This window comes from Staurois parvus, unplaced genomic scaffold (assembly GCF_062004578.1).
Source record: "Staurois parvus isolate SC_StPar_1 unplaced genomic scaffold, SC_StPar_1.0 ptg002113l, whole genome shotgun sequence".
Lineage (NCBI taxonomy): Eukaryota > Metazoa > Chordata > Amphibia > Anura > Ranidae > Staurois > Staurois parvus.
Window position 1 is genome coordinate 1,055,656 of NW_028319909.1, and position 71,845 is coordinate 1,127,500.

At 41.9% G+C, this 71,845-nt stretch overlaps 5 protein-coding genes and 1 pseudogene across 5 annotated transcripts in view; all 6 read left to right on the forward strand.

The window, feature by feature from the left end:
• Positions 1-16,199: 16,199 nt before the first annotated feature.
• On the forward strand, positions 16,200-19,301 carry LOC149432695 (formyl peptide receptor-related sequence 3-like). The gene has a single exon (XM_089664957.1). It carries the CDS (start codon positions 16,444-16,446, stop codon positions 17,395-17,397), a length of 954 nt encoding a protein of 317 aa, XP_089521083.1. The 5' UTR covers positions 16,200-16,443; the 3' UTR covers positions 17,398-19,301.
• Positions 19,302-22,490: 3,189 nt separating this feature from the next.
• Positions 22,491-27,765, forward strand: LOC149432696 (formyl peptide receptor-related sequence 1-like). Its single transcript, XM_089665019.1, has 2 exons — positions 22,491-22,612; positions 24,735-27,765. The coding sequence occupies exons 1-2, from the start codon at positions 22,491-22,493 to the stop codon at positions 25,744-25,746; spliced, it is 1,134 nt and encodes a 377-aa protein (XP_089521145.1). The 3' UTR covers positions 25,747-27,765.
• A 2,329-nt stretch (positions 27,766-30,094) lies between these two features.
• On the forward strand, positions 30,095-36,389 carry LOC149432697 (formyl peptide receptor-related sequence 4-like). The gene is made up of 3 exons (XM_089665072.1): positions 30,095-30,245; positions 32,144-32,218; positions 34,002-36,389. Exons 2-3 carry the CDS (start codon positions 32,157-32,159, stop codon positions 35,002-35,004), a joined length of 1,065 nt encoding a protein of 354 aa, XP_089521198.1. The 5' UTR covers positions 30,095-30,245; positions 32,144-32,156; the 3' UTR covers positions 35,005-36,389.
• A 9,034-nt stretch (positions 36,390-45,423) lies between these two features.
• On the forward strand, positions 45,424-46,634 carry LOC149432698 (formyl peptide receptor-related sequence 1-like; annotated as a pseudogene).
• Positions 46,635-56,930: 10,296 nt separating this feature from the next.
• On the forward strand, positions 56,931-60,476 carry LOC149432699 (formyl peptide receptor-related sequence 4-like). Its single transcript, XM_089664954.1, has 2 exons — positions 56,931-57,000; positions 58,984-60,476. Exons 1-2 carry the CDS (start codon positions 56,939-56,941, stop codon positions 59,984-59,986), a joined length of 1,065 nt encoding a protein of 354 aa, XP_089521080.1. The 5' UTR covers positions 56,931-56,938; the 3' UTR covers positions 59,987-60,476.
• Positions 60,477-65,088: 4,612 nt separating this feature from the next.
• The window catches only part of LOC149432700 (chemerin-like receptor 1), an 8,939-nt gene continuing 2,182 nt past the window's right edge, over positions 65,089-71,845 (forward strand). Inside the window, exon 1 of the mRNA XM_089664952.1 lies at positions 65,089-65,223. The gene's annotated coding sequence lies outside the window, so the exon portion shown is untranslated. The remainder of the gene's footprint in view (positions 65,224-71,845) is intronic.

A 71,845-nucleotide genomic window follows, 5' to 3' on the forward strand; every position in this document is an offset into this window, starting at 1 on the left:
AGTGCGCTATGTACAGAGTGCAGAGTTCAGGCGTGCGCTATGTACATAGAGCAGCAATTTCTTCAGAACAGAATCCGGTGTGAAATGTTCAACAAAGTTTGTCAAAATCCTTTAAATATAATGTACATAGATCACTCAGTGGGGGCTTTTTTCTCGCCTTAAATGGAGTTACACTTTTTCACTGATAAAATTCAGGAATCTAATATATCCAGTTGCCTTTAATCTATATTATAAGCAGTCATCTTTAATATTATTCATATTTTTATTTAAATGTTGTAATATTATTGTGTAAATTATTGGCATTTCTTATAGCTAGCATGGTGCATTTCTTACGTGTTGTTTATTGTGTCCTATATAACAGATAATATTATATACTATATCAATAAAGGTGTGAGCACATTAACAACCTGCAATGCTCTTCATGTCTTCATTCATTTTTCTTTGATTGCCAAGTTATGAACCAATCATATCAGTCCCTGCTCCCTCGAAATAATGCCCCAGTTATAGTCCTGCAGCCTGGCACACAAACTAAAGCTGCCAATAAATATTAGAAAGAATCTGTCTATGCTTGCACAATATGGCAGCCATATGAGCTTTCTATCCATGCTCACCCCGGGATCACTGACCAGGGTCATGGAGATGCTGATAAACAGATATTCCATGATCCAATGATAAACAGGGGGCCCCAAGACCATGTACAACTATGAACAAAATATGCAGTCAGGCCTGGACTGGAACAAAAAATAGGCCTGGGCATTTTGGACTGAGCACCCCCAAGCCACATTGTTTTGTAGGAGCCCCATTGGGGGGCTTTGGTGAGAGGGAAAGAAAGGAAGGAAGGAAGGAAGGAAGGAAGGAGGAAGGAAGGAAGGAAGGAAGGAAGGAAGGAAGGAAGGAAGGAAGGAAGGAAGGAAGGAAGGAAGGAAGGAAGGAAGGAAGGAGGAAGGAGGAAGGAAGGAGACAAAGAAACAAGAAAGGAAGGAAGGAAGGAAGGAAGGAAGGAGGGAAGGAAGGAAGGAAGGAAGGAAGGAAGGAAGGAAGGAAGGAAGGAAGGAAGGAAGGAGAGACAAAGAAAAAAGGAAGGAAGGAGAGAAAAAGAAACAAGAAACGAAGGAAGGAAGAAAGGAAGGAGAGACAAAGAAACAAGGAAGGAAGGAAGGAAGGAGAGACAAAGAAACAAGAAACGAAGGAAGGAAGTGTGACAGGAAGGAAGGAAGGAAGGAAGCAAGGAAGGAAGGAAAGACAAAGAAACAAGAGACGAAGGAAGGAAGGAAGAAAGGAAGGAAGGAGAGAGAAAGAAACAAGAAAGGAAGGGAGGAAATGGAGAGAGAGAGAAAGAAAGAGAAAACAGAGGGGTAGAGAGAGGGAGAGAGAGAGAGAAAGAGAGAGAGAGAGGTGGGGGGGAGAGAAAGAGAGAAAGAGAGAGAAAGAGAGAAGGAGAGTGAAAGAAAGAGAGAAAGAGAGAAAGGAAGGTAGAGGGGGAGAGAGAGAGAGAGAGAGAGAAAGAGAGAAAGGAAGGAAGGAAGGAAGGAAGAAAGAAGGGAAGGAAATAGAGAAAGAAAGAAAGAAAGAAAGAAAGAAAGAAAGAAAGAAAGAAAGAAAGAAAGAAAGAAAGAAAGAAAGAAAAAGGGGGGGGAGAGAAGACACAAGATTGCCTGGAAGTGTGGGCGGGGCAGACACAGGAGGAGAGGGTGGGAGGAGGGGGGATAGAACCAGCTTTCTGTCTCCTCTCCCGTCTGTGGTGGTGATGGACTGTCAGCACTGGGGACAGTCTATCCTGACAGAACCCAACCGTAGTACTGCAGGAGATGAGGGTGAGGCGGCCGCGGGGGGAGCATACAGGAGCCCACAGCAGCAGGAGAGGGATAAGAGAAGAGGTTCCTTTATGGGCCACCCAGCCAGCCCCTCCTATACACGCAGCACCGGCCCTCCAGGCAAATGCCCAGTGTGCCCTATGGCCAGTCCGGGCCTGTATGTAGTCATGGACTTTGTATGGACATATAGAAGTAAAACTGAGTACCATAAAAACAACTTTATTATGTACCATTAAAAACCTATTACAGAACATTAAAAATTACTCTCCATATAGGGGTTCACAACATGCATAGATTCTGATTACAATTCACATGTGGACTCAAGCATTTGGGGAATCCTTCTTCAGGAGCACATGTGACCAAATTAATGCACTGGAACCCACTTCTAATCTTTATTAGAGTAATATCAATCAGTAGGGTAGATTGGGGTTCATAGCATGTGCATGTTGCTCATAGAGGTGCAAATGAATAGACCAAGATGAAGCCACTGCCTCTCGGGTGGGAAATTCAAGTACATTCAGTAAACAGCCAATGGTCCTGTATGCATAATCTTAAAATAGAAGAACTGACTTAACGGGGAACCATCCAGACCCAATGTAGGTAAGTTACCATAAAGACAGCATGGTAGTCAAGGTAGTCAAGGCACGTACAGTGGGGATCGAAAGTTTGGGCACCCCAGCTAAAAATTTGTATTAATGTGCATGAAGAAGCCAAGGAAAGATGGAAAAATCTCCAAAAGGCATCCAATTACAGATTAGACATTCTTACAATATGTCAACAAAAGTTAGATTTTATTTCCATCATTTACACTTTCAAAATAACAGAAAACAAAAAAATGGCGTCTGCAAAACTTTGGGCACCCTGCAGAATTTATAGCATGCACTGCCCCCTTTGCCAAGCTGAGACCTGCCAGTGTCATGGATTGTTTTCAATCATCGTCTGGGAAGACCAGGTGATGTCAATCTCAAAGGTTTTAAATGCCCAGACTCATCTGACCTTGCCCCAACAATCAGCACCATGGGTTCCTCTAAGCAGTTGTCTAGAAAACTGAAACTGAAAATAGTTGACGCTCACAAAGTTGGAGAAGGCTATAAGAAGATAGCAAAGCGTTTTCAGATGTCAATATCCTCTGTTCGGAATGTAATTAAGAAATGGCAGTCATCAGGAACAGTGGAAGTTAAAGCAAGATCTGGAAGACCAAGAAAAATATCTGACAGAACAGCTCGCAGGATTGTGAGAAAAACAATTCAAAACCCACGTTTGACTGCACGATCCCTCCAGAAAGATCTGGCAGACACTGGAGTTGTGGTACACTATTCTACTATAAAGAGATACTTGTACAAATATGGTCTTCATGGAAGAGTCATCAGAAGAAAACCTCTTCTACGTCCTCACCACAAAAATCATCATTTGAACTTTGCAAATGAACATATAGACAAGCCTGATGCATTTTGGAAACAAGTTCTGTGGACTGATGAGGTTAAAATTGAACTTTTTGGCCAGAATGAGCAAAGGTACGTTTGGAGAAGAAGGGGCACAGAATTTAATGAAAAGAACCTCTGTCCAACTGTTAAGCATGGGGTTGGATCAATCATGCTTTGGGGTTGTGTTGCAGCCAGTGGCACAGGGAACATCTCACGAGTAGAAGGAATAATGGATTCAATAAAATTTCAGCAAATTTTGGATGGTAACTTGATGCCATCTGTGAAAAAGCTGAAGTTAAAGAGAGGATGGCTTCTACAAATGGATAATGGTCTTAAACACACCTCGAAATCCATGGGGGATTACATCAAGAGGCGTAAACTGAAGGTTTTGCCATGGCCTTCACAATCTCCTGACCTCAACATAATTGAAAATCTATGGACAGACCTTAAAAGAGCAGTGCGTGACAGACAGACCAGAAATCTCAAAGAACTGGAAGACGTTTGTAAGGAAGAATGAGCAAAGATACCTCAAACAAGAATTGAAAGACTCTTGGCTGGCTACAAAAAGCGTTTACAAGCTGTGATACTTGCCAAAGGGGGCAGTACAAGATATTAACTCTGCAGGGTGCCCAAACTTTTGCAGACGCCATTTTTTTGTTTTCTGTTATTTTGAAAGTGTAAATGATGGAAATAAAATCTAACTTTTGTTGACATATTATAAGAATGTCTAATCTGTAATTGGATGCCTTTTGGAGATTTTTCCATCTTTCCTTGGCTTCTTTATGCACATTAATACAAATTTTTAGCTGGGGTGCCCAAACTTTCGATCCCCACTGTATATTCCAAAGAGGCGGCTCTTGATAATTATCTTAGAAACAAACTCAGTTCACATCAATACAGCCTGTAGGAGCCAAATAACTTACCAATATGTGATTTATATGACTCATGGGAGCAAGATAGAACTCTGGGGACATACAGATGTCATGCCATGATAGTGTCCCTGATGAGCATTGCATTTGGAGCTACATTGCACTATCCCTCAGTCAGTATCCTGGTTACTTTTATTAATGTAGCACGTTGGATCCCCATTGAGTACTTGGTGATCCTATCAGTTCCCATAAGTATGATGGGCTTCCTGGCCACACCAAGCACAGAAGCAGATCCATGCTAGCTCAGTTTGTATCCCTGCCTCCTCTAATGGGTCCTACAGGTAACCATACCATCATATGCCATTCCTGAAACCTAGCGGGCAGATTGTGATATCTCAGGTTGACTATACCCTCTACCCATTTTGACTGATAGCAGCTGATCTTCTTGTGGAGTCTCTGCTCCCCGCTCTTGATGGACATTTAACATACAGAAAAAGTGCGGTAGTTGCCACTAAATCATTATGGGCAGCACAGTGGCTAAATAGTTAGCACTTCCACCTGGCAGTACTAGGATTGTTGGTTTGTAACCCAGCCACGGCACCTCCTGCCTGGAGTTTGCATGTTCTCCCTGTGCCTGTGTGGGTTTTCTCCAGGTATTCTGGTTTCCTCCCACACTCCAAAAACATGCTGGTAGGTGAAGTGGATCCTCTCTAGATTGGCCCTAGTATGTATGTGTATGAATGTGAGTTAGGGACCTTAGATTGTACACCCCTTGAGGGTTAGGGACTGATGTGAATGTACAATATATATGTAAAGCGCTGTGTAAATTGACAGCGCTATATAAGTACCTGAAATAAATAAATGTTGTAATGGAACATAAGATATCATGTGCTATGCATAATCCCTCTCAATGTTTTCATTTGTTGTGTTTTGTTGCTGTCTTTGACCAACTGGGGAGAATTCTTTTAATTTCTTGTTCTTGAGACCGAGTAAGAATTTAAAGAAATTCACTCCAAACTGAGGGTTCCTAAGTTGGCCATACATGGATTGAAATTTCTCTGGTTCAGCTGAATTTTGATCCATATATGGGAAGCTTGGTTGTACAGATGTCGTTCTACTGATCGACTTCCGCAAAGCCACCTTGTCATCTTTTACTGATCAACCAGTGTCCCCGGCTATAGCTGGCAGCACTGATCAACGTATTCTGATGGCGGGGAAGTATCTCCACCAGGGGCGGACTGACCATTTGGAAACTCGGGCACTGCCCGAGGGCCCGGGGTCAGTAGGGGGCCCCATGAGATGCCCCTGGTACCTTTTTCATAGGCTTTTTTGAGTTTGGGCAAGGACACAGGGGCCCCATGATCCCCTATTGCCCAGGGGCCCCAAGAGTTGTCAGTCCGCCCCTGATCTCCACTTTCAGAACACAATAAATCAGTAGGAAAGATTCCCCCATCCATATCGAGTGAGTTCAACCCATTAGTTAAACGAAAAAAAAAAATGACTAATATATAGGCTGCTTTTGGAAGTTTTCACCAATACAGGTTCCCCCTTTTCCCTATTCTCTTGTCCAGAAAACAACCACAAAAATCTTAGATTTTCGCAGCACATTGGCTAAATGGTTAGCACTTCCACCTCACAGCACTAGAGTCACTGGTTCAAAACCCAACCCCAGCACCACCTGCCTGGAGTTTGCATGTTCTCCCTGTGACTGCATGGGTTTCCTCTGTGTACTCTGATTTCCTCCCACATTCCAAAGACATGCTGGTAGGTTAATTGGCTCCTGTCTAAAAAAAAAAAAGAAGCAAAACGCATCAAAAACACACATGCAAAAAGCACTGCAGAAATGCATCAAACGCAAACTTCATAGGTGTGAGCCTAACCCTACTCTACCCCTAACAAGAAAATAACACCCAAAATTAATAAATAAATAAATAAATAATAATAATGGGCAGCACAGTGGCTAAGTGGTCAGCACTTCCACCTTGCAGCACTAAGGTTGTCAGTTCAAATTACAACCACAGCACCACCTGCCTGGAGTTTGCATGTTCTCCCTGTGACTGCGTGGGTTTCCTCCAGGTACTCCGGTTTCCTCCCACATTCCAAAGACATGCTGGTAGGTTAATTGGCTCCTGTCTAAAAAAAAAAAAAGCAAAACGCATCAAAAACACGCGTGCAAAAACATACCACAAAAAGCACTGCAGAAACGCATCAAACGCAAACTTCATAGGTGTGAACCTAGCCTAACCCTACTCTACCCCTAACAAAAAAATAAAACCCAAAATTAATAAATAAATAATAATAATGGGCAGCACAGTGGCTAAGTGGTTAGCACTTCCACCTTGCAGCACTAAGGTTGTCGGTTCAAATCACAACCACAGCACCACCTGCCTGGAGTTTGCATGTTCTCCCTGTGCCTGTGTGGGTTTCCTCCCACATTCCAAAGACATGCTGGTAGGTTAATTGGCTCCTGTCTAAATTGGCCCTATTATGTGTATGTATGAATGTGAGTTAGGGACCTTAGATTGTACACCCCTTGAGGGTTAGGGACTGATGTGAATGTACAATATATATGTAAAGTGCTGCGTAAATTGATGGCGCTATATAAGTACCTGAAATAAATAAATAATTTTCCATTTTCTGCCCCAGTGACAGTGGATGCCTGGATAATTACTGAGTTCCCACAGTAGGGACAGTAATTAAAGCCTACAGAGGACAGCTACAAATTGAAGGTGAATATTAAAATAAAAGCATCTTTTTTTATTTGATCACTTTATGGTTTAGTTATTTTTATATTTGGTTGCAATTTTTCTTTGAGCCGTAGATTTTCCAGGGCACCCAAAAGCCATATTTTCAGGCAACATATTTAATCATTGAATTCGGTCAGAACAGATGTGAGCATTGCTTAGTGGTGATCTGCTATCTTCCTAGTTTCCTGTGTGACCTTCGGTATCAGTTCTGCATCTTGATTTGCTGTTATAAACTATCTACAGTAATTGTTGTGTGATGCGGCTTATAAAGAACATTGACCATCTTTGTATGAAGTCACTCTAGACGGCAGACAAGGTAAGATCAGTCATTTTTTTATGTTTCTTATGTTAATCTGCTTTATATAATGTCATCGTGATCAGTGATAAATATAACTGTATGTGTCCAGCCAGAGGCATAACCAGAACCTTCAGGGCCCCAGTGCTAGAAATCCTGAAGGGCCCCCCTGATACCCCCTCCTCTTCAAAAAAGCATGATTTTGATATATTTTTCAATATATAGAATATTTCTGTTTCTGATTTAAAATCAATGTTGGAATTAGCGACGGCAGCACGCATGGGGACCTGTGTAGGAAAGAAGTTTAGCCTACATTCTTGCTCTGGTCTTGGGACCCTTTCCAATGGTCCAAGGACCTTTTCATCCAGTCCTTCAGTTCTGGGGCCCTTTCCACTGGTCCTGGGGCCCTTCCCTCTGAGCTTGGGGCCCTTCCCTAAGTCCTGGAGCCCTTGCCACTGGTCATGGGTCCCTTCGGGTCCTGATGCCCCTTCTATCGGTCCCAGGGCCCTGCCCTACTAACTTGGGGTCCTTCGCACTGATCACAGTGTTCTTTTTAGTCCCATCACAGTACTCTTTATTACATTACCACAGTGGGACCCTTTCAACCAGTTCATCAGTCCTGGGGCCCTTTTCACTGGTCCTGGGGCCCTTCCCTCTTAGCCTGGGGTCCTTCGCTAAGCCCTGGAGCCCTTGCCACTGGTCATGGGTCCCTTCGGGTCCTGATGCCCCTTCTATCGGTCCCAGGGCCCTGCCCTACTAACTCGGGGCCCTTCACACTGATCACAGTGTTCTTTTTAGTCCCATCACAGTGCTCTTTATTACATTACCACAGTAGGACCCTTTCAACCAGTTCATCAGTCCTGGGGCCCTTTTCACTGGTCTTGGGGCCCTTCTCTTTGAGCCTGGGGTCTTTCCCTAAGCCCTGGAGCCCTTGCCACTGGTCATGGGTCCCTTCGGGTCCTGATGCCCTTTCTATCGGTCCCAGGGCCCTGCCCTACAAACTTGAGGCCCTTCACACTGATCCCAGTGTTCTTTTTAATCCCATCATAGTGCTCTTTATTACATTACCACAGTGGGATCCTTTCAACCAGTCCATCAGTCCTGGGGCCCTTTCCACTGGTCCTGGGTCCCTTCCTTCTGAGCCTGGGGACCTTCCCTTAGCCTTGGAGCCCTTGCCACTGGTCATGGGTCCCTTCGTGTCATGATGCCCTTTCTATCAGTCCCAGGGCCCTGCCCTACGAACCTGAAGTCCTTTGCACTGATCCCAGTGTTTTTTAGTCCCATCACAGTGCTCTTTATTGCATTACCACAGTGGGACCCTTTCACATGTTCTGCAGCAGACCCCCTTCCTGCTTCCTGCCATCTTGGGGCCCCCTTCCACAATGACAGAATGCCATGGCTGGGTTGCAAGTGCGACTTTTGCGACCCTGGTAGTTCCGCCTCTGTGTCCAGCACAACTACATGCCCTTGAGGAAAATAGTATTTTTGATGCTTGGTCAATAATTTCTATTGTCTTTTTTTCTTTTTTTTTTACCGGTCATTAGCATTGTCCACTGTGTGACCATCGTGTGGCCACTCTGAGATAGAATTTTAATAACACATTTAAACAAATGTTGCTTGCTCCCTTTATCATCATTTTTGTGACAACTTTCCCCACAATTCATGAGAGACCCCATAAAAAAAATCAGAAAACAACATAGGGTCCCCCAAAAATACATAGCTGACATTTATCTTACATAGTGTCTTGTTTGGATTTTGTGAGGGGGACCCCATGCAAAAAAAAGAGTAGGGTCCTCCCAAAAAATCCACATAAATCTAAATAGTATAAAAATGGTTAATCCACATAAATCTAAATAATATAAAAAAGGTTAATCCACATAAATCTAAATAATATAAAAATGGTTAATCCACATAAATCTAAATAATATAAAAATGGTTAATCCACATAAATCTAAATAATATAAAAATGGTTAATCCGCATAAATCTAAATAGTAAAAAAAATGGTTAATCCGCATAAATCTAAATAGTATAAAAATGGTTAATCCACATAAATCTAAATAATATAAAAAAGGTTAATCTACATAAATCTAAATAATATAAAAATGGTTAATCCACATAAATCTAAATAGTATAAAAATGGTTAATCCAAATAAATCTAAATAGTATAAAAATGGTTAATCCACATAAATCTAAACAGTATAAAAATGGTTAATCCGCATAAATCTAAATAGTATAAAAATGGTTAATCCACATAAATCTAAATAATATAAAAATGGTTAATCCGCATAAATCTAAATAGTATAAAAATGGTTAATCCACATAAATCTAAATAATATAAAAAAGGTTAATCTATATAAATATAAATAATATAAAAATGGTTAATCCACATAAATCTAAATAATATAAAAATGGTTAATCCACATAAATCTAAATAGTATAAAAATGGTTAATCCGCATAAATCGAAATAATATAAAAATGGTTAATCCGCATAAATCTAAACAGTATAAAAATGGTTAATCCACATAAATCTAAATAGTATAAAAATGGTTAATCCACATAAATCTAAATAGTATAAAAATGGTTAATCCACATAAATCTAAATAGTATACAAATGGTTAATCCACATAAATCTAAATAATATAAAAAAGGTTAATCCACATAAATCTAAATAATATAAAAATGGTTAATCCACATAAATCTAAATAGTATAAAAATGGTTAATCCACATAAATCTAAATAGTATAAAAATGGTTAATCCACATAAATCTAAATAATATAAAAATGGTTAATCCACATAAATCTAATCAGTATAAAAATGGTTAATCCACATAAATCTAAATAATATAAAAATGGTTAATCCACATAAATCTAAATAGTATAAAAATGGTTAATCCACATAAATCTAAATAATATAAAAATGGTTAATCCACATAAATCTAAATAATATAAAAATGGTTAATCCACATAAATCTAAATAGTATAAAAATGGTTAATCCACATAAATCTAAATAGTATAAAAATGGTTAATCCGCATAAATCTAAATAGTATAAAAATGGTTAATCCGCATAAATCTAAATAGTATAAAAATGGTTAATCCACATAAATCGAAATAATATAAAACTGGTTAATCCGCATAAATCTAAATAGTATAAAAATGGTTAATCCACATAAATCTAAATAGTATAAAAATGGTTAATCCACATAAATCTAAATAGTATAAAAATAGTTAATCCGCATAAATCGAAATAATATAAAAATGGTTAATCCGCATAAATCTAAATAGTATAAAAATGGTTAATCCACATAAATCTAAATAGTATAAAAATGGTTAATCCGCATAAATCTAAATAATATAAAAATGGTTAATCCGCATAAATCTAAATAATATAAAAATGGTTAATCCACATAAATCTAATCAGTATAAAAATGGTTAATCCACATAAATCTAAATAGTATAAAAATGGTTAATCCACATAAATCTAAATAGTATAAAAATGGTTAATCCACATAAATCTAAATAGTATAAAAATGGTTAATCCACATAAATCTAAATAGTATAAAAATGGTTAATCCACATAAATCTAAATACCGGTAGTATAAAAATGGTTAATCCACATAAATCTAAATAATATAAAAATGGTTAATCCACATAAATCTAAATAATATAAAAATGGTTAATCCACATAAATCTAAATAGTATAAAAATGGTTAATCCACCTAAATCTAAATAATATAAAAATGGTAATCCACATAAATCTAAATAATATAAAAAAGGTTAATCCGCATAAATCTAAATAGTATAAAAATGGGTAATCCGCATAAATCTAAATAGTATAAAAATGGTTAATCCACATAAATCTAAATAGTATAAAAATGGTTAATCCGCATAAATCTAAATAATATAAAAATGGTTAATCCACATAGATCTAAATAATATAAAAATGGTTAATCCACATAAATCTAAATAGTATAAAAATGGTTAATCCGCATAAATCTAAATAATATAAAAATGGTTAATCCACATAAATCTAAATAGTATAAAAATGGTTAATCCGCATAAATCTAAATAGTATAAAAATGGTTAATCCGCATTAATCTAAATAATATAAAAATGGTTAATCCGCATAAATCTAAATAGTATAAAAATGGTTAATCCACATAAATCTAAATAGTATAAAAATGGTTAATCCACATAAATCTAAATAGTATAAAAATGGTTAATCCACATAAATCTAAATAATATAAAAATGGTTAATCCGCATAAATCTAAATAATATAAAAATGGTTAATCCACATAAATCTAAATAATATAAAAATGGTTAATCCGCATAAATCTAAATAGTATAAAAATGGTTAATCCACATAAATCTAAATAGTATAAAAATGGTTAATCCACATAAATCTAAATAGTATAAAAATGGTTAATCCGCATAAATCTAAATAATATAAAAATGGTTAATCCACATAAATCTAATCAGTATAAAAATGGTTAATCCACATAAATCTAAATAGTATAAAAATGGTTAATCCGCATAAATCTAAATAATATAAAAATGGTTAATCCACATAAATCTCAATAGTATAAAAATGGTTAATCCGCATAAATCTAAATAGTATAAAAATGGTTAATCCACATAAATCTAAATAGTATAAAAATGGTTAATCCGCATAAATCTAAATAGTATAAAAATGGTTAATCCACATAAATCTAAATAGTATAAAAATGGTTAATCCACATAAATCTAAATAATATAAAAATGGTTAATCCGCATAAATCTAAATAGTATAAAAATGGTTAATCCACATAAATCTAAATAGTATAAAAATGGTTAATCCACATAAATCTAAATAGTATTAAAATGTTTAATCCACATAAATCTAATCAGTATAAAAATGGTTAATCCGCATAAATCTAAATAGTATAAAAATGGTTAATCCGCATTAATCTAAATAATATAAAAATGGTTAATCCGCATAAATCTAAATAGTATAAAAATGGTTAATCCACATAAATCTAAATAGTATAAAAATGGTTAATCCACATAAATCTAAATAATATAAAAATGGTTAATCCACATAAATCTAGTAATCTAGAACATAGAACTACATAAATATATGGGCAAAACTACGAAAAAGTATTTCATGTTAATCTTAATATTCCGATCGTCAGGTGGCTTCAAAAACAATTGTATTATGTTAAATTTTTGTAAAACGATTAAAGTACATTATATATCTGCTTTAACTATTTTTTTTTTTTAGTTATGGTTATGCGCCTTTACTTGTTGACAGCTGATAAGAGAAGGAAACAGGAACTGATGTTCTTTAAACTTCAGAAGATAAATATACGTTTATATACAAGTGCTTATAAAGCGTGTGGAATTGTACTCACAGGACGACTTTTTTCTGCTGAACTACACCCAGCTCAAGGAGGGCATCGTGTTAATTAGTACAAGTTATCTGGTAAGAGAGTATACCTGCGAAAATTGTAAGAGATTCATAAAAATGATAGGAAGCACACTATTCAGTAAACAATGTATAGTCAACATTCTAACTCGGGATTTCTCAACCTGGGTTCCTTCAAAGGTTGCAAGGGGTTGCTTGAGCAATGATTAGTCTCTTCCTCTCAGATAAGTTCCCGCTGACACCATTGATCTTTTTAGCAAGCTGTAAGGGGGCAAATCCAGGGGCGGACTGACAACTCATGGGGCCCCAGGGCAATAGGGGATCATGGGGCCCCTGTGTCCTTGCCCAAACTCAAAAAAGCCTATGAAAAACGTACCAGGGGCATCTCATGGGGCCCCCTACTGACCCCGGGCCCTCGGGCAGTGCCCGAGTTTCCAAATGGTCAGTCCACCCATGGGCAAATCTTCTCAATGACCACAAGTATAGGGAGCATTCTTCCCACTGACCATCACACTAATGTATCAAGAGTAGATATAGTAATATTTAACAGGGGTTCCCTGAGACTGGAAAGTTATTTCAGGGGTTCCTCTGTTTTGAAAAGGTTGAGAAACCCTGTTCTTGGGGGTGTATTTACCACAAGGCAAACAAGGCATTTGCCTAGGGCGGGCAGCACTGCCCCTCGGAAGAAGGGACAGAAGAAGGGACACATGCGGCATGGGGACCTGGTGGGTTCTGAGAGATGCTGCAGGTTTCATGACGGTGTATGCAGAGCTCGACTCTCGTTCCCGGGGATGTCCGGAGCTGTGAAGTTGAGTATCTTTCTCAAGGCTCTCTCGGGTGGAAGGCAGGGGTGTTGTTGGACAATGTCAGGCTCTCTCTACTGGGGGGGTGCCAATTTTTGTGTTGCCTAGGGCAGCACAAAACCTAAATACGCCACTGCCTGTTCTAATTAATCAATGCAATTATATAGAGATTTTCGAGAAAGTGAGAGATAGACAAAGCAATTGAAACAATAAGAGGGAAATGTATGAATTCACTTAGTTGCACAAGTTACAATATCTCACTACGCTTTTCTTACAAAATGTATTCAGTTTGCATCTACAGGTGTACCTCGGTTTACGAACATCTAGGTTAACGTAATTTTCGGTTTAAGAAAGAAAATCCATTAAAAATAATGCCTCGGTTTACAATTTTTTTTTGCAATACGAAGCAAGTTTCCCCAGGATGCTTTGCGCCTGGGAGATTTATAGCGCCAGCCCTATGCCTTTAAAGTGCACTCCCCAACCGTCCTCCTGCAACTGCCCTCTCCTCCACAATGCAACTCCCCACCCCCATCTGGCATACACCAGGGGTATTGAATTAAAATTCAAGAAGGCCCTTTCACTAAAATTTTCTTCCAGCCCGAGGTCCGAGTCTCAAGTTTGTGCTACAACTCAAAGATTGTAGTAGCTGTATGTCTATCAAAAAATGGGAAATCTACAATCTTTATAGCATTTCAATAATATTTATCCACCATCAGAGTGCCCCATTACATCAGGTCCCCCCATCAGAGTGCCCCGTTACATCATATGTTCCCATCAGAGTGCCCCCATAGAGCAGGTCCCCCCATCAGAGTGCCCTCTTACATCATGTGTTCCCATCAGAGTGCCCCCATAGAGCAGGTCCCCCCATCAGAGTGCCCTCTTACATCATGTGTTCCCATCAGAGTGACCCCATTACATCTGGTCCCCCCATCAAAGTGCCCCATTACATCAGGTCCCCCCCATCAGAGTGCCCCATTACATAAGGTCCCCCATCAGAGTGCCCTCTTACATCATGTGTTCCTATCAGAGTGCCCCCATAGAGCAGGTCCCCCCATCAGAGTGCCCTCTTACATCATGTGTTCCCATCAGAGTGCCCCCATAGAGCAGGTCCCCCCATCAGAGTGCCCTCTTACATCATGTGTTCCCATCAGAGTGCCCCCATAGAGCAGGTGTCCCCATCAGAGTGACCCCATTACATCTGGTCCCCCCATCAAAGTGCCCCATTACATCAGGTCCCCCCCATCAGAGTGCCCCATTACATCAGGTCCCCCCATCAGAGTGCCCTCTTACATCATGTGTTCCCATCAGAGTGCCCCATTACATCAGGTCCCCCCATCAGAGTGCCCTCTTACATCATGTGTTCCCATCAGAGTGCCCCCATAGAGCAGGTCCCCCTATCAGAGTGCCCTCTTACATCATGTGTTCCCATCAGAGTGCCCCCATAGAGCAGGTGACCCCGTCGAGCAAGGTAGGTAGAAAAGTGTTTTGTTTGCACACATTTGCAAATACATGCATAAGCCACAGTCCTGCGTCAAGGGTCCTCTGTATACTGTGGACCTAACTCTAAAATTTTCCTAGCCTCCATAGTAGGAGCACATATATCAATGGATAGGTTAAGGGTAGGTGTGCCTGGAGGAGCCCATCCCTCCTGAAAAGTACATGGAGGCATGTGACACCCAGCTATAGAAAAATGACAGCAAAGGCATCCAGTGTGTCCCTGCATCCAAATTAGCCAACTGAACAAAACAATGGCAACCGTCCCAACTTATAACCTGCCTTATCAGTAATGGAAGGGCAATGCACATCGCAAATGAAAACTTTTTGCTATAGATGGACTTCTCATGTGCCCCTGTGCCTTTAGGGGGGATGGGCTCCTCCAGGCACACCTGCTTTTAACCTATCCATTGATATATGTGCTCCTACTATGGAGGATCTGGAAATTTTAGAATTAGGTCCACAATATACAGAGGACCCTTGACGTTGGACTAACGGTAGTGTAGCGGGGATTTACTGCTGCAGATTGGCGGGAGGACTGCAGTCTTCTGCCATTTAATGAAGGTTGTATTCACAGCCAGGAGAGGACTACAGGGCTACATGCTATAGGAATGGAGTGCGGCCAGCAGACTCAGATCTGGGGAAGGTACAGAACCTTCCACCAAGATGTCAGCAATGGGCGTACTCCTGGGGATGTTCTGTCGCACGAAACGCGTTGGATGGATCCACATTACTGACATCAAGCCGTTGTCTCCTGGGCAAGGAGCGGCGGCCATTTGCGGTACCAATTTTACTTTTATACGTAGAATACTCGTTTTATGTATACTTCCCCAGATCTAAGGAGGCACACACCACCGGTACTGTGAGGATGCTGGATTAACCCTTAAGCTGTTCTACTACCCCTGCACCCAGATGTGACAGATTGTAACCAATGCCGACGATCCCCGCAAGATGGATCCGATCCATCCTGCAGGTATCGTCGGCTTGCTTTACAACTTACCTTTTTGTGGAGCGGGTCCGGTGTCACCCGTGTGGTCAGTGTCACCCGGTGCGGGCCGCACCCCCCGCACCTGCCTCAGGATGCCACTGTATCAACCCCTTGGCTGGTAATAACTCCCACAGCATCATACGAATATGACTTCAAGGGTGGGGGAGATCAGAGGATGGAGGATTTCAACTAAAACCACAGCCATCAGCACAAGGGACACTTTGCATTGATTGTAAGTACCATCCCTTGTGCTGATTATTTTAAAAACATGTTTGACTACACTCAAGATTTAAATATTGTTGGTTTTAATGCACAGAGGTCATTATGCTCTTTCTTCTGCTCTTCTCCTATGCAGGTTGTGGACCATCCCAGCTTAGTCATACAAGGTGCTGGAAGACCATGCTTTCAAGGATTTAAGATGACACGTAATGCAACTATCCCATAATTATTCTCCTGGGAACCCTGAAGTGCAAGGGCACCCTTTTCCAATTTTGTTCTACAACCAATAATAGTTATCTTACTTCTTTTTTCGGAAATTTTGAGATCGCAATCCTTGTTTCATATATTAATTTCTGCCATTGTATTCTGTCTACTGCTGGCATCATGAATATTACATATGAAGAGTCTTACCACCTATGCAAAATCTTGATGGTCTCTTGTTACTGTATCACCTTCATTGTTGGAATCATAGGAAATGGATTGGTAATATGGATCTCCGGCTTCAGGATGAAGACCGCCAGTGCGGTGTGGTTCCTTAATTTGGCCATTGCTGACTTCATATTCTGCCTATCCCTTCCCGTACGTGTAGTAGACTGGCTGGTCATTTCCCAATATGTTAATCACATATATAGTCTCTATGTATTCTTAAGCTTTTTTAACTTTCTCATGCTGGCCATAAACTCTGTTGTCAGTGTGACTTTCTTAACAGTCATCAGTGTCCATCGCTGTGTGTCCATCCTATGGCCGCTATGGACCAAAGTACACTGGACACGAAAATTGTCCCAGACTGTTTCAGTCTTTCTTTGGCTGGTTCCCCTGACTTGTACTGTGCTGATAAATATGATATCCATACTTTATTCTGCAATAACCAGGAGTTTTCTTCTACTTGCCCCCAAACCTAGGTATTTATTAGCTAATGATGATTATTATGATCCAAGTCATATTACAACATTTATGTTAACTATGAACAGCGTATTCACCTTCGGGATACCATTTACCATCATCCTTGTTTCGTATGGTCTCATCATATTTAAACTGCGCTCCAACAGATTTAAAAAGCCGAAGGCATTTCGAAGAACTTTGAAGCTGATCATTGCGGTAGTGGTTGGTTTTTTCGCCTGTTGGTTCCCATTCAGCGTGTGGCCCTATATAGCCGTTCAGATGAATATGGTGGGATCGCTTACCGATTTCATAATGAGTAGTTTTTGCCTTTGCCTTGTCTCAATCAGCAGTTGTTTGAATCCCATTCTTTATGTCTTAGTGGGCCGTACATGTGGGTCCAAATCTATCAAATCCATAAAGGCCGCACTGGAAAATACAATCAACGATTTCAAATGACTTGAAAAGAGTTGACGTGGAGAAAATATGCTTTGCCTAGATGTGATTGCTTCAACCGTCTATCCTCTGAATGTAAACTGTTTCCCTAAGATGTCAAAGTCATTGAGGAACCTAAATATACTTTGCTTGGGTCATTGGAACTTGTACATTCACTCTTATTACATTTGAACTTCAAACCCCTTTGGATCCCACGGATGGAAATCTGGTCTGATATTGACAAGAGGAGTTTTCCGAACTGTAAAAACCTCACTAGGAATATAACAGAACAGGAAAATATGCTTTGCCTAGATGTGATTGCTTCAGCCGTCTATCCTTTGAATGTAAACTATTTCCCTCAGATTTCAAAGTCATTGAGGAACCTAAATATACTTGGCTTGGATCATTGGAACTTGTACATTCACTCTTACTATGTTTGAACTTCAGACCCCTTTGGATCCTACGGATGGAAATCTGGTCTGATATTGACAAGAGGAGTTTTCCGAACTGTACAAACCTCACTAGGAATATAACAGGAAAATATGCTTTGCCTAGATGTGATTGCTTCAGCCGTCTATCCTTTGAATGTAGATTGTTTCCCTAAAATTTCAAAATCATTGAGGAACCTAAATATACTTGGTTTGGATCATTGGAACTTGTACATTCGCTCTTATTACATTTGAACTTCAAACCCCTTTGGATCCCATGGATGGAAATCTGGTCTGATATTGACAAGAAGAGTTTTCCGAACTGTACAAACCTCACTAGGAATATAACAGGAAAATATGCTTTGCCTAGATGTGATTGCTTCAGCCGTCTATCCTCTGAATGTAAACTGTTTCCCTAAGATTTCAAACTCATTGAGGAAACTAAATATACTTGGCTTGGATCATTGGAACTTGTACATTCACTCTTATTACATTTGAACTTCAAACCCCTTTGGATCCTACGGATGGAAATCTGGCAAGAGGAGTTTTCCCAAATTTACAAACATCACTAGGAATATAACAGGCTTGAGGTTTGTTCCTCCGCCTCTACATGTGGAGTAGGGAACATACCTGAGCCTGCCATGGTGGCCAATGATAATTAATGTCCCATTTCTACAACTGCATTTTTGTACAGATATTACAAAGATGGATAATGCATAAACATCATCTGTGGTCGCTTTGAGAGGAACCATCACGTGTACCATTGTATATGTAGGAACAAATGTCTATCAGAATTACCCCAGGGAGTCTAAGTTCCAAGACGTCATAACAAGCTAAGGCTTTATGTAGCATTAATGTGATGATCAGCAGAAATTTGTTCCACTTTTTCTAATTTTAACATTTAAGGGATTATCTACAATCCACGACTTGATGTGTGCAATTGCTGATTTGATCTGGATTATATTATCATTTGGGCTGAACTTGGCAACATTTTCTCTTTTTCATTCATATAGAATGCTAGATCCTGGAGACAGTACTAATATCAGACTTCCTTACTGAGTGAACAATGAATTTAGACCTGTGGGACATTGTATTGGCTATAGCATGCATACTCACCTTGGCTTCCAATGGAACAATATTGGTCAACAAGGCTCCTTAATGCACACACTGCTACAGTGCGGGCCTGCTGCTTGTAATTATATATATGTACGTGATCCATTTTTTCTGGGTAGGCCCAACTGTGCTGTCATTTGCTACAGCACAAGGTGATCAGTGGGTCCTGGCCAATGATTTATTGCCGGGATCCACTGATTGGCTAAGCGAATGACAGGAGAAGAGCCTGGGTTGGCAAACAACACAGTGCTCTCTAAAGACAGCAGCTATGTGCCATTTTTTTCTCCATAGTCAATTGCTTAGTGAAAACAGCACACAGTACACACAGTAAACTTTGTTAGGCATACCCTTTGATTGCCGCTAAATATTAGCCCCTTCCAGACTAGGGTCATTATCCGCATGGAAGAAAAATATGTTTTATGTTTTAAATATATTTTAGAAATATTCTTCCCAAATATATTGACATATATTTGAAATACTACAATTTTGGTTGTATTCAATATATATAAAAAAAAACAAAAAAGTTAAATTATATATATATATATATATATATACGTATGTATATATATATATATATATATATATACACGTGTGTATATATAAATACATTTTCAAATATACTGTATGTCTTTAAACATATATATGTATACACAATACAGTATATATATATATATATATATATATATATATATATACTACAATTATATATTATACAATTATACAAGTGTATATATTAAATACATTTTCAAATATGCTGTATGTCTTTAAAAAAAAAAAAATAAATAAATATATATATATATATATACACACACACAATACAGTATATATATATATATATATATATATATATACTACAATTATGGCTGTATTCAATATATTTCAAAATATATTTATGTGCATATATATATATATATGTATATATATATATTTTTTTAAATATATTGAATATGGTCATAATTGTAGTATTTCAATTATGTGTGAATATTTTTGGGAAAAATATTTTTAAAATATATTTAAAATATATTTTCCTTCCATGTGGGTAATACAGTGACATTGTGTAATATTAGCACAGATCACTGTATTCATGTCACTGGAGATGTCAGTGGCAGTTAGTCAGTCACCACAAAGTGTCAGTTAGAGTCAGATTGAGTCAGTTGCACTATCACAGTCCCTCTATAAGTCGCTGATCACTGCTACTACTAGTATAAAAATAAATAAATAAAAAATCCAGTATACTGTATATACCATCGTTTGTAGATGCTATAACTTTCACGCAAATCAATATACACTTATGGGGATTTTTTTTACCCAAGACATGCAGCAGAATACATTTTGGTCTAAATTGGTAAAGAAATTATATATTTTTTTTTAATTTTTTTATTGGATATGTTGTATAGCAGAAAGTAAAAAATATTTTTTTTTTTCAAATTTTTTTGTCTTTGTTTATATAATAAAAAAACCATTGGTGAGCAAATAGAACCAAAAGAAAGCTCTATTTGTGTGAAAAATATTATAGAAATTTCATTTGGGAACAGTGTTGCATGACTGCGAAATTGCCAGTTAAAATAGCGCAGGGCCGGATAGCAAAATTGGTCCCTGATCATAAAGGGAGTGGTTAAGGTAGCAAAGTTATTTTCTACTTTGTATATTAAATGTCTCAGTACATTGGTCATTTTTGAATATTTATTTTTGCAAGTTTTGTCTTGGTATAAAACAGTTGATACACTATTAGTATTTGTTTTTGGTTGAAGTGAGAATATCATCCCTATTGGACACAATGGTACCATTGTCAGGAATTCTTACCACTGAGATCTCTTTGAGGAAAGGCCTGGGGGTTGTTTTTAATGGGGATATGTATACCTGCATCACTTTCTACATACAATAAAGGCTTGTAAAAAAAAAAAGGACATGGCTGACATAATTTATTTTTTATGTATTTGTATGTTCTACTTGTTTCGAAGGGAATTAGGGGGAACTGAGGGCGGAGCATCACACAGTAGTTTTTTTTACCTTCATGCACCTTTTACAATTCCTTTAACATTAGGTAAAATATGATGAAAAGCAGTCTCTAGCATAGCCTTTCTCAACCAGGGTGCCCAGGCACCCCGGGGTGCCTTGAGGCTTGTTCAGGGGTGCCTTGGCAAAATGCCTAAAAATTGCCAAAAACTTGTATACAAGGCAGTGGGTAGAACAAACCTTTCATTGTGCACCATTACGACCTTCTAGCCTCTGGTGTCCTGACAACCAATGGCATCATCAGTTGATAGGGAGGATGTTGGTTGCCTGCACAGCATCCTAGTTTGACCCTCCCCTGCCGCTCTCCATCAGTGCTGGGGTCACATTAGCTCAGTGATGGAGAAAAACTGAAGGGGAAGAGAAACACTGGAATACTAGTCAGTACCAGTGTGCAAACGTGTATTTGCTTTGGATGAATAAATCACCTCTAATGTTGGGTGTCCTACATGTGTGGATGTTGCTGCTTTATATAAAAATATTAGAATAGTTTTTCACATTTTAGAATGGGGTGCCTCCAGACTGTCCATAATTTTCAAAGGTGCCTCAGACTGTCCATAATTTTAAAAAGTGCCTCAAGACTATCCATGATTTTAAAATGTGCCTCAGACTGTCCATGATTTTAAAAAGTGCCTCAGGACTGTTCATAATTTTAAAAGGTGCCTCAGCCTGTCCATGATTTTAAAAGGTGCCTCAGACTGTCCATAATTTTTAATGGTGCCTCAGCCTGTCCATGATTTTAAAATGTGCCTCAAGACTGTCCATAATTTTAAAAGGTGCCTCAAGACTGTCCATGATTTTAAAAGGTGCCTCAGACTGTCCATAATTTTAAAAGGTGCCTCAGACTGTCCATAATTTTAAAAAGTGCCTCAAGACTGTCCATGATTTTAAAATGTGCCTCAAGACTGTCCATAATTTTAAAAGGTGCCTCAGACTGTCCATAATTTTAAAAGGTGCCTCAGACTGTCTATAATTTTAAAGGGTTCCTTGACTGAAATGAGGTTGAAATATACTGCTTCTAGCACAGTATATTAGAATTTCTGGGTTCAGGAGCTTCAAATTAGGGATGATCTCAATGTTCATTCAGAAAGACAGAGGGTGGGAACCAGGATGAAGAGTAGGCTTCAGATCTGGAAGGAAAAAGTTCCACTTCCGTCCCTCTGTGATGTTGGGTGTGGGGCGCGTACATGACATCATTGTTTGTTAGGATGCTGGAGATCCCAATAACCAATCACTGAACAGCAGGGGAGACATTTTACTGGGGACTGACCGGCTAGTGGGTGGTCCAAATAGAACTGTCACTTAGCCCGAGTTCGAACCATGGTTGGCCATTTAGTCATGCCTGATAAACACAGAGAAGCCCTCTCTATCTCTTTTTATTTTAGATGAAATGAAATCCAAACAGAAGAAGTCAGAAGAGAAGCGGCCATTTGGTTGATGTGAAAATTTAACAATTTTTACTCCAGAAGTTGGGATTCATCTTGTTAGACACACAGTAACATTGTTGTCAGTGATGACCAACAAAGGCAAGAACTGCCGTTCTTTTATCTGTGTAAGATAAAAATGTACTTCTCAAAGACGATAACAAAACGAATGGGATCCCATGACATCGACTCACAAGAAGACTTTTGTTGGCTAAATAACAAACTCAAGACATCTTCAGAATTAATCTTCAGAGTTATCTGGTAAGTAATAATATCCACTAAGAATCATTACAGATTTACAAGGATGGGGACACTTAAAAAGCATCTACAGCAAGCCCCAGTAAAAATGTAATATGTTTCAGCTAACCAGTCCTTAAATGTGAAGGCTGTGTTAGACTGTTTTCAGTCTTTTTTCCTTTATTATTGGTTGGTAATGATGTGAATAACAAACTTCCTATCCTAAGGCTGACTTCCTGTGCTATGTCTTTAGTTGTCTCCGTAGGCTGCTCATCTTTTTTGGACTTCTAACATCTCTGTTACATCAGGGGTGGGGAGATTAATAGTTTTTAGCTGAATTCCAAGTATTTTTACATAGATACATTGATCAAGTTAGGACCAATGTAAGCATGCTATATTGCCAAAAGTATTGGGCCAGTCCCCTAAATCATTGCATTCAGGTATTCCAATCCCCTCCATGGACACAGGTGTATACAATCAAGCCCCTAGGCATGCAGACTGCTTCTACAAACAGTTGTGAAAGAATGGGTCGCTCTCAGGAGCTCAGTGACTCCAAGCGTGGTCCCGTGATAGGTGGCCACCTGTGCAATAAGTCCATCCGTGACATTTCCTGGCTACTAAATATTCCACACTCAACTGTTAGTGGGATTATAACAAAGTGGAAGCAACTGGGAACAACAGCAACTCAGCCACCAAGTGGTAGGCCACGTAAAATGACAGAGCCGGGTCAGCACATGCTGAAGTGCACAGTGCGTAGAAGTCGCCAACTGTCTGCAGAGTCAATAGTTAAAGATGTCCAAAGTTCATGTGGCCTTCAGATTAGCACAACAACAGTGCGTAGAGAGCTTCATGGAATGGGTTTCCATGGCCAAGCAGCTGCATCCAAGCCAGGGGCCGACTGACCATTCGGGCACTTGGGCACTGCCCAAGGGCCCGGGGTCAGTAGGGGGCACCATGAGATGCCCCTGGTACCTTTCATAGGCTTTTTTGGGTGTGGAGTAAGTGTGGGTGAGGACACAAGGGCCCCATGATCCCCTATTGCCCGGGGGCCCCATGATTTGTCCGCCCCTGATCCAAGCCTTACAAAGAGTCAGACGCAGTGGTGTAAAACATGACGCCACTGGACTCTAGAGCTGTGGAGACGTGTTCTCACTGTAGAGTGCAGGGGAGGACTGACCATTTGGAAACTCGGGCACTGCCCGAGGGCCCAGGGTCAGTAGGGGGCCCCATGATATGCCCCTGGTACCTTTTTCATAGGCTTTTTTAAATTTGGGCAAGGACACAGGGGCCCCATGATCCCCTATTGCCCGGGGGCCCCATGAGTTGTCAGTCCACCCCTGGTAGAGTGACACATCACGCTACAGTAATCTCCACTAGATATGTTCCATGCCTACTGACTACCTTGCTGCTTACTGAACTTAGGACATTGCGTACTTGGCATGAGCGCCATTCAGAGAGCACTTTCCAATTTCTCAATGAATGCAAAGTCTCTGATTGGCCGAGATAGAGAGGCAGGGCAGTGATGTCACAACATCCACCTTGTTCAATCATAGAACACTTTGCATTCACTGAGAAACTAGAAAGGCTCTGAGGAAGAGGGAACTGTCCCTCAAAACGCATCAGCAATCGGAGGATCTACTCAAGGTTTTGGAGTTGACCTGGTTGCTTTGAGATTATGATCCTTTTGATACATAATTGTTTGTGCATATATTTTGGTGTTTCTATTAAAGTTTTATACTGAGGTAATACACTAGGTTGGTGTGCCTTTTCTTCCATTGTTTTTTCAGTTTACATTTGGGTTCCCCCCCAACTTAGAGGGCAGCAAGGCCTGTGCGGGAGATGGACACCTAAAGACATCATCCCACAACTGTTTCTTTGTTTTTTCCTTGATTTTATACACCTGTGGCCATGTAGGTGATTGGAACACCTGAAGGGGTGTCCCAATACTTTTGGCAATATAGTGTGTGTATATATTTTTACATATATATATTTTTTTCTCATTTTGGTGATAAGAGATATTGCCTTTGAGATAGAGAGTATGGGGGGAGGGTTGCTGTGGGGTCCATTTTCACATTTTCCCTGTCCCTGGCAAGGTTTCCCAGATTTGGATTTTAAAATTAGTAAACCATCCTTTCTGTTTTAACAGGAGTTCATTTAATCGTACTCCATCCACTACCGGCACCATGAATAAAACATATGGGGAGAAGGTTTACCAAGTCACCAGAATTTTGACCATCTCTTGTTACTGTATCTCCTGCATTGTGGGAATCATAGGAAATGGATTGGTAATATGGATCTCCGGCTTCAGGATGAAGACCATCAGTGCGGTGTGGTTCCTGAACTTGGCCATCACCGACTTCATATTCTGCCTTTGTCTTCCTTTTCGCGTAATAGAATGGCTGACTGTTTCTGATGATGACAAACCTTACATAAATATTATATATTATTTTTCACTTATGATCAACTTTGTCATGATGAACCTGAACTCCGCCGTTAGTGTGACTTTCTTAACAGTCATTAGTATTGACCGCTGTGTGTCCATCATGTGGCCACTTTGGGCTAAAGTACACCGAACACGAAGATTAGTCAGGATCGTATCGGTCTTTCTATGGCTTCTTCCTCTGACTGTTGTGCTTTTTATTAACATTGCTTTCTTACATGATTTTGCCATAATCCATGGTTTTTATATGCAAGTCCCAAACTTAGAAGAGCTTGAACTTAGCTATACTTTTAGTTTAGATTCTCAAATGAGTTCTGAAGCATATGTCATGATGTACAAAAATATTTTCATGTTTTGGATACCTTTTATCATCATTCTTATTTGTTATGGCCTTATCGTCTACAAACTACGTCACAGCAGATTTAAAAGGCCAAAAGGGTTTCGAAGAACTTTCAGGATCATCATTTCAGTAGTGGTTTGCTTTTTCATCTGCTGGTTTCCTTTTAACACATGGCCGGTCACCGCGTGGCTTCTGGGGATCAGCCTAACACTTCCAGATTTCATAATAAGTCATTTTTGTCTTTGTCTGATCTCAGTCAGCAGTTGCATGAATCCTATTCTTTATGTGCTACTGGGCTATGCACGTGGGGCAAATTTTAGAAAATCTATAAAGGCCAGGTTGGAAAATGCAATGAGTGAAAAACTTGAGGATGGCTGAAGTGAAGAAAGCCTGTTCCATCAATGTAAACTTTTCTCATCTATATCTTCACTATGTACTCACTTCCTGCTACCTTATAGACCACCAATCCCGACATAAGCAGACATAAGCAGATGCTTCCATGTGCTAATTCTGGTTAGGTTTAAAAAGCCATTTCCTAGGGTCTTCTAAGTCATGGTTGCATCTACAAGCACATGGCCCAATGGATCACCAAACGTATCTGCACCCACAGAACTAAAAAATAAAGCAAAAGGTTTTTCTCTACCTTATTTTGTTCACTCACCTCTCCATTCAGTCATCAGGAGTTAATAAAAAGCTCATCAAGCACTCATTGGCCACTTTATTAGATACACCTTGCTAGTACCAGGTTGGACCCTCTTTTTCTTCATGGTATAGATTCAACAAGGTGTTGGAAACATTCCTCAGAGATTTTGGTCCATATTGACATGAGTGACTGTTGCCTTTCTATCATCTGGAACCAGTCTGCCCATTCTCCTCTGACCTCTGACCTCAACAAAGCATTTTCCTCCACACAACTGCAGCTCATTGGATATTTTCTCTTTTCAGACCATTCTCCAGAAGATGGTTGTTTGTGAAAATTCCAGTAGACCAGCAGTTTTTGAAGGCAGGATGGATCCATGCTTTCATGTTGTTTACGCCAAATTATGACCCTACCATCTGAATGTTGCAGCAACCGATCTGCCCATTCTCCTCTGACCTCTGGCAACAACAATGCATTTTCGTCCACACAACTACTGCTCACTGGATATTTTCTCTTTTCGGCCCATTCTCTGTAAACCCTAGAGATGGTTTTGTGTGAAAATCCCAGTAGATCAGCAGTTTTTGAAATACTCAGACCAGCCTGTCTGGCACCAACGACCATGCCACGTTCAAAGTCACTACTTTCTTACTACTGTTCTACTTTAAAACCCAACACTGGGCTAATCTTCCAATAACTCCATGAGACCTTTTTTCTCCTTGAATCTTCTCCTGTGTTGTGCCCTAGAAGTATAAACACTCACCTGGCCACTTTAGTAGGTACACCTTGCTAGTGACAAGAAAATCTTCCCCACACCATGACACCACCACCACCACCAGCCTGAACCGTTGATACAAGGCAGGATGGATCCCCCACACCATGACACCACCACCACCAGCCTGAACCGTTGATACAAGGCAGGATGGATCCACCACACCATGACACCACCATCACCAGCCTGAACCGTTGATACAAGGCAGGATGGATCCACCACACCATGACACCACCATCACCAGCCTGAACCGTTGATACAAGGCAGGATGGATCCACCACACCATGACACCACCACCACCAGCCTGAACCGTAGATACAAGGCAGGATGGATCCACCACACCATGACACCACCAGCCTGAACCGTAGATACAAGGCAGGTTGGATCCATGCTTTCATGTTATTTATGCCAAATTCTGACCCTACCATCTGAATGTCGCAGCAACCAGTCTACCCATTCTCCTCTGACCTTTGACATCAACAAGGCATTTTCCTCCACACAATTGCAGCTAACTGGATATTTTCTCTTTTTGGACCATTCTCTGTAAACTCCAGAGATGGTTGTGTGTGAAAATCCCAGTAGATCAGCAGTTTATGAAATACTCAAACCACCCCGTCTGGCACCATTAACCACGTTCAAAGTCACAGAATTCCCCTTTCTTCCCCATTCTGATGCTCGGTTTGAACTTCAGCAAGTCATCTTCACCATATCTAGATGCCTAAATGCATTGAGTTACTGCCATGTGATTGGCTGAATAGCAATTTGTGTTACCAAGCAATTGAAAAATCACGGTAAAAAACACACCAAGCTCTACTGTAATAAAAAGTTCTGAGGCTTCTTTGTGGCGATTGTTGCTCGTTCAAGGGAATGGACCGCCCTATGCATGACGATCGAAAACGCTCTTACATCCTGTGCTATGGATATATTTTCGACATCCTGTGCTATGTGAAAAAACATTTTGTATTTTATTAAAGCACTGGCCTTTGAATATTGTGATCATTCATTATTTTCTCTCTTGGTAATACAAACCAAGCGGTGCGCGAACGTGTGTGTATGTAGAATGGAGAAAGCTATCGGCAACATACCAACACCCCATGGGGACGATTCACTTTCCACTCCTTACCCTGTTGTGACTGTAGCCAGGGGCGGACTGACCATTTGGAAACTCTGGCACTGCCCAAGGGCCCGGGGTCAGTAGGGGGCCCCATGAGATGCCCCTGGTACCTTTTTCATAGGCTTTTTTGAGATTGGGCAAGGACACAGGGGCCCCATGATCCCCTATTGCCCGGGGGCCCCATGAGTTGTCAGTCCGCCCCTGACTGTAGCTGTACTTATTATTCAGGAAAAAATACCAGATTTTAAAATGGAATTGTGGTTCAATATTTAAAATCTCAGAAGCAGAGAAAACATAGAAACTACATGACATCATTGTATAACCTGTACCTGCCTGGCCAGTAGCAGAATGATGGCCAAGCTGGACTCTCATAGATCCAGGTGGGCATCATATGACGTCCTTCCCGAATCGCGCCTCGCACGTGCCCACTCGGCCACGCTGCAATAAGTTCTGTCACAGGCTGTGTACCTTGGTTTAAAATCTCAGAAGAAGAGAAAACATAGAAACTACATGACATCATTGTATAACCTGTACCCGCCTGACCAGTAGCAGAATGATGGCCAAGCTGGACTCTCATAGATCCAGGTGGGCATCATATGACGTCCTTACCGGATCATGCCTGGCGCGTGCCCACTCGGCCACGCTGCAATAAGTTCTGTCACTGGCTGTGTACCTTGGTTTAAAATCTCATCAGAAGAGAAAACATAGAAACTACATGACATCATTGTATAACTTTTACCCGCCTGACCAGTAGCAGAATTATGGCCAAGCTGGACTCTCATAGATCCAGGTGGGCATCATATGATGCCCTTCCCAGATCACGCCTCGCACGTGCCCGCGCAGCCACGCTGCGATAAGTTCTGTCACAGGCTGTGTACCTTGGTTTCAAATCTCAGAAGAAGAGAAAACAAAGAAACTACATGACATCATTGTATAACCTTTACCCGCCTGACCAGTAGCAGAATTATGGCCAAGCTGGACTCTCATAGATCCAGGTGGGCATCATATGATGTCCTTCCCGGATCGTGCCACACGCAATAAGTTCTGTCACTGGCTGTGTGCCTTGGTTTAAAATCCCAGAGGAAGAGAAACATAGAAACTACATGACATCATTATGATACCGGTGGTCCTAGCAGCCAATCACTGCAAGAGGAAGGGGGGATGAACTGGTAACTGACTGGCTGGCCGGCACCCGAATAGAACTGTCACTTGGACCAGGGGCGGACTGGCAACTCATGGGGCCCCCGGGCAATAGGGGATCATGGGACCCCTGTGTCTTTGCCCAAACTCAAAAAAGCCTATGAAAAAGGTACCCGGGGCATCTCATGGGGCCCCCTACTGACCCCGGGCCCTCAGGCAGTGCCAGAGTTTCCAAATGGTCAGTCCGCACCTGACTTGGACCATGGTTGGCCATGTAGTCATGCATAATAAACACGGAGAAGCTGCCTCTATCACTTTTTATTTTAGATGAAATCTGAATAGAAGACATCAGAAGAGAAGCGGCCATTTGATTGTAGTAGAAATGTAACATTTTGTGCCCTACACGTTGGTCAAAGTAGGCTGCAGATCTGGATGGAAGAAGTTCCACTTACATCAAAGGGTGCCTCAGACTGTCCAAAATTTTAAAGAGTGCCTCAAGACTGTTCATAATTTTAAAGGGTGCCTTGACTGAAATGAGGTTGAGAAACACTGCTCTAGCACAATATATTAGAATTTCTGGGTTCAGGAGCCTAAAATTAGGGATGATCTCAGTGTTCAGTCAGAAAGGTAGAGGGGAACCAGGATGAAGAGTAGGCTGCAGATCTGGATGGAAGATGTTCCACTTCCATCCCCCTGTGATGTTGGGTGCGGGGCGCATACATGACATCATTGTTTGTTAGGATGCTGGAGATTCTAATAACCAATCACTGAACAGCAGGGGAGAAATTTTACTGGGGACTGATGGCTAGTGGGTGGTCCAAATAGAACTGTCACTTAGCCCGAGTTCGAACCATGGTTGGCCATTTACTCATGCCTGATAAACACAGAGAAGCCCTCTCTATCTCTTTTTGTTTTAGATGAAATGAAATCCAAACAGAAGAAGTCAGAAGAGAAGCGGCCATTTGGTTGTCGTGAAAACCCAACAATTTTTATTCTACAAGTTGGGATTCATCTTGTTGAACACAATGTAACACTGCTGTCAGTGGTGACCAACAAAGTCAGGCAATGCCGTTCTTTTATCTGTATAGGAAAAAAATGTACGTCTCAAAGACGATAATAAAACGAATGGGATCCCATGACATCGACTCACAAGAAGACTTTTCTTCGCTGAATAACAAACTCAAGACATCTTCAGAATTAATCCGAGTTATCTGGTAAGTAATAAAACCCACTAAGATTCATTACAGACTTACAAGGACGGGGACTGATAAAAAGCATCTACAGAAAGCCCCAGTAACAATGTAATATGTTTCAGCTAACCAGTACTTAAATCTGAATGCTGTGTTAGATTTTTTTCAGTCTTTTTTCCTTTATTATTGGTTGGTAATGATGTGAATAACAAACTTCCTATCCTAAGGCTGACTTCCTGTGCTATGTCTTTAGTTGTCTCCGTAGGCTGCTCATCTTTTTTGGACTTCTAACATCTCTATTACATCAGGGGTGGGGAGATTAATAGTTTTTAGCTGAATAGTATTTTTACATAGATACATTGATCAAGTTAGGACCAATGTAAGTATGCTATATTGCCAAAAGTATTGCGCCAGTCATTGCATTCAGGTGTTCCAATCCCCTCCATGGACACAGGTGTATACAATCAAGCCCCTAGGCATGCAGACTGCTTCTACAAACATTGGTGAAAGAATGGGTCGCTCTCAGGAGCTCAGTGACTCCAAGCGTGGTCCCGTGATAGGTGGCCACCTGGGCAATAAGTCCATCCGTGACTAAGATTCATTACAGACTTACAAGGACGGGGACTGATAAAGCATATGTAAGCCTCATTAAACATGTAATATGTTGCAGCATATCAGTCTTTAGCTGTGATGGCTGTATAAGTCCTCATACACACGGGATGTTTTTACAGCGGCTGTTTTTGGCTTTTGACATTTGCTTTCTACAGCCAGTAAACCCCCCAACATGTTATCCTATGTGTCCATACACACATAGACTGGAATCAATGTTTTTTGGCTGGAAAAAAAACAGGACTAGTGGGTTTCTAGAGGAGTTTCTTAGGTGTAAAAACACTCTTAAAAACGCAGTAAAACACGGTAAGACGTCGCAAACCAGCGTTTTTGGATTTTTTTTGACCAAAAAAAAGTAAAAAAATGCGAATGTGGGAAAAGACCACTAAATGTGGAAACACACCACTAAATGCTAATGCAAAAATGCTAAAAAAAAGCTGAAAAACTTGCGTTTTTAACGTGAGTTTACACAGCAAACGTTACCAGCATTATCAAAACGCCCCCCCCCCCCCCCCCCGTGTGCATGAGGGGTTAGTGTTGGTTTTTCATTCTTTTTTCCTTTATTTTTGCTTGGTAATGCTGTTAGTAACAAACTGCTCAAAAATATTTTTTATGTATACATAAAAATTATATATATATATATATACACACACACACACACACACACATATATATATATATATACACACACACACACATACATATATATATATATATATATATATATATACACACACATACATACATATATATATATATATATATATATATATATATATACACACACACACACATATATATATATATATACACACACATACACACACATATATATATATACACACACACACATACGAATGAAAGTAACACACAGAAACTGGACAAAAAATAATATATTATATGTATATAAAAATTATATATATATATATATATATATATATATATATATATATATACACACACACACATATACAGTATATATATATAAAAAATTTTAAAACTTAAATAGAGCCATTTTTGCATTGAAGTAGTTAATAGGTTGTGTTTTTGCATTGAAGTCAGTGTGACACCATTTTGCATTGAAGTCAATGGGACATCGTTTTGCTTTGACGTCAATGGGGCACAATTTTGCATTGAAGTCAATGGAACGCGATCTTGCATAGAAGTCAATGGAAGGTGATTTTGCATTGAAGCTAATAAGGGGCAATTAGCTTACTGTATATACCTTTAGTTTTCATACAAATAAAAGGAACATCGTTTTATTTATGTCGATTTTATTCTCTAATAAACATATTTATATTTTATTTTTGTAGAACCCTAACAGTCATGAATGATTTCAACCAAATGAATTTTTCCACCATCAACCCAAGTTATGGATATGATTATTGGTAAAAATAAGTATTTTTCTACACTTTTCTATCAGAATAAAGCAGCCTCAGTGTTATTCAATGCACCTAGTGGGGTACATCAGTGGTGTGTTTAGGTTTTGTTCTGCCCTAGGCAACACAAAAATGCCCCCCCCCCTCCCGCAAAGAGAGCCTGACATCGACCAACAACGCTCCTGCACCCCACCAGACAGAGCTTTCCACTACCACTGCCCCCCAAAACCAGCCACCATCCCCCATGGGGAGAGAGAGACACTCACCTTCACAGCTCTGGACATCCCCAGGAATGAGAGTCGGGCTGTGCATACACCATCATGAAGCCCGCAGCCTCTCTCGGAACCCACCAGGTCCCCATGCCACGTGTGTCCCTTTTCCGTCCCTTCTTCCAAGGGGCAGTGCTGCCCCCTGAAAATTGCCTTTGAGATAGAGAGTAAAGGGGAGGTTGTTATGAGGCCCAATTAAACATTTTTCCTCTCCTCAGGTTGGCTGATACACTTTGCGGTTTATTTACTAAAGCTGGAGAGCGCAAAATCAGGCTCACTTCTGCATAGGAACCAATCAGCTTCCAGGTTTTATTGCCAAATCTTAATTGAACGAGGTGAGGATAGAAGCTGATTGGTTTCTATGCAGAAGTGAGGCTGATTTTGCGCTCTCCAGCTTTAGTAAATAAACCCCTTTGCGTCCCTGTAATAAGCAATGGGTGGACTTACTAATGACTTAATCTTCCATAGCTCAGATACTAGTAATGTGATGGGGGCGGATGCCGCTCAGAACCAACCCCTGGAGTTGAGCATGTTGAGTTTGTGTACAGTGGCCTCAGCACCGCGGTTTGCGCACCTCTGATGCACTTTGCCCTGCCTATCAGGTCTTGGCCTCTTGCTTCTCTGACCAAGCCCGATGGATGGGGCGAACACATCAGGATTGTGGCTAGCGTGATGCTGAGACCACTTTACACACGCTCAACATGCTTGACTCCAGGAGTTGGTTCTAGTAATGTGATGGGGGGTGGATGCTGCTCAGAACCAAGCCCTGGAGTTGAGCGTGTTAAGTTTGTGTACAGTGGCCTCAGCACCGCGGTATGCGCACCTCTGATGTGTTTTGCCCTGCCTATCAGGTCTTGGCCACTTGCCTCTCTGACCAAGCCCAATGGATGGGGCGAAACGCATCAGTGTTGTGGCCAGCATGATGCTGAGGCCACTTTACACATGCTCAACATGCTTGACTCCAGGAGTTGGTTCTAGTAATGTGATGGGGGGTGGATGCTGCTCAGAGCCAACCCCTGGAGTTGACGTGTTAAGTTTTGTGTACAGTGGCCTCAGCACCGCGGTATGCGCACCACTGATGCGTTTTGCCCTGCCTATCAGGTCTTGGCCACTTGCTTCTTTGACCAAGCCCAATGGACGAGGCGAAACGCATCAGAGTGTGGCTAGTGTGATGCTGAGGCCACTTTACACACGCTCAACATGCTTGACTCCAGGAGTTGCTTCCAAGTGGCATCTGCTCCCCCTCACATTACTAGAACCTGAGCTCCCCCTCACGTCACTGAAGATACTGGAACAAACCTAGGATGCTGCTCCCTTCATCCCTCTGCTGGTGCGGTGATTCTTCTCTTTCAATCTGGCTTCAGAGCGGAGCCACGAAGCCTCACACATGGTCTACTCAGATTCTAGTAACACTGACTTTTTGGCTTTTACCCTGAGGCTGGGAGGCTGAAGATCCTGCTGAATTAATATGCCCCGTATCTAGGTGTCCCAGATTAGTAAAATACACTTTTCTGTTTTACCAGGAGGTCACCTGATTCCAATCCATCCACTACTGGCCCCATGGACAAACCATATAAGGAGAAGGTATACCAAGCCACCAAAATGTTTACCATCTCTTGTTACTGTATCTCCTGCATTGTGGGAATCATAGGAAATGGATTGGTAATATGGATCTCCGGCTTCAGGATGAAGACCATCAGTGCGGTGTGGTTCCTGAACTTGGCCATCACCGACTTCATATTCTGCCTTTGTCTTCCTTTTCGCGTAATAGAATGGCTGATTGTTTCTAATTTTTATGACAGACCTAACATAGCTATTATATATGTTTTTTCATTTATGATCAACTTTGTCATGATGAACCTGAACTCCGCTGTTAGTGTGACTTTCTTGACAGCCATTAGTGTTGACCGGTGTGTGTCCATCATGTGGCCACTTTGGGCTAAAGTACACCGAACACGGAGATTAGTCAGGATCGTATCGGTGTTTCTTTGGATTGTTCCTCTGACTGTTGTGTTAATTATTAATATAGGTGCACTTGCCAGAATCAACCAATATTATGTAATTGTCCCACCCCTACGAGAGTTTCTGAGATCCCCTATTTACGAATATTTTTATAATCCTGCAACATATATCATAATCTCCAAAAATATTTTCATGTTTGGGATACCTTTTATTTTCTTCCTTATTTGTTATGGCCTGATTGTCTCCAAACTACGTCGCAATAAATTTAAAAGACCAAAAGCGTTTCAAAGAACTTTCAGAATCATCGTTGCGGTAGTGGTTTGCTTTTTCATCTGCTGGTTTCCATTCAACATATGGCCACTCATAGCATGGCTTATGGGGATCGTTGAAACCCCTGCCAATTTCATGATCAGTCATTTTTGCCTTTGCCTGATTTCAATCAGCAGTTGCATGAATCCCATTCTTTATGTCTTACTGGGCCATGCGCGTGGGGCCAATAATAAAAAATCCATAAAGGCCAGATTGAAAAATGCAATGAGTGAAGCACTTCTTGAAGAGAGATGAAGTGCAGAACACCTGTTCCATCATTGTAAACCTGTCTCTTCCACTTCTTCTTTAAAGTGTTACAACCAGGGGCGGACTGACAACTCATGGGGCCCCCAGTCAATAGGGGATCATGGGGCCCCTGTGTCCTTGCCCAAACTCAAAAAAGCCTATGAAAAAGGAAACAGGGGCATCTCATGGGGCCCTCTACTGACCCTGGGCCCTCGGGCACTGCCCAAGTTTCCAAATGGTCAGTCCGCCCCTGGTTACAACAGTAAAATTAGTCTGTAGATGCAGTAAACCATGCTTGTTATACTCACTGTCAATCCTCTGCATTGTGTAAAAACGCTGTTTGATCCTGTCTGCTCTGCTCCTCCCGTAGCCCTGCTGCACATGCTCAGTTTAGTGTGTATTGCTAGGGAGGTTTTTTTTTTTCTTGGGAGAGTGCATGTGATCAACACAAGGCCAATCAGCACTGTCCAGACAGTGGTCAGAGGTTTTGCATCCTCCTAGAGCAGAAAGAAAACTTCTTCTACAAGCTTTAACCAGTGCTCTGCTGAAGTCACAAGACTGCTCTAACTGCTGATGAGAAAAGGTATTTAGCAGTTTATATTTACTAAAATAATTCCATTTCCATGTTGTGCGTACTGTGGGAGACCAGATATAGTGAATGCAGGGTCCGGGGAGACCAGATATAGTGAATGCAGGGTCCGGGGAGACCAGATATAGTGAATGCAGGGTCCAGGGAGACCCGATATAGTGAATGCAGGGTCCGGGGAGACCGGATATAGTGAATGCAGGGTCCGGGGAGACCGGATATAGTGAATGCAGGGTCCGGGGAGACCGGATATAGTGAATGCAGGGTCCGGGGAGAGCGGATATAGTGAATGCAGGGTCCGGGGAGACCAGATATAGTGAATGCAGGGTCCGGGGTTTAGTAACACTTTAAGTGCTTCAGGCAAGTCACACCCAATTGTTTGCAATTAAATCGGTTATATCGTTGCAATTCCGACTTGGTCGGAGCCACACTCCTTTCTAAAGTACAGCATGCACCACTTCAGGTGTGACTTGCATAGACATCTGAATCTTGCAAGCCGCAGATATCTTGCAAGTCGTACCTCAATTCAGAATGACATCTGACTTCGCTTCACTGGAAGTCGCACGATTTCAGAGTCGGATCAGTGTCACTGGGGACTTAGTACTCATTTCTTGCTGCCCTATAGTTCACCAATCACCCTGAAGATGCACTGCTGATAGGCCTAGGCTGATGTTTATGTTACTATCACTAAAATGACATATATTACCATTATATTACTGTTTTTTATTACCGTTCCTTAGATATTCTTCTACATCCTGTCCCTTTTAAAATAAACATTTTGAATTTCATAAAAGCACTTGTCTTTAAATATATTGATTATTCATGGTTTTTTTTCTTGGTAATACAGACAGCAAAAGGTGCAGGAATATGTGTGTGTATGTATGTGGGGTACGGGTAGTCACAGGCAACTTACTAACACCCAGTGAAAAGGGTAAGATGCCACCACTTGTGATGTTACAAGCAAACCTGCAGTCTGCCCATTCAGGGCAAAGTAACAGGTCCTCTTAGCGGTCTGATTATGTCCATATTTCTGTGCTCAAAGCGGTACATTTTTTTGCATGGAAATATGTCATTTGTTTATTGTAGGCCTGTCATTCTTAGGAATAACTCACAGAAATCTGCCTGGACAAAAGTCTAGTAAACATCCCGGGGATGATAAAATTTGAAACACGAAATCATAAATTATAATTTAATAAATAATCATAAAAAATAATAATATACTAATAATACATTTAATTCAATAATATAATCAAACCAAAAACACTGAAATTTGAAATAGAGCGCCAAGTTCGCACATCACTGAGCTCAGTCGCAAAATCGTTTTCAGTGTCTGATGAGGAATTTCCCCCACGAATCATTATCACTCAATTCTGCAAGTGGTTCTGATTTACTAAAAAATATGGGTGAATACTTGTGAGCTACTATGACTGAGGTGTAACTATAATTATTAATAGTTGTAAACTGCCTAGGTGTAATACTGGGTGCGCTGACACATTCACAAACTCACTTGGTATTGTGTCTAATGATCAGTAAATATATATTTATAGTGCCGCGCTCCTACTACAGGTTTTTTATCACATATAGTGTGTCACTCATCTAAATAAATAAATAAATAAAATAATGATAATTAATAATAAGTGGTTGATGTGACATATAAATCAATATTGGAATTATACCAATAAAAGTGCTAACTTATGTGCTCGGTCAATAATAATATTACAATAAATAGTGCAAGTATAATTCATATAGTGCATAAATAAATTAAAAAGTCTTTTTTACCGTATATATAAATTGGTGCAATATGCAATGTGCAGGTGAACTCCTTAATCCCACTTTCCAGGTGCCGTGTGATCTCAATATGCGCTCACCTTTATATTTGCCCAAATGAATTTAGGCAAATAAACTTTTTGTCCTTCCAGGACTGGTGGGATGATGCTCCTATATACGGTATTCCAAATGAGAGTGAAGGTCTGCTCAGATCCTCTTTTTATCTCCTCTCACTCCATATACATAGCCACTCATGGATGAATCTTTGGATCATATGTGAATCTCTCCTATTTCCCCTCCTGGGGACACCTCCTCCTCTTATCCACCTTTCCTCAGAGTTGGTGATGCAAATCAAATGAAGAAAAGAAAAACCATGGTGTCTTATCCTTTTGTATGAAAGTAGTTTATTGCTGCCAGAAGCGGTGATACAGCAGATTATGGCACTTATCTGTTACAGATATATAGGAGCTGATAATGCTCTCTGCCTCTCTGTCTGCCTCTGCTGGAATCGCCGATCCTCTCCAATGCAACGTCGTGACGTCAGAGCCCCTCCCCTATGCGTTGCGTCACAGGGTCACGTGACTTCATCATATTCCCCCTGATGAAGTCACGTGACCCTGTGACGCAACGCATAGGGGAGGGGCTCTGACGTCACGACGTTGCATTGGAGAGGATCGGCGATTCCAGCAGAGGCAGACAGAGAGGCAGAGAGCATTATCAGCTCCTATATATCTGTAACAGATAAGTGCCATAATCTGCTGTATCACCGCTTCTGGCAGCAATAAACTACTTTCATACAAAAGGATAAGACACCATGGTTTTTCTTTTTTTCATTTGATTTGCATCACCAACTCTGAGGAAAGGTGGATAAGAGGAGGAGGTGTCCCCAGGAGGGGAAATAGGAGAGATTCACATATGATCCAAAGATTCATCCATGAGTGGCTATGTATATGGAGTGAGAGGAGATAAAAAGAGGATCTGAGCAGACCTTCACTCTCATTTGGAATACCGTATATAGGAGCATCATCCCACCAGTCCTGGAAGGACAAAAAGTTTATTTGCCTAAATTCATTTGGGCAAATATAAAGGTGAGCGCATATTGAGATCACACGGCACCTGGAAAGTGGGATTAAGGAGTTCACCTGCACATTGCATATTGCACCAATTTATATATAAAAAAGACTTTTTTATTTATTTATGCACTATATGAATTATACTTGCACTATTTATTGTAATATTATTATTGACCGAGCACATAAGTTAGCACTTTTATTGGTATAATTCCAATATTGATTTATATGTCACATCAACCACTTATTATTAATTATCATTATTTTATTTATTTATTTATTTAGATGAGTGACACACTATATGTGATAAAAAACCTGTAGTAGGAGCGCGGCACTATAAATATATATTTACTGGTTCTGATTTACTATCGCTGTTCTCTAGCCGGTCTAAAACCGCATCTGACCTAAAGGGACGCTTTTTGGACGCCATGGACGTTTCTCAGTTTCCAGGCAGAAAGAACAGTAAAAATGCAGGCAGGGTGGAGGACAAAGCACTCGGGACAAAATGTATGTGAAATGGTTTGATACAGGAATGTTATACTATGTGATTTTAGTGTATTTAGTGAATGTCACTTTTTGACATTTCTAAATTTGCCGCCAGTTCCGTCCCCCGTACGTCCCGACGCTCGCAGGGGATGGAACCTGGAAGACAGATGCTGACATTGCCGGGGACACTGCAGGAGGGACATGCATGACGAGCGAAAACGCTCTTACATCCTGTGCTATGTGAAAAAACATTTTGTATTTTATTAAAGCACTTGCCTTTGAATATTGTGATCATTCATTATTTTCTCTCTTGGTAATACAAACCAAGCGGTGCGTGAACATGTGTGTGTGTAGAATAGAGGAAGCTATCGGCAACATACCAACACCCCATGGGGACAATTCACTTTCCATTCCTTACCCTGTTGTGACTGTAGCCAGGGGCAGACTAACCATTTGGAAACTCGGGCACTGCCCGAGGGCCCAGGGTCAGTAGGGGGCCCCATGAGATGCCCCTGGTCCCTTTTTCATAGGCTTTTTTGAGATTGGGCAAGGACACAGGGGCCCCATGATCCCCTATTGCCCGGGGGCCCCATGAGTTGTCAGTCCGCCCCTGACTGTAGCTGTACTTATTATTCAGGAAAAAATACCAGATTTTAAAATGGAATTGTGGTTCAATATTTCAAATTTCGGCAGCAGAAAAAACATAGAAACTACATGACATCCTTGTATAACCTGTACCAGTCTGGCCAGTAGCAGAGTGATGGCCAAGCTGGACTCTCATAGATCCAGGTGGGCATCATATGACGTCCTTCCCAGATCACGCCTCGCGCGTGCCCGCGTGGCCACTCTGCGATAAGTTCTGTCACTGGCTGTGTACCTTGGTTTCAAATCTCAGAAGAAGAGAAAACATAGAGACTACATGACATCATTGTATAACCTGTACCCGCCTGGCCAGTAGCAGAATGATGGCCAAGCTGGACTCTCATTGATCCAGGTGGGCATCATATGATGTCCTTCCCGGATCGCGCCACACGCAATAAGTTCTGTCACTGGCTGTGTGCCTTGGTTTAAAATCCCAGAGGAAGAGAAAACATAGAAACTACATGACATAATTATGATACCGGTGGTCCTAGCAACTGATCACTGCAAGAGGAAGGGGGGATGAATTGGTAACTGACTGGCTGGCCGGCACCCAAACTGTCACTTGGACCAGGGGTGGACTGGCATCTCATGGGGCCCCCGGTCAATAGGGGATCATGGGGCCCCTGTGTCCTTGCCCAAACTCAAAAAAGCCTATGAAAAAGGTACCCGGGGCATCTCATGGGGCCCCTTACTGACCCCAGGCCCTCGGGCAGTGCCAGAGTTTCCAAATTGTCAGTCCACCCCTGACTTGGACCATGGTTGGCCATGTAGTCATGCATAATAAACACGGAGAAGCTGCCTCTATCACTTTTTATTTTATATGAAATCTAAGTAGAAGAAGTCAGAAGAGAAGCGGCCATTTGATTGTAGTAGAAATGTAACATTTTGTGCCCTACACGTTGGTCAAAGTAGGCTGCAGATCTGGATGGAAGAAGTTCCACTTACATCAAAGGGTGCCTCAGACTGTCTATAATTTTAAAGGGTGCCTTGACTGAAATGAGGTTGAGAAACACTGCTCTAGCACAATATATTAGAATTTCTGGGTTCAGGAGCCTAAAATTAGGGATGATCTCAGTTTTCAGTCAGAAAGGTAGAGGGTGGGAACCAGGATGAAGAGTAGGCTGAAGATCTGGATGGAAGATGTTCCACTTCCATCCCCCTGTGATGTTGGGTGTGGGGTGCATACATGACATCATTGTTTGTTAGGATGCTGGAAATTCTAATAACCAATCAATGAACAGCAGGGGAGAAATTTTACTGGGGACTGATGGCTAGTGGGTGGTCCAAATAGAACTGTCACTTAGCCCGAGTTCGAACCATGGTTGGCCATTTAGTCATGCCTGATAAACACAGAGAAGCCCTCTCTATCTCTTTTTGTTTTAGATGAAATGAAATCCAAACAGAAGAAGTCAGAAGAGAAGCGGCCATTTGGTTGTCGTGAAAACCCAACAATTTTTATTCTACAAGTTGGGATTCATCTTGCTGAACACAATGCTGTCAGTGGTGACCAACAAAGTCAGGCACCGCCGTTCTTTTATCTGTATAGGAAAAAAATGTACGTCTCAAAGACGATAATAAAACGAATGGGATCCCATGACATCGACTCACAAGAAGACTTTTCTTCGCTGAATAACAAACTCAAGACATCTTCAGAAGTAATCCGAGTTATCTGGTAAGTAATAATACCCACTAAGATTCATTACAGACTTACAAGGACGAGGACTGATAAAGCGTATGTAAGCCTCATTAAACATGTAATATGTTGCAGCATACCAGTCCTTAGATGTGATGGCTGTATAAGTCCTCATGGACACGGGACGTTTTTACAGCGGCTGTTTTTGGCGTTTGCCGTTTTTTTTCTACAGCCAGTAACCCCCCCAGCATGTTATCCTATGTGTCCATCCCTGGCATGTCATCCTATGTGTCCATCCCCGGCATGTTCTCCTATGTGTCCATCCCCGGCATGTCATCCTATGTGTCCATCCCCGGCATGTTATCCTATGTGTCCATCCCCGGCATGTCATCCTATGTGTCCATCCCCGGCATGTTATCCTATGTGTCCATCCCCGGCGTGTTATCCTATGTGTCCATCCCCGGCGTGTTCTCCTATGTGTCCATCCCCGGCATGTTCTCCTATGTGTCCATCCCCGGCGTGTTATCCTATGTGTCCATCCCCGGCGTGTTCTCCTATGTGTCCATCCCCGGCATGTTATCCTATGTGTCCATCCCCGGCGTGTTATCCTATGTGTCCATCCCCGGCATGTTCTCCTATGTGTCCATCCCCGGCATGTTATCCTATGTGTCCATCCCCGGCGTGTTCTCCTATGTGTCCATCCCCGGCGTGTTATCCTATGTGTCCATCCCCGGCGTGTTATCCTATGTGTCCATGTACACATAGACTGGAATCAACGTTTTTTGGCTGGGAAAAAAAAAACAGGACTAGTGGGTTTCTAGAGGAGTTTCTTAGGTGTAAAAACACTCTTAAAAACGCAGTAAAACACGGTAAGACGTCGCAAACCAGCGTTTTTGGATGTTTTTTTGACCAAAAAAAATATTTTTTTTGAAAAAAAAAAAGTAAAAAAATGCAAATGCGGGAAAAGACCACTAAATGCTAATGTAAAAATGCTAAAAAAAAAGCTGAAAAACTTGCGTTTTTAACGTGAGTTTACACAGCTAACGTTACCAGCATTATCAAAACGCCCCCCCCCCCCCCCCGTGTGCATGAGGGGTTAGTGTTGGTTTTTCATTCTTTTTTCCTTTATTTTTGCTTGGTAACGCTGTTAGTAGCAAACTGCCCATTGTAGGGTGACAATTAGTGGTTCACCAAAATGAAAATTCAGGATGCAAGTGGCTGAACACCGAAACCGAAATGGACATTTTAAAAATATATATATATTTTTTTATAAATAATTGTATTATATTTGACTTTTTAATTCATATCATGAATTTAAATGGACAAGAATTAAAAAAATGCAATCCAGTAACCTAAAATAAATTTTACTGAATGTAACACACAGAAACGGGGCAAAAAAATTATGTTTTTTATGTATATATAAAAATTATATATATATATATATATATATACACACACACACACATACGAATGAAAGTAACACACAGAAACTGGACAAAAAATAATATATTTTATGTATATAAATATTATATATATATATATATATATATATATATATACACACACACACACATATACAGTATATATATATATATATATATATATATATATAAGTTTTAAAAACTTAAATAGAAGCATTTTTGCATTGAAGTAGTTGATAGGGGGTGTTTTTGCATTGAAGGCAGTGGGACACCATTTTTCATTGAAGTCAATGGGACACAATTTTGCATTGAAGTCAATGGGCACAATTTTCCATTGAAGTCAAAGGAACGCGATCTTGCATAGAAGTCAATGGAAGGTAATTTTGCATTGCAGCTAATAAGGGGAAATTAGCTTACTGTATATACCTTTAGTTTTCATACAAATAAAAGGAACACTCTATGTCATCATTTTATTTATGTCGATTTTACTCTCTAATAAACATATTTATATTTTATTTTTGTAGAACCCTAACAGACATGAATGATTTCGACCAAATGAATTTTTCCACCATCAACCCAAGTTACGAATATGATTATTGGTAAAAATGAGTATTTTTATACACTTTTCTATCAGAAGAAAGCAGCCTCAGTGTTATTCATTGCACATAGTGGGGTACATCAGTGGTGTGTTTAGGTTTTGTGCTGCCCTAGGCACAGGGGCAGACTGACAACTCATGGGGCCCCCGGGCAATAGGTGATCATGGGGCCCCTGTGTCCTTGCCCAAGCTCAAAAAAGCCTATGAAAAAGGTAGCAGGAGCATTTCATGGGGCCCCCTACTGACCCCGGGCCCCCGGGCAGTGCCTGAGTTTCCAAATGGTCAGTCCGCCCCTGCCTAGGCAACACAAAAATCGCCCCCCCTGCTGCAGAGAGAGCCTGACATCGACCAATAACACCCCTGCCCCCCCACCAGACAGAGCTTTCCACTACCACTGCCCCCCAACACCAGCCACCTTCCCCCATAGCTAGAGAGAGACACTCACCTTCACAGCTCCGGACATCCCCAGGAACGAGAGTCGGCCTGTGCATACACCGTCATGAAGCCCACAGCCTCTCTCAGAACCCACCAGGTCCCCATGCTGCGTGTGTCCCTTTTTCCGTCCCTTCTTCCAAGGGGCAGTGCTGCCCCCTCTGAAAAATGCCGCCCTAGGCAAATGCCTTGTTTACCTTGTGGTAAATACACCCTCGAGAACAGGGTTTCTCAACCTTTTCAAAACAGAGGAACCCCTGAAATAACTTTCCAGTCTCAGGGAACCCCAGGGGTTCATAAGACAATAAGGCAGTACAACTGAAAATTTAACAGCAATACCAGTTGTGTATTAGACCAATCTCCGGTTGCCATTCACTATCTACAATAAAAGCCATTTCAAAAAGCGGAAAACACTCACTTCTTGAACTGCTCTTTGATTTATGATTTTAATATGTTGACATTTAACCACAGAAGAAAAAGAGAAGAGAAAGGTGCCTCTAAGTGTAAAAACTTGATTTATTGCAGACACTGAAAGGCATCACTCACATATGGCACTACTGATGGGTGGAACTGATTGACACGCAGCACTGACTGGCACCTCTGATGGGTGGAATTGACTAACATGCAACACTGACTGACACTACTGATGGGTGGAACTGACTGACATTCAACACTGACTGGCACCTCTGATGGGCAGTGATATGTACATACACGGGCCAATTTAGACAGGATCTAATTAACCTACCTGCATGTCTTTGGAGTGTGGGAGGAAACTGGAGGAGTTGATTCTAGTAATGTGATGGGGGGTGGATGCCGCTCAGATCCAACCCTGGAGTCAAGCATGTTAAGTTTGTGTACAGTGGCCTCAGCACCGCGGTATGCGCACCTCTGATGTGTTTTGCCCTGCCTATCAGGTCTTGGTCACTTGCCTCTCTGACCAAGCCCAATGGACGGGGCGAAACGCATCAAAGGCATGGCTAGCAAGATGCTGAGGCCACTTTACACACGCTCAACATGCTTGACTCCAGGAGTTGGTTCTAGTAATGTGATGGGGAGCGGATGCTGCTCAGAACCAACCCCTGGAGTTGAGCATGTTAAGTTTGTGTACAGTGGCCTCAGCACCGCAGTATGCGCACCTCTGATGTGTTTTGCCCTGCCTATCAGGTCTTGGCCACTTGCCTCTTTGACCAAACGCAATGGACGGGGCAAAACGCATCAAAGGCATGGCTCGCGTGATGCTGAGGCCACTTTACACATGCTCAACATGCTTGACTCCAGGAGTTGATTCTAGTAACGTGATGGGGGGTGGATGCCGCTCAGATCCAACCCCTGGAGTTGAGCATGTTGAGTTTGTGTACAGTGGCCTCAGCACCACGCTATGCGCATCTCTGATGTATTTTGCCCTGCCTAACAGGTCTTGGCCTCTTGCTTCTCTGACCAAGCCCGATGGACGAGGCGAAACGCATCAGATTTGTGACTAGCATGATGCTGAGGCCACTTTACACATGCTCAACATGCTTGACTCCAGGAGTTGGTTCTAGTAATGTGACCTAGGATGCTTCTCCTTTCATCCCTCTGCTGGTGCGGTGATTCTTCTCTTTCAATCTGGCTTCAGAGCAGAGCCACGAAGCCTCACACATGGTCTACTCAGATTCTAGTAACACTGACTTTTTGGCTTTTACCCTGAGGCTGGGAGGCTGAAGATCCTGCTGAATTAATATGCCCCGTATCTAGGTGTCCCAGATTAGTAAAATACACTTTTCTGTTTTACCAGGAGGTCACCTGATTCCAATCCATCCACTACTGGCACCATGGACGAACCATATAAGGAGAAGGTATACCAAGCCACCAAAATGTTTACCATCTCTTGTTACTGTATCTCCTGCATTGTGGGAATCATAGGAAATGGATTGGTAATATGGATCTCCGGCTTCAGGATGAAGACCATCAGTGCGGTGTGGTTCCTGAACTTGGCCATCACCGACTTCATATTCTGCCTTTGTCTTCCTTTTCGCGTAATAGAATGGCTGATTGTTTCTAATTTTTATGACAAACCTAACATACCTATTATATATTTTTTTTCACTTATGATCAACTTTTTCATGATGAACCTGAACTCCGCTGTTAGTGTGACTTTCTTGACAGCCATTAGTGTTGACCGGTGTGTGTCCATCATGTGGCCACTTTGGGCTAAAGTACACCGAACACGGAGATTAGTCAGGATCGTATCGGTGTTTCTTTGGATTGTTCCTCTGACTGTTGTGTTAATTATTAATATAGTTGCACCTGTCACAATCAACCAATATTATGTAATTGTCCTACCCCTAGGAGAGTTTTTGAGATTCCCTGTTTACGAATATTTTGATAATCCTGAAACATATATCATAATGTCCAAAAATATTTTCATGTTTGGGATACCTTTTTTTCTTCCTTATTTGTTACGGCCTGATTGTCTCCAAACTACGTCGCAATAAATTTAAAAGACCAAAAGCGTTTCAAAGAACTTTCAGAATCATCGTTGCGGTAGTGGTTTGCTTTTTCATCTGCTGGTTTCCATTCAACATATGGCCACTCATAGCATGGCTTATGGGGATCTTTGGAACCCCTGCCAATTTCATGATCAGTCATTTTTGCCTTTGCCTGATTTCAATCAGCAGTTGCATGAATCCCATTCTTTATGTCTTACTGGGCCATGCGCGTGGGGCCAATAATAAAAAATCCATAAAGGCCAGATTGAAAAATGCAATGAGTGAAGCACTTGAAGAGAGATGAAGTGCAGAACGCCTGTTCCATCATTGTAAACCTGTCTCTTCCACTTCTTCTTTAAAGTGTTACAACCAGGGGCGGACTGACAACTCATGGGGCCCCCGGGCAATAGGGGATCATGGGGCCCCTGTGTCCTTGCCCAAACTCAAAAAAGCCTATGAAAAAGGGACCAGGGGCATCTCATGGGGCCCCCTACTGACCCTGGGCCCTCGGGCACTGCCCGAGTTTCCAAATGGTCAGTCCACCCCTGGTTACAACAGTACAATCAGTCTGTAGATGCAGTAAAGTGTGCTTGTTATACTCGCTGTGGAATCTAAGGGGTTAATCCTCTGCATTGTGTAAAAATGCTGTTTGATCCTGTCTGCTCTGCTCCTCCTCTTGTTCAAATGTCCATGCTGATAGGACAGACTGAACCCGTAGCCCTTCTGCACATGCTCAGTTTAGTGTGTATTGCTAGGGAGGTTTTTTTTTTTCTTGGGAGAGTGCATGTGATCAACACAAGGCCAATCAGCACTGTCCAGACAGAGGTCAGAGGTTTTGCATCCTCCTAGAGCAGAAAGAAAACTTCTTCTACAAGCTTTACCAAGTGCTCTGCTCAAGTCACAAGACTGCTCTAACTGCTGATGAGAAAAGGTATTTAGCAGTTTATATTTACTAAAAGAATTCCATATCCATGTTGTGCGTACTGTGGGAAACCAGATCGAGTGAATGCAGAATCCGGGGGAGACCAGATATAGTGAATGCAGGGTCCTGGGAGACCAGATATAGTGAATGCAGGGTCCTGGGAGACCAGATATAGTGAATGCAGGGTCCGGGGAGACTGGATATAGTGAATGCAGGGTCCGGGGAGAGCAGATATAGTGAATGCAGGTCCCGGGGAGAGCAGATATAGTGAATGCAGGGTCTGGGGAGACCGGATATAGTGAATGCAGGTTCCGGGGAGAGCGGATATAGTGAATGCAGGGTCCAGGGAGAGCAGATATAGTGAATGCAGGGTCCGGGGAGACTGGATATAGTGAATGCAGGGTCCGAGGAGAGCGGATATAGTGAATGCAGAATCCGGGGGAGACCAGATATAGTGAATGCAGGGTCCTGGGAGACCGGATATAGTGAATGCAGGGTCCGGGGAGACTGGATATAGTGAATGCGGGGTCCGGGGAGAGCGGATATAGTGAATGCGGGGTCCGGGGAGACCGGATATAGTGAATGTAGGGTCCTGGGAGACCGGATATAGTGAATGTAGGGTCCTGGGAGACCGGATATAGTGAACACAGGTCCCGGGGAGACCGGATATAGTGAATGCAGGTCCCGGGGAGATCAGATATAGTGAATGCAGGGTCCGGGGAGACCAGATATAGTGAATGCTGGGTCTGGGGAGAGCGGATATAGTGAATGCAGGGTCCAGGGAGACGAGTTATAGGGAATGCAGGGTCCGGGGAGAGCGGATATAGTGAATGCGGGGTCCGGGGAGAGCGGATATAGTGAATGTAGGGTCCTGGGAGACCGGATATAGTGAATGTAGGGTCCTGGGAGACCGGATATAGTGAATGCAGGGTCCTGGGAGACCGGATATAGTGAATGCAGGTCCCAGGGAGACAGGATATAGTGAATGCAGGTCCCGGGGAGATCAGATATAGTGAATGCAGGGTCCGGGGAGACCAGATATAGTGAATGCTGGGTCTGGGGAGAGCGGATATAGTGAATGCAGGGTCCAGGGAGACCAGATATAGTGAATGCAGGGTCCGGGGAGACTGGATATAGTGAATGCAGGGTCCGGGGAGAGCGGATATAGTGAATGCAGAGTCCGGGGAGACCAGATATAGTGAATGCAGGGTCCGGGGAGACTGGATATAGTGAATGCAGGGTCTGGTGAGACCAGGTTTAGTGAATGCAGGGTCCGGGGAGACCAGATATAGTGAATGCAGGGTCCGGGGAGACCAGATATAGTGAATGCAGGGTCCAGGGAGACGAGTTATAGGGAATGCAGGGTCCGGGGAGAGCGGATATAGTGAATGCGGGGTCCGGGGAGAGCGGATATAGTGAATGTAGGGTCCTGGGAGACCGGATATAGTGAATGTAGGGTCCTGGGAGACCGGATATAGTGAATGTAGGGTCCTGGGAGACCGGATATAGTGAATGCAGGTCCCAGGGAGACAGGATATAGTGAATGCAGGTCCCGGGGAGATCAGATATAGTGAATGCAGGGTCCGGGGAGACCAGATATAGTGAATGCTGGGTCTGGGGAGAGCGGATATAGTGAATGCAGGGTCCAGAGAGACCAGATATAGTGAATGCAGGGTCCGGGGAGACTGGATATAGTGAATGCAGGGTGCGGGGAGAGCGGATATAGTGAATGCAGAGTCCGGGGAGACCAGATATAGTGAATGCAGGGTCCGGGGAGACTGGATATAGTGAATGCAGGGTCTGGTGAGACCAGGTTTAGTGAATGCAGGGTCCGGGGAGACCAGATATAGTGAATGCAGGGTCCGGGGAGACCAGATATAGTGAATGCAGGGTCCGGGGAGACGAGTTATAGGGAATGCAGGGTCCGGGGAGAGCGGATATAGTGAATGCGGGGTCCGGGGAGAGCGGATATAGTGAATGCAGGGTCCGGGGAGAGCGGATATAGTGAATGTAGGGTCCTGGGAGACCGGATATAGTGAATGTAGGGTCCTGGGAGACCGGATATAGTGAATGTAGGGTCCTGGGAGACCGGATATAGTGAATGCAGGGTCCGGGGATTGTGGATATAGTGAATGCAGGGTCCGGGGATTGTGGATATAGTGAATGCAGGTCCCGGGGAGACCAGATATAGTGAATGCAGGGTCCGGGGATTGTGGATATAGTGAATGCAGGGACCGGGGAGACCAGATATAGTGAATGCAGGGTCCGGGGTTTAGTAACACTTTAAGTGCTTCAGGCAAGTCACACCCTATTGTTTGCAATTAAATCGGTTATATCGGTGCAATTCCGACTTGGTCGGAGCCACACTCCTTTCTAAAGTACAGCATGCACCACTTCAGGTGTGACTTGCATAGACATCTGCATCTTTCAAGCCGCAGATATCTTGCAAGTCGCACCTCAATTCAGAATGACATCTGAGTTCGCTTCACTGGAAGTCGCACGATTTCAGAGTCGGATCGGTGTCACTGGGGACTTAGTACTGATTTCTTGCTGCCTTATAGTTCACCAATCACCCTGAAGATGCACTGCTGATAGGCCTAGGCTGATGTTTATGTTACTATCACTAAAATGACATATATTACCATTATATTACTGTATTTTATATTACCGTTCCTTATATATTCTTCTACATCCTGTGCCATTGAAAATAAACATTTTGAATTTCATACAAGCACTTGTCTTTAAATATATTGATTATTCATGTTTTTTTTTTCTTGGTAATACAGACAGCAGAAGGTGCAGGAATATGTGTGTGTATGTATGTGGGGTACGGGTAGTCACAAGGAACTTACCAACACCCAGTGAAAAGGGTAAGATGCCACCACTTGTGATGTTGCAAGCAAACCTGCACTCTGCCCATTCAGGGCAAAGTAACAGGTCCTCTTAACCTCCCTAGCGGTCTGATTATGTCCATATTTCTGTGCTCAAAGCGGTACATTTTTTTGCCTGGAAATATGTATTTTGTTTATTGTAGGCTGTAATTTTTAGGAATAACTCACAGAAATCTGTCCGAACAAGAGTCTAGTAAACATCCCGGGGATGATAAAACTTGAAACATGAAATCATAAATTATAATTTAATAAATAATCATAAAAAAATAATAATATAATAATAATAAATGTAATTCAATAATATAATGAAACCAAAAACACTGAAATGTGAAATAGAGCGCCAAGTTCGTACATCGCTGAGCAAAGTCGCAGAATCGTTTTCAGTGTCTGATGATGAATTTCCCCCACGAATCATTATCACTCAATTCTGCAAGTGGTTCTGATTTACTATCGCTGTTCTCTAGCCGGTCTAAAACCGCTTTTGACCTAAAGGGACGCTTTTTGGACGCCATGGACGTTTCTCAGTTTCCAGGCAGAAAGAACAGTAAAAATGCAGACAGGGCGCCGGACAAAGCACTCGGGACAAAATGTATGTGAAATGGTTTGATACGGGAATGTTATACTATGTGATTTTAGTGTATTTAGTGAAGGTCACTTTTTGACATTTCTAAATTTCCTGCCAGTTCCGTCCCCCGTACATCACGACGCTCGCAGGGGATGGAACCTGGAAGACAGATGCTGACATTGCCGGGGACACTGCAGGAGGGACATGCATGACGAGCGAAAACGTTCTTACATCCTGTGCTATGTGAAAAAACATTTTGTATTTTATTAAAGCACTTGCCTTTGAATATTGTGATCATTCATTATTTTCTCTCTTGGTAATACAAACCAAGCGGTGCGTGAACATGTGTGTGTATGTAGAATGGAGGAAGCTATCGGCAACATACCAACACCCCATGGGGACAATTCACTTTCCATTCCTTACCCTTTTGTGACTGTAGCCAGGGGCGGACTGACCATTTGGAAACTCAGGCACTGCCCGAGGGCCCGGGGTCAGTAGGGGGCCCCTTGAGATGCCCCTGGTCCCTTTTTCATAGGCTTTTTTGAGTTTGGGCAAGGACACAGGGGCCCCATGATCCCCTATTGCCCGGGGGCCCCATGAGTTGTCAGTCCGCCCCTGACTGTAGCTGTACTTATTATTCAGGAAAAAATACCAGATTTTAAAATGGAATTGTGGTTCAATATTTAAAATCTCAGAAGCAGAGAAAACATAGAAACTACATGACATCATTGAATAACCTTTACCTGCCTGGCCAGTAGCAGAATGATGGTCAAGCTGGACTCTCATAGATCCAGGTGGGCATCATATGACGTCCTTCCCGAATCGCGCCTCGCACATGCCCACGCGGCCACTCTGCGATAAGTTCTGTCACAGGCTGTGTACCTTGGTTTAAAATCTCAGAAGAAGAGAAAACATAGAAACTACATGACATCATTGTATAACCTGTACCCGCCTGACCAGTAGCAGAATGATGGCCAAGCTGGACTCTCATAGATCTAGGTGGGCATCATATGACGTCCTTCCCAGATCACGCCTCGCGCGTGCCCGCGCGGCCACTCTGCGATAAGTTCTGTCACAGGCTGTGTATCTTGGTTTAAAATCTCAGAAGAAGAGAAAACATAGAGACTACATGACATCATTGTATAACCTGTACCCGCCTGGCCAGTAGCAGAATGATGGCCAAGCTGGACTCTCATTGATCCAGGTGGGCATCATATGATGTCCTTCCCGGATGGTGCCACACGCGATAAGTTCTGTCACTGGCTGTGTACCTTGGTTTAAAATCCCAGAGGAAGAGAAAACATAGAAACTACATGACATAATTATGATACCGTGGTCTTAGAAACAAATCACTGCAAGAGGAAGGGGGGATGAACTGGTAACTGACTGGCTGGTCGGCACCCAAACTGTCACTTGGACCAGGGGCGGACTGGCATCTCATGGAGCCCCCAGGCAATAGGGGATCATGGGGCCCCTGTGTCCTCGCCCAAACTCAAAAAAGCCTATGAAAAAGGTACCTGGGGCATCTCATGGGGCCCCTTACTGACCCCGGGCCCTCGGTCAGTGCCAGAGTTTCCAAATGGTCAGTCCGCCCCTGACTTGGACCATGGTTGGCCATGTAGTCATGCATAATAAACACGGAGAAGCTGCCTCTATCACTTTTTATTTTAGATTAAATCTAAGCAGAAGAAGTCAGAAGAGAAGCGGCCATTTGATTGTAGTAGAAATGTAACATTTTGTGCCCTACACGTTGGTCAAAGTAGGCTGCAGAACTGGATGGAAGAAGTTCCACTTACATCAAAGGGTGCCTCAGACTGTCCATAATTTTAAAGGGTGCCTCAGACTGTTCATAATTTTAAAGGGTGCCTTGACTGAAATGAGGTTGAGAAACACTGCTCTAGCACAATATATTAGAATTTCTGGGTTCAGGAGCCTAAAATTAGGGATGATCTCAGTGTTCAGTCAGAAAGGTAGAGTTTGGGAACCAGGATGAAGAGTAGGCTGAAGATCTGGATGGAAGATGTTCCACTTCCATCCCCCTGTGATGTTGGGTGTGGGGTGCATACATGACATCATTGTTTGTTAGGATGCTGGAAATTCTAATAACCAATCACTGAACAGCAGGGGAGAAATTTTATTGGGGACTGATGGCTAGTGGGTGGTCAAAATAGAACTGTCACTTAGCCCGAGTTCGAACCATGGTTGGCCATTTAGTCATGCCTGATAAACACAGAGAAGCCCTCTCTATCTCTTTTTGTTTTAGATGAAATGAAATCCAAACAGAAGAAGTCAGAAGAGAAGCGGCCATTTGGTTGTCCTGAAAACCCAACAATTTTTATTCTACAAGTTGGGATTCATCTTGTTGAACACAAAGTAAGATTGCTGTCTGTGGTGACCAACAAAGTCAGGCACCGCCGTTCTTTTATCTGTATAGGAAGAAAATGTACGTCTCAAAGACGATAATAAAACGAATGGGATCCCATGACATCGACTCACAAGAAGATTTTTTTTCGCTGAATAACAAACTCAACACATCTTCAGAATTAATCCGAGTTATCTGGTAAGTAATAAAACCCACTAAGAATCATTACAGACTTACAAGGACGAGGACTGATAAAGCGTATGTAAGCCTCATTAAACATGTAATATGTTGCAGCATACCAGTCCTTAGATGTGATGGCTGTATAACTCCTCAAGGACACGGGACGTTTTTACAGCGGCTGTTTTTGGTTTTTGACATTTTTTTTCTATAGCCAGTAACCCCCCAGCATGTTATCCTATGTGTCCATCCCCGGCATGTTATCCTATGTGTCCATCCCCAGCATGTTCTCCTATGTGTCCATCCCCGGCATGTTATCCTATGTGTCCATCCCCGGCATGTTCTCCTATGTGTCCATCCCCGGCATGTTATCCTATGTGTCCATCCCCGGCATGTTATCCTATGTGTCCATCCCCGGCGTGTTATCCTATGTGTCCATCCCCGGCATGTTATCCTATGTGTCCATCCCCGGCATGTTATCCTATGTGTCCATCCCCAGCATGTTATCCTATGTGTCCATCCCCGGCGTGTTATCCTATGTGTCCATCCCCGTCGTGTTATCCTATGTGTCCATCCCCAGCATGTTATCCTATGTGTCCATCCCCGGCGTGTTATCCTATGTGTCCATCCCCGGTATGTTATCCTATGTGTCCATCCCGGTCGTGTTATCCTATGTGTCCATCCCCGGCATGTTATCCTATGTGTCCATCCCCGGCATGTTATCCTATGTGTCCATCCCCGGCGTGTTATCCTATGTGTCCATCCCCGGCATGTTATCCTATGTGTCCATCCCCGGCGTGTTATCCTATGTGTCCATCCCCGGCATGTTATCCTATGTGTCCATCCCCGGCATGTTATCCTATGTGTCCATCCCCGGTATGTTATCCTATGTGTCCATCCCCGGCATGTTATCCTATGTGTCCATCCCCGGCATGTTATCCTATGTGTCCATCCCCGGCATGTTATCCTATGTGTCCATCCCCGGCATGTTATCCTATGTGTCCATCCCCGGCGTGTTATCCTATGTGTCCATCCCCGGCATGTTATCCTATGTGTCCATCCCCGGCGTGTTATCCTATGTGTCCATCCCCGGTATGTTATCCTATGTGTCCATCCCCGGTATGTTATCCTATGTGTCCATCCCCGGCATGTTATCCTATGTGTCCATCCCCGGCATGTTCTCCTATGTGTCCATCCCCGGTATGTTATCTTATGTGTCCATACACACATAGACTGGAATCAACGTTTTTTGGCTGGAAAAAAAAACAGGACTAGTGGGTTTCTACAGGAGTTTCTTAGGTGTAAAAACACTCTTAAAAATGCAGTAAAACACGGTAAGACGTCACAAACCAGCGTTTTTGGATTTTTTTGGACCAAAATAAAAATTTTTTTGTAAAAAAAAAAAAAAAATGCAAATGTGGGAAAAAAACGCTAAATGCGGAAACACGCCACTAAATGCTAATGCAAAAATGCTAAAAAAAGCTGAAAAACGTGCGTTTTTAACGAGACTTAACACAGTTAACGCTACCAGCATTATCAAAACGCCCCCCCCCCGTGTGCATGAGGGGTTAGTGTTGGTTTTTCATTCTTTTTTCCTTTATTTTTGCTTGGTAATGCTGTTAGTAGCAAACTGCCCATTGTAGGGTGACAATTAGTGGTTCACCGAAATGAAAATTCAGGATGCAAGTGGCTGAACACCGAAACCAAAATGGACATTTTAAAAAAAAATATATATTTTTTATAAATAATTGTATTATATTTGACTTTTTAATTAATATCATGAATTTAAATGAACATGAATTTAAAAAATGAAATCCAGTAACCTAAAAGAAATTTTACTGAAAGTAACACACAGAAACTGGACAAAAAATTATATTTTATATGTAAATAAAAATTATTTATATATATATATATATATATATATATATATATACATATACAGTGGGGATCGAAAGTTTGGGCACCGCAGCTAAAAATTTGTATTAATGTGCATAAAGAAGCCAAGGAAAGATGGAAAAATCTCCAAAAGGCATCAAATTACAGATTAGACATTCTTATAATATGTCAACAAAAGTTAGATTTTATTTCCATCATTTACACTTTCAAAATATCAGAAAACCAAACAATGGCGTCTGCAAAAGTTTGGGCACCCTGCAGAGTTAATATCTTGTACTGCCCCCTTTGGCAAGTATCACAGCTTGTAAACGCTTTTTGTAGCCAGCCAAGAGTCTTTCAATTCTTGTTTGAGGTATCTTTGCCCATTCTTCCTTACAAAAGTCTTCCAGTTTTTGAGATTTCTGGGCTGTCTGTCACGGCTCTTTTAAGGTCTATCCATAGATTTTCAATTATGTTGAGGTCAGGAGATTGTGAAGGCCATGGTAAAACCTTCAGTTTACGCCTCTTGATGTAATCCCCCGTGGATTTCAAGGTGTGTTTAGGATCATTATCCATTTGTAGAAGCCATCCTCTCTTTAACTTCAGCTTTTTCACGGATGGCATCAAGTTACCGTCCAAAATTTGCTGAAATTTTATTGAATCCATTTTTCCTTCTACTTGTGAGATGTTCCCTGTGCCACTGGCTGCAACACAACCCCAAAGCATGATTGATCCAACCCCATGCTTAACAGTTGGACAGAGGTTCTTTTCATTCAATTCTGTGCCCCTTCTTCTCCAAACGTACCTTTGCTCATTCCGGCCAAAAAGTTCAATTTTAACCTCATCGGTCCACAGAACTTGTTTCCAAAATGCATCAGGCTTGTCTATATGTTCATTTGCAAAGTTCAAACGATGATTTTTGTGGTGAGGACGTAGAAGAGGTTTTCTTCTGATGACTCTTCCATGAAGACCATATTTGTACAAGTATCTCTTTATAGTGGAATAGTGTACCACAACTCCAGTGTCTGCCAGATCTTTCTGGAGGGATCGTGCAGTCAAACGTGGGTTTTGAATTGTTTTTCTCACAATCCTGCGAGCTGTTCTGTCTGATATTTTTCTTGGTCTTCCAGATCTTGCTTTAACTTCCACTGTTGACTGCCATTTCTTAATTACATTCCGAACAGAGGATATTGACATCTGAAAACGCTTTCCTATCTTCTTATAGCCTTCTCCAGCTTTGTGAGCGTCAACTATTTTCAGTTTCGGTTTTCTAGACAACTGCTTAGAAGAACCCATGGTGCTGATTGTTGGGGCAAGGTCAGATGAGTCTGGGCATTTAAAACCTTTGAGATTGACATCATCTGGTCTTCCCAGATGATGATTGAGAACAATCCATGACACTGGCAGGTCTCAGCTTTGCAAAGGCGGCAGTGCATGCTATAAATTCTGCAGGGTGCCCAAACTTTTGCAGACGCCATTTTTTTGTTTTCTGTTATTTTGAAAGTGTAAATGATGGAAATAAAATCTAACTTTTGTTGACATATTATAAGAATGTCTAATCTGTAATTTGATGCCTTTTGGAGATTTTTCCATCTTTCCTTTGCTTCTTTATACACATTAATACAAATTTTTATCTGGGGTGCCCAAACTTTCGATCCACACTGTATATATATATATATATATATATATATATATATATATGTGTGTGTGTGTTTATACGTATATATGTTTTTATTTAAGTTTTAAAACTTTTAAAAAACTTAAATAGAGGCATTATTGCATTGAACTGGTTAATGGGGGGTGTTTTTGCATTGAAGTCATTGGAGTCAATAGGGCACAATTTTGCATTGAAGTCAATAGAACGCGGTCTTGCATGGAAGTCAATGGAAGGTGATTTTGCATTGAGGCTAATAAGGGGCAATTAGCTTACTGTATATACCTTTAGTTTTCATACAAATAAAAGGAACACTCTATGTCATCGTTTTATTTATGTCGATTTTACTCTCTAATAAACATATTTATATTTTATTTTTGTAGAACCCTAACAGTCATGAATGATTTTGACCAAATGAATTTTTCCACCATCAACCCAAGTTACGGATATGATTATTGGTAAAAATAAGTATTTTTATACACTTTTCTATCAGAATAAAGCAGCCTCAGTGTTATTCATTGCACATAGTGGGGTACATTAGTGGTGTGCTTAGGTTTTGTGCTGCCCTAGGCAAAAATCGCCCCCCCCCCCCCCCCCCCGCTGCAGAGAGAGCCTGACATCGACCAACAACACCCCTGCCCCCCATCAGAGAGAGCCTTCCACTACCACTGCCCCCCAACACCAGCCACCATCCCCCATGGGGAGAGAGAGACACTCACCTTCACAGCTTTGGACATCCCCAGGAACGAGAGTCGGGCTGTGCATACACCGCCATGAAGCCCGCAGCCTCTCTCGGAACCCACCAGGTCCCCATGCTGCGTGTGTCCCTTTTTCCGTCCCTTCTTCCAAGGGACAGTGCTGCCCCCCCCCCGTGAAAAATGCCGCCCTAGGCAAATGCCTTGTTTACCTTGTGGTAAATACACCCCCGAGAACAGGGTTTCTCAACCTTTTCAAAACAGAGGAACCCCTGAAATAGCTTTCCAGTCTCAGGGAACCCCAGGGGTTCCTAAGACAATAAGGCAGTACAACTGAAAATTTAACAGCAATACCAGTTGTGTATTAGACCAATCTCCGGTTGCCATTCACTATCTACAATAAAAGCCATATCAAAGAGCGGAAAACACTCACTTCTTGAACTGCTCTTTGATTTATGATTTTAATATGTTGACATTTAACCACAAAAGAAAAAGAGAGGAGAAAGGCGCCTCTAAGTGTAAAAACTTGATTTATTGCAGACACTGAAAGGCATCACTTACTTATGGCACCTCTGATGGGTGGAATTGATTGACATGCAACACTGACTGACACTACTGATGGGTGGAACTGACTGACATTCAACACTGACTGGCACCTCTGATGGGCAGTGATATAAACATACACGGGCCAATTTAAACAGGATCTAATTAACCTACCTGCATGTCTTTGGAGTGTGGGAGGAAACTGGAGGAGTTGATTCTAGTAATGTGATGGGGGGTGGATGCCGCTCAGATCCAACCCCTGGAGTCAAGCATGTTGAGTTTGTGTACAGTGGCCTCAGCACCACGCTATGCGCACCTCTGATGTGTTTTGCCCTGCCTATCAGGTCTTGGCCTCTTGCTTCTCTGACCAAGCCCGATGGATGGGGCGAAACACATGAGGATTGTGGCTATCGTGATGCTGAGGCCACTTTACACACGCACAACATGCTTGACTCCAGGAGTTGGCTCTAGTAATGTGAGGGGGAGCGGATGCCACTCAGAACCAACCCCTGGAGTCAAGCATGTTGAGTTTGTGTACAGTGGCCTCAGCACCACGCTATGCGCACCTCTGATGTGTTTTGCCCTGCCTATCAGGTCTTGGCCACTTGCCTCTCTGACCAAACCCGATGGACGGGGATAAACGCATCAAAGGCATGGCTCGCGTGATGCTGAGGCCACTTTACACATGCTCAACATGCTTGACTCCAGGAGTTGATTCTAGTAACGTGATGGGGGGTGGATGCCGCTCAGATCCAACCCCTGGAGTTGAGCGTGTTGAGTTTGTGTACAGTGGCCTCAGCACCACGCTATGCGCATCTCTGATGTATTTTGCCCTGCCTAACAGGTCTTGGCCTCTTGCTTCTCTGACCAAGCCCGATGGACGAGGCAAAACGCATCAGATTTGTGACTAGCATGATGCTGAGGCCACTTTACACACGCTCAACATGCTTGACTCCAGGAGTTGGTTCTAGTAATGTGACCTAGGATGCTTCTCCTTTCATCCCTCTGCTGGTGCGGTGATTCTTCTCTTTCAATCTGGTTTCAGAGCAGAGCCACGAAGCCTCACACATGGTCTACTCAGATTCTAGTAACACTGACTTTTGGCTTTTACCCTGAGGCTGGGAGGCTGAAGATTCTACTGAATTATTATGCCCCGTATCTAGGTGTCCCAGATTCGTAAAATACACTTTTCTGTTTTACCAGGAGGTCACCTGATTCCAATCCATCCACTACTGGCACCATGGACGAACCATATAAGGAGAAGGTATACCAAGTCACCAAAATGTTTACCATCTCTTGTTACTGTATCTCCTGCATTGTGGGAATCATAGGAAATGGATTGGTAATATGGATCTCCGGCTTCAGGATGAAGACCATCAGTGCGGTGTGGTTCCTGAACTTGGCCATCACCGACTTCATATTCTGCCTTTGTCTTCCTTTTCGCGTAATAGAATGGCTGACTGTTTCTAATTTTGATGACAAACCTAACATAAATATTATATATATTTTTTCATTTATGATCAACTTTTTCATGATGAACCTGAACTCCGCTGTTAGTGTGACTTTCTTGACAGCCATTAGTGTTGACCGGTGTGTGTCCATCATGTGGCCACTTTGGGCTAAAGTACACCGAACACGGAGATTAGTCAGGATCGTATCGGTGTTTCTTTGGATTGTTCCTCTGACTGTTGTGTTAATTATTAATATAGTTGCACGTGCCACAATCAACCTATATTATGTAATTGTCCTACCCCTAGAAGCGTTTTTGAAATTCCCTGTTTACAAATCTTTTGATAATCCTGAAACATATATCATAATGTCCAAAAATATTTTCATGTTTGGGATACCTTTTGTCTTCTTCCTTATTTGTTACGGCCTGATTGTCTCCAAACTACGTCGCAATAAATTTAAAAAACCAAAAGCGTTTCAAAGAACTTTCAGAATCATCGTTGCGGTAGTGGTTTGCTTTTTCATCTGCTGGTTTCCATTCAACATATGGCCACTCATAGCATGGCTTATGGGGATCTTTGGAACCCCTGCCAATTTCATGATCAGTCATTTTTGCCTTTGCCTGATTTCAATCAGCAGTTGCATGAATCCCATTCTTTATGTCTTACTGGGCCATGCGCGTGGGGCCAATAATAAAAAATCCATAAAGGCCAGATTGAAAAATGCAATGAGTGAAGCACTTCTTGAAGAGAGATGAAGTGCAGAACAGCTGTTCCATCATTGTAAACCTGTCTCTTCCACTTCTTCTTTAAAGTGTTACAACCAGGGGCGGACTGACAACTCATGGGGCCCCCGGGCAATAGGGGATCATGGGGCCCCCGTGTCCTTGCCCAAACTCAAAAAAGCCTATGATAAAGGGACCAGGGGCTTCTCATGGGGCCCCCTACTGACCCTGGGCCCTCGGGCCCTGCCCGAGTTTCCAAATGGTCAGTCTGCCCCTGGTTACAACAGTAAAATCAGTCTGTAGATGCAGTAAAGCACGCTTGTTATACTCTCTGTGGAATCTAAGGGGTTAATCCTCTGCATTGTGTAAAAACGCTGTTTGATCCTGTCTACTCTGCTCCTCCTCTTGTTCAAATGTCCATGCTGATAGGACAGACTGAACCCGTAGCCTTTCTGCACATGCTCAGTTTAGTGTGTATTGCTAGGGAGGTTTTTTTTTTCTTGGGAGAGTGCATGTGATCAACACAAGGCCAATCAGCACTGTCCAGACAGTGGTTAGAGGTTTTGCATCCTCCTAGAGCAGAAAGAAAACTTCTTCTACAAGCTTTAACCAGTGCTCTGCTGAAGTCACAAGACTGCTCTAATTGCTGATGAGAAAAGGTATTTAGCAGTTTATATTTACTAAAATAATTGCATTTCTATGTTGTGTGTACTGTGGGGGACCAGATATAGTGAATGCAGGGTTCGGGGAGAGCGGATATAGTGAATGCAGGGTCCTGGGAGACCAGATATAGTGAATGCAGGGTCCTGGGAGACCAGATATAGTGAATGCAGGGTCCGGGGAGACCGGATATAGTGAATGCAGGGTCCGGGGAGACCAGATATAGTGAATGCAGGGTCCTGGGAGACCAGATATAGTGAATGCAGGGTCCGGGGAGACCAGATATAGTGAATGCAGGGTCCGGGGAGACCAGATATAGTGAATGCAGGGTCCGGGGAGAGCGGATATAGTGAATGCAGGGTCTGGGGAGACCCGATATAGTGAATGCAGGGTCCGGGGAGAGCGGATATAGTGAATGCAAGGTCCGGGGAGACCAGATATAGTGAATGCAGGGTCCGGGGAGACTGGATATAGTGAATGCAGGGTCCGGGAAGACGAGTTATAGGGAATGCAGGGTCCGGGTAGACCAGATATAGTGAATGCAGGGTCCGGGGAGACCAGGTATAGTGAATGCAGGGTCCTGGGAGACTGGATATAGTGAATGCAGGGTCCGGGGAGACCGGATATAGGGAATGCAGGGTCCGGGGAGACCAGATATAGTGAATGCAGGGTCCGGGGAGAGCGGATATAGTGAATGCAGGGTCCGGGGAGACCAAATATAGTGAATGCAGGGTCCGGGGTTTAGTAACACTTTAAGTGCTTCAGGCAAGTCACACCCCATTGTTTGCAATTAAATTGGTTATATTGGTGCGATTCCGACTTGGTCGGAGACACACTCATTTCTAAAGTAGAGCATGCACCACTTCAGGTGTGACTTGCATAGACATCTTCATCTTGCAAGTCGCAGATATCTTGCAAGTCGTACCTCAATTCAGAATGACATCTGACTTCGCTTCACTGGAAGTCTCACGATTTCAGAGTCGGATCGGTGTCACTGGGGACTTAGTACTGATTTCTTGCTGCCCTATAGTCCACCAATCACCCTGAAGATGCACTGCTGATAGGCCTAGGCTGATGTTTATGTTACTATCACTAAAATGACATATATTACCATTATATTACTGTATTTTATATTACCGTTCCTTATATATTCTTCTACATCCTGTGCCAATTAAAATAAACATTTGAATTTCATAAAAGCACTTGTCTTTAAATATATTGATTATTCATGGTTTTTTTTCTTGGTAATACAGACAGCAGAAGGTGCAGGAATATGTGTGTGTATGTATGTGGGGTACGGGTAGTCACAGGCAACTTACCAACACCCAGTGAAAAGGGTAAGATGCCACCACTTGTGATGCTGCAAGCAAACCTGCACTCTGCCCATTCAGGACAAAGTAACAGGTCCTCTTAATCTCCCTAGCGGTCTGATTATGTCCATATTTCTGTGCTCAAAGCGGTACATTTTTTTGCATGGAAATATGTCATTTGTTTATTGTAGGCCTGTAATTCTTAGGAATAACTCCCTGAAATCTGTCCGAACAAGAGTCTAGTAAACATCCCGGGTAGGCTAAAATTTGAAACACGAAATCATAAATTATAATTTAATAAATAATCATAAAAAATAATAATATAATAATAATAAATTTAATTCAATAATATAATCAAACTAAAAAAACTGAAATGTGAAATAGAGCGCCAAGTTCGCACATCGCTGAGCAAAGTCATAAAAACAAGTAGTGCAGCGCTATATAAAATCAAACCTTAATATCAGAAAAATGAATACAAATAAGTCCACTGTAATATCAGTATACGGATTCCTCAGTCCACAATATAAACTTCTAACGTTGTAGATGCAATCCGGTCTCCCGTTGTGGTAATATGAATAGATTGCCTACTCACCAGAAACCCAATACAAAAACGCATATCTGGATCACATGCATCCTCGGATCTTGGATAAAGACAGCCCGGAGATGGAATCCTCTGGTGGTCCCTCAACGGTATAAGAGAAGGATACCGATCTGGTCTCAAAGTGCCTACTTCTCCAAATCCGCAATAGTGCCTAAAACACTGGGGCTGAGCTGTGAAGGCTCAGTGCCAGATACGGAGAACAAAGGTGCTCATAGTGTAGTATTTAAAACTGATCCGGCGGCGTAGCGTCAAAGCGTGCAGGGGAGCCCCTGCACGCTTTGACGCTACGCCGCCGGATCAGGAGGTCCGGCGGCCCACATTAGATGTACACTGGTCAGTGCTTTTGGGTGCTTTTACTACTACTTGCAGCAGTCTCATACTGTATACAGTCATTTATGTATGTGTAATTTTGCTCAGATTTTAAATGCAATAAATTTACAGTTTTAAATACTACACTATGAGCACCTTTGTTCAGCGGCGACCTTGATGACGTCGGTGTGATGAAACCGGTTGGGCGTAGCCTACTTGATGTGGACGTTAGAGAGCCTTGCTGGTCTGTGCTGTATGGGAGAGATCTGCGGTGAGCGTTAACTGTATCTCAACCCTTTTTTGCGATTGAAGCTGCTGTCTGTTGGACACCTTGTTTGTGAGTTTCCTTATACTTTTTTATTAAAGAGATAAATGAAAAAAACGTATTGCACCATTATGTTCTCTTTTTTGTCCCTGAGTGCACTGCATGCTCTCATGGAGGTATGAGAAAGAGTGGAGAAGTTCATCATAAGAGCTTGGGCTGCAAAGTTGTTTGTCTGTGATTATTATTATCTGGAAGTATCTGAAACATCACCATATCTATTTGGACATCGGGTTCATTGCTCCCAGAGCACAAGCGCTGTTGCTGGTTTATAATCTGACCAGCCATTAGCTCTGGTGAGTTCATTTAACTACCTGCCGACCGCAGATAGCCGAATGACGGTTGCACTGCGGCCGGCCAGTTCTGGGTGGACGTCATATGACGTCCTCCCAGAACGCGCTCTCCTGCGCGCCCCCGGGGGCGCGCACCCGGCGATCTCCGTGATCGCTGTGTCCTACGGACACAGCTGATCACGTGACGTGGTAAAAGGCCAATCACAGCGGCCTTTTACCACGTGATCAGCCGTGTCCAATGACACGCTGATCACCGGGAAATGCAAATGCCGGTTCTCGGCTGCACTTTCCTCACGCTGTCAGATCGTGAGGAAAGTGCTGCCGAAAACCAGCAGTTGTCAGAGCGGGGATCGGCACCGATCATCAGGATCACTGATCATCAGTGCCCTGATGATCGGTGCCCAGCAGTGCCACACACAAGTTCCGCCCACCTGTGCCCAGCAATGCACCCACCTGTGCCCAGCAGTGCCACCCACCTGTGCCCACCCACCTGTGCCCAGCAGTGCCACCCACCTGTGCCCACCCACCTGTGCCCACCAGTGCCACCCACCTGTGCCCACCAGTTCCACCCACCTGTGCCCACCAGTGCCACCCATCAGTGCAGCCCAGCAGTGCTGCCAGTCAGTGCCGCCAGTCAGTGCCCAGCAGTGATGTCAGTGCCACCTATCAGTGCTGTCTATCAGTACCCATTATCAGTGTCACCTATCAGTGACACCAATCAGTGCCGCATATCAGTGCCACCTATCCGTGACACCTCATTAGTGCTGCCTATCAGTGCAGTCTATCCGGTCCACCTCATTAGTGCTGCCTATCAGTGCCGCCTATCAGTGCCCTTCAGTGCTGCCTATCAGTGCCCATCAGTGCCGCCTATCAGTGCCCATCAGTGCTGCCTCATCAACGCACATCAGTGAAGGAGAAAAATTACCTGTTTGAAAAATTTTATAATAGAAACAAAGAAACTTTTTTTTTTCAAATTTTTTTGCACTTTTTTTGCTTATAGCACAAAAAGTAAAGTGCCCAGCAGCGATTAAATACCACCAAAAGAAACCTCTAATTGTGAGAAAAAAATGATAAAAATTTCGATCTTGCTTGACCGCGCAATTGTCATTCAAAGTGCGACAGCGCTGAAAGCTGAAAATTGGCCTGGTACATAAGGGGGTATAAGTGCCCGGTAGGCAAGTGGTTAATCTCTTTTGGTGGTGGATTTCTCACAATTGGTTCAAGTCACTGAAGATATATATATTTTTTTGGACACTAATTTATGTTTGGACACTATAATTTATTTAAAACACTAATGTTTTTTGGATGATGATATGCACTTTTGTATAAGTTTGTTATTAGCGCATACCTTTTAATTTGGATTATTGTTGCCAAAATTTATTTTGGGTAGGATATGCTGCTGACACTTTGGTGTTTTTTGTAAGTGGCGCTTTTTTCTTTTTTAATTTGGTATGACATTATTCCAGCCTGAGTACATGCTGAACACAGGATAGCTGCCATTAAATCTTCAACGGTCCATTTCCTTTGTCACGTCTTCGGCCAGATAAACATCGACAGCAATAGACTTCAAGAACAACACAAACCGCCGGACAGATTATCTCCTTCATATTTGAAGCAGTTATTAAAATCAAATGCAAAATCTCTATTCCACCCAATCATAAAGAGTCACAAGAAATGAAAAAACAAAGAGACCGACACTGGTCCTAATCATGATTTGACTGAACTCTGGAACTAGTGGGAGGAAGGTCGAGCAGGTCTCACAGGGGAAAGGACGGGTAAGAGCAGCCGAAATAAGTCGCCAATGTAGATTGTTGTTATCCTCTGTCTAGGAATACAAGATGGAACATCCACCATAGCCTATTGTTAGGCTGTACACAGCACAAGGCGCTAGATGGCCAGTTGGCCAGATACATATAGACAGTCTATCAAAAATGCAGAACTTTTTTTTTTTAATAATTTGTATTGATTAATTTTAATGAATCATTTTTTAATTTTTAAAAACTATTGTGATAATCGGTTAGTTGCAACAAAATGATCATATTGAACTTGAAGTAAAAATGTATTTGGTGGTAGCCTGCCCAATAGTGGGGGGCTTGTCTTACTACTCTCTACACCAGTGGTACTCAACCTTCCTAATGCCGTGACCCTTTAATACAGTTCCTCATGTTGTGGTGACCCCCAACCATAAAATTATTTACCCAGTAATTATAATTCATGAAGTGTCGTTTTACCTCCAATACTGCTGCTTTCAACACAGTAGCTGCTTTTAACAGAGTAGCTGCTTTCAACACAGCAGCTGCTTTCTACACAGTAGCTGCTTTTTACACATCGGAAATATGTGTTTTCCAATGATCTTAGGCGACCCCTGTGAAAGGGTTGTTCGACCCCCAAAGGGGTCGCAACCCACAGGTTGAGAACCACTGCTCTACACCATAATGACATCCTACAGAGGCAATGGTATGCAAAATGTTCCATGTCATAATAATATCAGTAACCTACATAATATCATCAGTAACCTACATAATATCACCAGTGACCTACATAATATCACCAGTAGCCTACATAATATCATCAGTAACCTACATAATATCACCAGTAACCTACATAATATCATCAGTGACCTACATAAAATCATCAGTGACCTACATAATATCACCAGTGACCTACATAATATCACCATTGACCTACATAATATCACCAGTAGCCTACATAATATCATCAGTAACCTACATAATATCACCAGTGACCTACATAAAACCATCAGTGACCTACATAATATCACCAGTGACCTACATAAAATCATCAGTGACCTACATAATATCACCAGTGACCTACATAATATCACCAGTGACCTACATAAAATCATCAGTGACCTACATAAAATCACCAGTGACCTACATAATATCACCAGTGACCTACATAATATCATCAGTGACCTACATAATATCATCAGTAACCTACATAAAATCATCAGTAACCTACATAAAATCACCAGTAACCTACATAAAATCACCAGTGACCTACATAATATCATCAGTGACCTACATAAAATCATCAGTGACCTACATAATATCATCAGTGACCTACATAATATCATCAGTGACCTACATAAAATCATCAGTGACCTACATAATATCATCAGTGACCTACATAATATCACCAGTGACCTACATAAAATCATCAGTGACCTACATAAAATCACCAGTGACCTACATAAAATCACCAGTGACCTACATAATATCACCAGTGACCTACATAATATCATCAGTGACCTACATAATATCACCAGTGACCTACATAATATCATCAGTAACCTACATAAAATCACCCGTGACCTACATAATATCATCAGTGACCTACATAAGATCATCAGTGACCTATATAATATCATCAGTGACCTTCATAATATCACCAGTGACCTACATAATATCATCAGTGACCTACATAATATCACCAGTAACCTACATAATATCATCAGTGACCTACATAAGATCATCAGTGACCTACATAATATCATCAGTAAGTAACCTACATAATATCATCAGTAAGTAACCTACATAATATCATCAGTGACCTACATAATATTACCAGTAACCTACATAATATCATCAGTAACCTACATAAAATCATCAGTGACCTACATAATATCATCAGCGACCTACATAATATCATCAGCGACCTACATAAAATCATCAGTGACCTACATAATATCATCAGCGACCTACATAAAATCATCAGCGACCTACATAATATCATCAGCGACCTACATAATATCATCAGCGACCTACATAATATCATCAGTGACCTGCATAATATCATCAGCGACCTACATAATATCATCAGCGACCTACATAAAATCATCAGTGACCTACATAATATCATCAGCGACCTACATAAAATCATCAGCGACCTACATAATATCATCAGCGACCTACATAATATCATCAGCGACCTACATAATATCACCAGCGACCTACATAATATCATCAGTGACCTGCATAATATCATCAGTAACCTACATAATATCATCAGTAACCTACATAAAATCACCAGTGACCTGCATAATATCATCAGTGACCTATAAAATTTCATCAGTGACCTATTACATACAGTATAAAGGGCCACTGTCAAAAATGAGATCCCATTTTTCCGCTTTTCCATGTTGACAGATGTTCGGTGGAGGTTATGGTGAGTCTTCGATCATATTTTTGGGCTAGTTGGGTCAGCCTCTGTGCATATTATGACTCACAGAAACATTGGCGCAATGGCGAACCTCAAAAACAACGAGCTTACAGGAGATTGTAAAGGAAAGCATTCAGACTATTAAGGCTATTCATGGGAGTTTGCTGAAATTGCGGTCTATTCTCTAAACTAGAACATATGTACTGTAGTAGTTACACAATTGTGCATTTTTTGTAATTTTTTTTTAAAATCAGAAATAATATTTTTAGTTTACAAAAAGCATTATAGCAGGGTTAGGTTTAGTTACCATTTATAATTACAGAATTACGACTAAGCTTTCTGAAAATGCAAATGAAAGTCTATTTGCAATAATTGATGTATGTATTTTCTCTCTTTAAAAAAAATAAATTGCCTCTGATTTATTTATTTATTTTATTATTTATACGAGTTTGCTGGAAAAGCAAATTAAAGTCTGTTTGCAATAATTGATGCTTTAAAAAAAAAACTCAATTTCCCCCGATTTATTTATTTATTCTATTTTATCTGATTATTAAACCTTGTTTTTTTTATGTGTGTATATTTTATATATAATAATAAATGTGATAAACCAAATAACCACAAATAATAGCGCAATCCTATTTGTGGTTATTTGGTTTATCACATTTATTATTATTTACAGTGTATTATTATTAATAAGCACCTAATGTTTTATACTCATTATCTAATTATATTGGCGCGATGATGTTGGCATAAGAAGTGTCTTGAGTGTTATACTCATAGAGACACGTCAGGTGACTGACCTAATTGATATATTTTATATATTTATTGATATATTATATATGTGTGTGTGCAGGGGCGGACTGACAACTCGTGGGGCCCCCGGGCAATAGGGGATCATGGGGCCCCTGTGTCCTTGCCCAAACTCAAAAAAGCCTATGAAAAAGGTTCCAGGGGCATCTCATGGGGCCCCCTACTGACCCCGGGCCCTCGGGTAGTGCCTGAGTTTCCAAATGGTCAGTCCGCCCCCGTGTGTGTGTTTGTGTATTATCTAATTATATAAATAAATTATATGAGTTTGCTGTAAAAGCAATCGTAAGTCTATTTACAATAATTGATGTATGTATTTGATTTGATTACAAAATGCTGTTTTTTTTGTGCATATATATATATATATATATATATATATATATATATATATATACATACATACAATCTCATATATATATATATATATATGTGTATATGTTGTATTATATAAGTAAATTATATGAGCTTGCTGTAAAAGAAATTGGAAGTCTATTTGCAATAATTGATGTATGTATTTTCTCTCTAAAAAAATGAAAACTAAATTGCCTCCGATTTATTCATTTATTGATTTGATTATTTAACTCTGCTTTTTATGTGTGTGTATATATATATATATATATATATATATATATATATATATACACACACAATCTCATATATATATATATATACACACACACACACACACAATCTCATATATATATATATATATATATATATATATACACAATCTTATATATATATATATATACAGTATATATATATATATATATATATATATATATATATATATACTGTATATAAGTAAACTATATGAGTTTTCTGGTTTTCTGTAAAAGCAATCGGAAGTCTATTTGCAATAATTGATGTATGTATTTTCTTTCTAAAAAAATTTAAACTCATTGATTGATTGATTTAGTTTGTTACCATATATATATATATATACAGTATATCAATCATATATTATAACTATTTTTTTTCATAAATATATAAAGTAAATAAATAATGTTGTACATTCCCATCAGTCCCTGTGCTAAAGGAGCTTACAATCTAAGGTCCCTACCAGGGGCGGACTGACCATTTGGAAGCTCGGGCGTTGCCCAAGGGCCCGGGGTCAGTAGGGGGCCCCATGAGATGCCCTTGGTACCTTTTTCATAGGCTCTTTTGAGTTTGGGCAAGGACACAGGGGCCCCATGATCCCCTATTTCCCCTGGGGTAAGTAGGGGGCCCCCTGAGATGCCCTTGGTACCTTTTTCATAGGCTTTTTTGGGTTTGGGCAAGGACACAGGGGCCCCATGATCCCCTATTGCCCGGGGGTAAGTAGGGGGCCCCCTGAGATGCCCTTGGTACCTTTTTCATAGGCTTTTTTGAGTTTGGGCAAGGACACAGGGGCCCCATGATCCCCTATTGCCCGGGGGCCCCATGAGTTGTCAGTCCGCCCCTGGTCCCTACCTCCCTTGTCTACATCCACATACTAGGGCCAATATAGACAAGAGCCCATGAACCTCCCATCATACATTTGGACATGTTGATCCAAAGACGTGCTGGCTGGAAGTTTATTGTTCACCCTATGAGCTGTTTATGAGGAGTACAGGTAATTGAGCCCCTAAAAGTGGGGATGAAACACAGATTCAAGAAATGAATGGATTCAACAGTTCAGAAAACAACTACTGCATGGAAAATAAGGATGAGCTGGAACTTAAGCAGTATTTACTAATGTTTTGTGTACTGACCCTTCTGATATAGTGGCAAAGATGAAATAATAGCTTAGCGAATTATCACAATAGTATTTAAACCCTAAAATAAAATAATAAAATGGTACGCTGAAGCATACCAGTCCTTAGATGTGGTGGCAGCATTATTTTTCTTTTTTAGGGTTTTTTCTTTTCATGTACACCTAACTCATTGGGAAATTATTTACTCAAGGCGTAGAGCATGTTTGCAAAGTAAATTTTCTTTTTGCAACAAAATGTGAACGTAGCTGGGTGAATATAGTGAAAATTGACTTTGCATAGAATACCCAATCATATTCGGGGAAAACAATATTTTTTAAGCAGCACAACTGTCATTTGTTGAATCTTGTAGCCTCAGTTTTGATGATAGTTCTAGTGGAGGTTATAGATGGTTATCCTGTTTCTTTTTAGGCAGCTACTGGTGGGGTTGGTGTTCCCATGTCTACTGGTGGGGTTGGTGTCCCCATGTCTACTGGTGGGGTTGGTGTCCACATGTCTACTGGTGGGGTTGGTGTCCCCATGTCTACTGGTGGGGTTGGTGTCCTAATGTCTACTGGTGGGGTTGGTGTCCTCATGTCTTCTGGTGGGGTTGGTGTCCCCATGTCTTCTGGTGGGGTTGGTGTCCCCATGTCTTCTGCTGGGGCTGGTGTCCCCATGTCTACTGGTGGGGTTGGTGTCCCCATGTCTACTGGTGGGGATGGTGCCCCCATGTCTACTGGTGGGGTTGGTCTCCCCATGTCTACTGGTGGATGTCTTCTGGTGGGGTTGGTGTCCCCATGTCTACTGGTGGGGCTGGTGTCCCCATGTCTACTGGTGGGGCTGGTGTCCCTATGTCTACTAGTGGGGTTTATGTCCCCATGTCTACTGGTGGGATTGGTGTCCCCATGTCTTCTGGTGGGGTTGGTGTCCCTATGTCTACTGGTGAGGTTGGTGTCCCCATGTCTTCTGCTGGGGTTGGTGTCCCCATGTCTTCTGCTGGGGTTGGTGTCCCCATGTCTACTGGTGGGGATGGTGCCCCCATGTCTACTGGTGGGGTTGGTCTCCCCATGTCTACTGGTGGATGTCTTCTGGTGGGGTTGGTGTCCCCATGTCTACTGGTGGGGCTGGTGTCCCTATGTCTACTAGTGGGGTTTATGTCCCCATGTCTACTGGTGGGATTGGTGTCCCCATGTCTTCTGGTGGGGTTGGTGTCCCTATGTCTACTGGTGGGGTTGGTGTCCCCATGTCTTCTGGTGGGGTTGGTGTCCCCATGTCTTCTGGTGGGGTTGGTGTCCCCATGTCTGCTGACCACAGAAGATCCAGAAGATTCTGGTTACCTCTGTATGTAGCCCTGACTACGACAGTTTTTTAAACACCCTCAGTGGCCCTCCAGATATAAGATATTAAAGATTGTATCGTGCCAAGCTGGACCAAAATACGTTGGCAATAAAGATAATTCCCAGAGTTCCACTTTAAAACAGTGGGCAGCATTGCAGGGAGAGCAAGGTGAAAATGTAGAGACGTATGCAGGATAAATTGTGGAAGGGTCTCTACATAGCACACAGAAAGGCAGCCGGAGACTCACATGTACCGTGAAAAGCTGATCACTTACATCTGAGCTCTGCATTATATGCTACATGTTCACAGAAAGTAGGATATAACTTCATATGGTGGCAGAATCCTATTAATCCTATTC

Coding starts and splice junctions, on each gene's coding strand:
- LOC149432695 (XM_089664957.1), top strand. CDS start 16,444: ATGAATATTACATATGAAGAGTCTTACCACCTATGCAAAATCTTGATG.
- LOC149432699 (XM_089664954.1), top strand. CDS start 56,939: ATGAATGATTTTGACCAAATGAATTTTTCCACCATCAACCCAAGTTAC. Junction 57,001..58,983: donor AGTTACGGATATGATTATTG/GTAAAAATAAGT, acceptor CTGTTTTACCAG/GAGGTCACCTGATTCCAATC.
- LOC149432696 (XM_089665019.1), top strand. CDS start 22,491: ATGTACTTCTCAAAGACGATAACAAAACGAATGGGATCCCATGACATC. Junction 22,613..24,734: donor TTAATCTTCAGAGTTATCTG/GTAAGTAATAAT, acceptor CTGTTTTAACAG/GAGTTCATTTAATCGTACTC.
- LOC149432697 (XM_089665072.1), top strand. CDS start 32,157: ATGAATGATTTCAACCAAATGAATTTTTCCACCATCAACCCAAGTTAT. Junction 32,219..34,001: donor AGTTATGGATATGATTATTG/GTAAAAATAAGT, acceptor CTGTTTTACCAG/GAGGTCACCTGATTCCAATC.